Source organism: Glandiceps talaboti, chromosome 2 (genome assembly GCF_964340395.1).
Source record: "Glandiceps talaboti chromosome 2, keGlaTala1.1, whole genome shotgun sequence".
In the NCBI taxonomy this organism is placed as follows: domain Eukaryota; kingdom Metazoa; phylum Hemichordata; class Enteropneusta; family Spengelidae; genus Glandiceps; species Glandiceps talaboti.
Genome location: NC_135550.1, coordinates 27,634,738 through 27,701,212, shown reverse-complemented (window position 1 = coordinate 27,701,212; position 66,475 = coordinate 27,634,738). Strand labels below are relative to the sequence as shown.

The window sequence follows — 66,475 nt, the reverse complement described above, 5'->3', positions numbered from 1 at the left end:
TCGTTATCAAGCACAGTTGTTATCCTCAAATGTACTTTGCCGATTCTCCGTCCTTATTCTGGAGATTCTGCAAAAACCACAAAAGTTTACTTTTTGATTAAAGATAGCCAGCAACTTGACAAAGTGATTGTAACTATTTGTTCATCAATTTGTTCGTCTGTCCTTGATACAAGATAGAGCAAACTAAAAATGTCTTCTAATACTCTGCAGCTATTGTATCTGCGATAGTCAGTGTTGAATGCTGAATCCCGGGTGTCTGATGTAGAAATATATACATTTATAAATAAGTGGAAATATACATCGTTAGCTTGTTTATATTTTAGTGATATTTATTCAGATTAATATCAAGGCATTTGTTTTGATTTGGCCGGTATTGTTATATCTACCGTTAGTCTGTTGTAAACTGTGTAAATGGCTTTACGCTATGCATGGTTTGCCGTCTCTAACACCTAGCTTCATGAAATACCACTTTATCTGTTTGTTCGTTATTGGCAATGCATTCATTGTCAAGGTTAATAACCCCATGACTAAACTACCTGAGACTTGTATGTGATATAAGACGAAAATAAAGCCAATAGAAGGTTTCGCGATCTTAAATTTGCGACCATTTGGAAATTGGAAGTTAAATATGGTTCAATTTGTACTTTCCAATATTAGCTACTTTGACCGTTATATATGTAATTGGCCGTGTAAAGCGCATTTTTATTGCATGTCCGTTTGTCAGATTAGATCATTGCCAAATCCAGAGTTCATCCGACAAAAGTGTGCACAAGATAACATCTATCCGATTTGTCATCGAATAGGGATGGCCTGAAAGAAGGTATCTAATTCTGACCGCGAACAAACGATTTCGCTAGGAATTTCGATTTCTGTGCGATATTTGCGAAATGTAAGTGATATGTGGTCATGTGAAAAATAAATGTTATTTCGTAATACTTTCATATTTTCTGTTGATTTTTTCACTGAGTAATATTACCGTGCATGCAGAGACGTTTTCCCAGTCGTGTTAAAGTGTGTCTGCTCACAGTCACGTTACCATAGGTAGAATAGGCACAAATATGTGTGTTGGGATTGTTAACAATAGCAAACGCCGTTTTCAATTTCAAATCAGTAATTCTCATCACGAGTGAAATATATCACAGTGTATGTATATGTTTCTTACTGACTGTAAATCATTTACGTTTTGGTAGCCAAGTGCACGAAGTCGTAATTTTTACTCCAGCGAAAGTGAAGGAGATTCTATGTGATGTCTCGTGTTCTCAGAGAATCTCAATCAGGTGGTCACAGGTTGCTGAACAGGATGGACGGCTCAGCCTGGCTCGATCAAACAGGAAAACTGAAAATTTGTGGCCACTAACAGGATTTTCGTGCATTAGACCTTCCTTGGAACAGAACATCCGAACATCAATCAATTGATTAGAGTGATTAGAAGTGATTAGATTTGATGAGATTACAACTGATCTCTTGCCATGGCAACCGCATTCACTGGCGCACGGAGGATAATCGCCCGCGTCATGGCAACGGGATCGAAGCGTGGATGAAAGTCGACAAGTACATGTCATGGATGAGAAGCTAAAGCCAGTATTAACGCCAATCAAATTAATTGACTGTGTTTCGCTTATCTTCTTACGACGACAGATTGTACGATATTGTGCTCTGTGAAACGAAGGCACAGCTCATTGAAATCCAAGCATACACACCGTAATGAATCCATGAAACGTACATAAGTCCTATTATCACCACCAAATAGAATTTTACCTGCAAGTTGCAGTAAAAGCGTATTAAAATGTTATTGCTATTGTAAACTCACTTCACCGTTTATAATTTCATAATCCATTTTCCGTGGATGATGGGAAAACAACTTCCAAGTAGCGTTTTATTCCATTGAAATTGGATTAGGGGGAACACATTTGTCTTTTAATATCAGAAATAAAATATCTACCGGAGGGTGAAATCGACTTCACTGAAATGGGAATCAACGGATCACCTAGCTGGGAGCAACTCGGACCTCCGTTCTCACTCATCAAATATATATTTCTTATTTCTACGGACAACACAGGACAAATCTAATTTACAAATGCCCTCAATCCATCAAGCACTGGGGAATTTGTGGAAATTATCTTTAATTCTGTAGTTAAAAGGAACTTCAATGGAGGCAGGTTCATTGTTTGATGCCTGGACGACCCCTAGGGCACTCAACCAAATTTTCTTCTGCAATAGTTTCTCGTAATCTAATAATTACAATTACTCCAATTGTGAACGCTAGAATAAAACTGAAGAATAGGCATGTGCTATTAAATTTATATTGAAATCTGTGAGTTAAAAGACACTTTACATCAGCCGAATTTACACAATTTACTCACTCTAATAATGAAAGTTATTAGAGATTAATAGAGTATTTGTTGAATACAATATTTTATCGTTACCGTAGTGTGTTCTGTTTACCATAGGTACCATTGGATTAAGGGAGCCTAGTGCTTTCACTCGATGCTTCTTGTATTGTCAGCCGCTCAATGCACGTATCAGCTTCAAGGTAGTTTTCATTGTCGTTGATTGCCAACCGGTGTGTAGATTTTTTCCGGTAAAATATTCCAAGACGGTGACAGTGGATATTCTGTGTATAAGCCTTACAACGTTCTTTGTATATCTCCACATCATTCTGAAATCACCAGAAAACAAAAATCGCGATCTTTCGTCTTAATTTCTAGTGTGAAATCCCATTGCCCTTCCGAGACACTTCTCATCAGTTCACTTTCAGTGTTCATTTCATTGTCGACACTGGCTGCTAGTCCTTGTTCGCTGCCAGCCTCAATAAATCACAGCCGATACATAGACCGTATTTGCCGTGCTTAATCTCTGCCTCTACCGATGTCACTCGCTGACAGCAACTGTCGGCCCCGAATAGCACAGCTAGATTTAATTTGACAAAACTGACATTTTATTCGCATCTCTAATTCCAATGACATGGAGAAAGTTTAAGAACCATGCAATTGAAGGGTGTAGATTTCACTTGACAGGAGCTAAGATTTAAGCTTCCTTGGTGAACCTGTGCCAGGCAGTATTTTTTCCCAATGTCACCACAGGACATCATAAAATAACTTATACTTGCTTGTGGTTATACTCGAGCCGAATTTTATTCGCATGAAGTGACAATTTTAACCAAAATGTCCAATCCAGAAGACATAAAGCTTTAAGCTCAATAAATTATAAGACTGGTAAATTTCGGTCATAAAAACGTCGACTGGGGAAACAAGAAGCGTTCATTGTACGTTTATTTATATCAAATAGTAAAATATGTATTATGGCCATACATTTATAATGTAAATTATATTTGGGCTGACTTGCAGTTTCTAACGTTTCCTATATGAATAAAAGGATATTACAAAAACTTTAAAATGTAATATGATTATGTGCGTTTGGAATTACAAGAAAAAGAACCCAAAAAGGAAACAGGAGAGTTCGTTGCATGGTACCACATCAGACAGGCTACGCTCGAGCTCATTTATTACTTTGTTCAGTCGTCACTTCTCGAAAAGTTCGTGTGTGTCCGTTCTCTGAGATATATGCATCGGAATGCAGTAAGATTTATACTGGTAAACCCGAAATAACTTTCTACTTGTACCAGAGACAGTTTTGTGGTTAGATTAATTGCAAAGATCTTCAAACAGTAATATATTGGTGTAGTGTACCCGTCATGTCGATAGCCTGACAGACGTGTACTCTGGGGAAACCCTCTTGCTCATTAAACTTCAATTAGTTGCTCAAATGAACAATAATTAGTTTTCCATCGATGATTATAAATTAAGATGGTAGAGAAACTGACAAGTTTCATGAAGTTTTCTATCATTACCACAAGTCCATTTTAAAATTGACCGATTTTGACGTGCAGGTCGTGCCCTTGCTTCCAGCGACAACTTCCCTGTCATTCCCCGCTTCCTGTAAACTCCAGTTAATTAATAATGCGAATAAATATCTAGTTTGAGGCAGGTTAAGATATAGAAACTGTCATGAAACAGACATGTACATGTAGTTCCGTAGTGGGTTTCAGTGATGTTAGTGAAATGGACAAGGGTCTATACGTGCGGACAGAAATTGGACAAATACACGAGCGGGTTATAAATTGCGATTGTAATACCAGCTGACGTCTCGATGTGGGATGGATTCTTGTGGTTTTCTATGGGGAGTGTTGAAGTTGTAGGAGAGCCTACGCTACATTAGTCCAAGAACAAACCTCACACCTGTCTTTGGGCTGCCAAAAGAAGCGTAAGAATCGACCTGGATCAAGGGATTTCGTTGTTCATCACTTTATTTCACGCTTGTCGATTTCAGGTGGTGGAAACTTGGCTAGCGGCTATCCCAAATGCCTATGGATTTGAAATAATTCTATAATTGAATGCCACTCTTTTCAAGTGTCCCTCGGAGACTGAAAACACCTTGTAACCCTGCCACAAGGAGTACGAATTCGCAAACGTTACTTTATTGACAATATCTGTAACCGCAATCACGACTGAGAATCATACACAGGGTATCATAACGAACTTAAATTAACAAAGTTACATTTCACCGTCTCAACTGTCCATCAAAATTTACCTCTGTGGTACGGTGTCACCCACTGTAATAGTGTATGCCATCGCCCAGTTTCTTTCTTGAATTTAACATTATTAATCATAAAAGCATTTTCGTTTCACCGTTACCGCGAAACGAACGCCGGGGGAAATTGTAATTTCTACTTCAAAAACTCTATATAAATTGCCTTCTTCGTTGTGGTTTTCTTTGCCGTAAGCGCCGGTCTACTTTTTACGTCTGCGTTCCGTACTCTGAACGCTCGACCTGCACCGCTGTGATGCCTTGATGTGATGCTCGGTGAAAGTAACTCAATCAACCCAAAACAAAACTGATGGAGTAAAATCGACAGAGTGTGCGTTTTCTACTAATTACCAACTAACCAATACCCCATTCGTCAGATGGATCCGTACATTACGTTACACGCACGCACGAAGTTAGTAATGTTGGTGTACCCCTCAATCAAATCATGCACATAACGTAGAAATTCTTCGATCTTCAGTGAATTCAACACAGAAACTCTCCGTCTAACAACTCCTTCCTTCCTTTCATCCGTTTTAAGTTGCCCCCCGAAGAGTAATTGGATGAATGTGCGTTTTGTGTTCTTTTGTACGTTGGAGTTTTATGTATTTCTCGCCATTAATGTTCTTTTGGTTTGTTTTAATTGAATTTGAAAAACATTTTATGAAAATGTTAGATTCCCTAGTACAAGCAGTAATGATTCGAGTTGGAGCGGTAAATTATAACTTAAGAAAAATGTATCCATTCAAACGAATAGAGTTCGACTTCCTTTTTTATGCTCCAATTAGCCCATAACGACGTAGAGACTTTCTTTGGGAAAGCATGCACGAGATGACCCGTTGATTAATCAGAAATAAAAGTGTATGACAACGCCCTGCCAACCATCTTTAGTTTTCCACGAGCGGATTCACATCTATGTGCATTAAGTTACATCTGGCAAGTCCTTACATTGACCCAGCAAATCTAATGGTTGCCACATTGAGTTTATGATTTGATACAACTTTCTTTGGTCTTTTCAGTCATTTTGGTTTCCTTGGATCACGTTTTCTTAACAACTTCAATATTGCCATCTCTGCCAAGCTAACATCTTGACCACAACACGTACATTTGATAATGACATGGAAGTGTTTTGATTTTCATTAATGGAAGGACTATTTTGTTTTATTTTATTCCGTGCCCCTCAGATCTAAAAAATTCAACCTCCTATTGTCTCGATAAATGACGCCGAAATGATGAATTAGTGAGATCATATGATATACAAGTGAAAGATGGCGTTTTCATCCAAGTACTGTTATTTTATAGCATACCAACTGTTTACATACGTGAATCGAAATATGAAAACCAAATAGCGTAATGGTAACAGATTGAATATGAACAACATACGGTCAATTTAAGTGGTCGTGTATAGTTAGCAAACCAGTACAAGGACTGTCAGTTTGCTCGTTCCTGCCACACATACAGAATGTATTGTTAGATCGTTGTGGTGGCTAGAATGCGCCAACAATCTGAAATTATTATTTTAGTTCGGAATGTATCTATTGACCTTACCAGACTTCGTATAAAAATAGCGGGGAGTGGTTTCCTTTTTGTGGTTACAATCAAGGGGGAATCAGACGAGGGTGAAAAAAAATCAAATATAGCTGAAATTATGAAATAAAATAAAGGGAATCTATTTCAAATGGGAAGCGGCCATAACGAGTATTTACCGTACCTGTACAATCATTTGAAGTCTAATTATATGGTAATCTTAACATTGATCGAAACACAGATGGAAGTTACTACATTAACTTTTTAGACTAAGGTATGTATTTAACTCCTGATTCACATTGTAGGATGATGACGAGTGCATGCGTGCGTTGCTGATTTACAGTGGACTATTGGTGGCGGATTTTGATCACAACAGTCCACAGACATTCTCGCATTCACTTTAAGTACACTATACGTTGTAAAGTAAAAGTCTGAACACCGTTATCGTGTGTGAAATCTATCAGATGTCTTTGAATACTTTATTTCACGGAGTGAAATATACAATATACAATATTCATATCTATAACAAAAGTAACCGATAGATAACGAACCCGATATCACTGATGAACATGGCACATTTCATTTCATTTCATTTCTTATTGCTGTGATTTAAGATCGATACAAAATCATAATTTGCATAGATAATAAAAAAAATTACGGTTCATAATTATCAATAAATATGAGTTTTATACAACAAAAAGCACTGAGTGTTATTTACAAAACATATACAAAGTAATTCATTTCAAGGTGAGACGGACGATATTATGAATCATTTCTACGTATCTAACAAAGCTGTATCTCTAATATCACAGAATGGTGTGAAGTACACAATAGTACTACTGTAAAAAGCCTTTAAATGCGGTACTCTTTTTTTTCTTTATGCATTTCACTCATTTGACTTATCTACTGCAGCTGTGCTTCTCGACTCTCTACTCTATTCTCGCTTCCACGTGGTCTTACTATTCAACACATCTACAATATGAAGCAATTTCAGTTTAATCAGTTGCAGTATTAAAAGCGTACTGAAAAGGTTCAATTGCGTACATTTCACATATAACCCCTCTCCCTCCAAATAAACCCTACAGTCACGCAACGTGTCGGTAGAAAAAAATTCTCCTCTTAAAGTTTTAGGTACCATTAAATCTCGGCTCGCTTATTCTCCATAGCTATTACACGACGTACAGACATTCTAGAAAGGTATGTCGTCATTATGGCATTTACTGCTCAATGTAGTATCATAGCTAAGGTACATGTTACATGACATACGTATCTTTGAAATAAACATCTACAACCTGTAAGTACATCCAGTGTAAATTTCATGTACCTCACATGTGCATCTTAGATACGGCAATACGACCCCCCCCACCCCAATCCCATATTCGATAAGTATGTATGACGAAAGAACAAATATCTGTAAACGGAGGACGGATACATATAAAATAATTGTAAGCTTAATAATCATATATTTGAAATCATCCATTCCGGGTCAATTAAAAAATACAAAAGTGTTTTTTTTAAATACACAGCCAGTTATTTCATATTACTTATCACGACCTCTAAATACAAATGTAATAGTTTTGTCTTAGAAATACTGTCTTTAACATTCCTTTTGCATAAATATAGAAAATCTGATAAATTAACAAATTCCAACTAGCAATATCTTACAGGGCAAAGTATAGCTAGTACTGTGTCTCCCAATCTAATTTACGCAATCATATCGTAATGGTTTCTGTTTAAGGCTTCGATAGCGGACGGACATGAGCTCGAAATCTGAGTTCTTCACGAGTTCGATCCTCGACGTGGAAAGATTACAGGGAGTCGTCGTAGTGTTAGAACAGGTGCATTTTACGAGCGTGAGCCTTGACTGGACTGTCATCATGCGTGATTAAATCTTTTTACTGAGTCTGTAAAAATTCCTGAGTAGTGAACTATGCGACTCCCTGCTTGTACTTGTATTTGTTCGAATGAGAGAGAGAGAGAGAGAGAGAGAGAGAGAGAGAGAGAGAGAGAGAGAGAGAGAGAGAGAGAGAGAGAGAGAGCGAGCGAGCGAGCGAGAGAGAGAGAGAGAGAGAGAGAGAGAGAGAGAGAGAGAGAGGGGGGGGGGTGAGGGGCAACAGATAGAAAAACCAGCGAGTGGAATAAAAAGGAAGACGGAAAGTAGATATGGAGAGTAAAAAAGTCCTTGGACGAAGGAAGGGACTTAAAGAGAAATATTACATCCTTCGAATTTACGAAGGTGAAGGTTCATGTCTTGTTCTCGGTCTTCGTGGTTTCTTTCGTCTTGTAGTAGGAGACTTCTTACTTTTGCCAGCATTTTCTTGCACATTCGCGACCCGTACTTGGTAGTTTGGAAATATTTCTTCGTATTTTTCCAACAACGGAACGTATTTATACAGGAGTGGATGTTTTATATCGTCTTCTTCGGGTGGGATGTGTTGTTTTTCGACAAGGATGTATGTTGCCAGTGCATCCAGGTGTTTATCGGCGTAATCAAAGCGATGATTGTCCAATTCTTTAACCAGACCTGTAAATTTCAAGAATCTTTTGTCAGTATGAAATAACCTACAAGTTGTAACAGCGTGTGATATGTACGGGTTTTCTCGAGAGTAGCCCCTTTAGATGACTGTAATGGTTGCCCTGCCCTTACTAATGATAGATCAGAGTATCATGCCAGCTAAAATGATGGGCCGTGTCGGTTTCTCAAAGATCAAGCTGTCATGTCAAGAAGGCATTTTATTGCTTTTGGGTGTCTGTGTGTCATATACTGTTGTGGTCAACAAGAGGACAGACTAGGGGCCTCCATGTGTGCATTGGGATCATTTATATCTACATAATCTAGCAAGCTGATAGAGATGACAGCTTTGTTGGAACTTGATCAGTTATTGTCTGTATTTTGAGATAAGTAAGTGACGATGATAACAATAGTGAAACGGACTAGTTGGTGTTCCCATGTATTCATTGTTGTCGTACACGTCACGGTCACTGCAAAATGCAGAGGGTATAGCGTGAGTATAAACGACGTTGTTGGCTTCTAAAGGCCTAATTGCCTAATTTCTCACTTAATATATTTGTCTTTTAATAGCTATAATTAGTGTGTGTGTGTGTGTGTGTGTGTGTGTGTGTGTGTGTGTGTGTGTGTGTGTGTGTGTGTGTGTGATTCAAAACCTGAGTATGACCGTTTCCGAAATACTGAAACCACATTGCCTTCTAAATATGACAGGCACTGAACACCAAGATTGCTTGTAATGAACACTGATGTTTCATTCGCTAAGGAATTTATATCATTTACATGTGATGATTTTATGAGATAAAGCAATATTTTCATCCAAAATTTTATCCAAAGTGGGAATACATTTGTTTCTCTCTGAAAAGGGTTGGAATATATATATTAAGTAATTATACTAAGTACACTGGGATGTTCCGGGTCAGGTATTGTTTATGTCACGCACTGAAATGATGAAATAAGTAAACAAATATTTTGAAATAGCAAAAGCAGTAAAAGTGTTGTTAATTACTAAATACTACTAGTAATCTTGCAAAATGTAGAAATTACTGAATTTTATTTTATTTAACGCCATGTTTATTGTGACACTACTATATGGAGTTTTACACCTTTTAATCATAAAATATGTCAAGTTAAATTCATCTTTCAGCCACACAAACGTATAAATATTTCAAGTGCATTGACTCGGTTGGAATGTTTTCCCCCAGTTGATTTTGATTTTAAATGTTCTTCAGTGAGTGATAAACTATACTTCATTAGCGTGTGAGCTGAACTTGGGCACTAATTTTGAATTACACACACATTATGTTATTAAATTTAACGACGGAAAATTGTTTTCCGGTTTATTGAATAATTAGATAGCAACGTGAGATTTGGTGATTAGGTTTTATATCCGATTGGTGTCGATGGATTAAGCTACTGTTGAATTTAATCCCACAGAACATATTTTATCAATGCTTTGAAAAATAAACATCAACTCGTACACAATGTGAGTCAGTGTTATCTATGATTATAGCCCCTACACGTCTGTATCTATGATTATAGCCCCTACACGTCTGCTTTACAGCAATCTAATATGACACTTACAGTCTACTTAGTACCTAGAAGAAATTATCACGGTCGCACTTATTTTTGTTTGTTTCTCTTTTTGAACTTGTTTACATTTTCGAGTCATCTCATAATTTTTCTTTATTACTTTATATGAACACCATGACGTTACTCACAAGTTCCTCAACATATCATTGCATTACTAAGGTGAGATAGTTGACTGACATACTTTGACAAATGGAATGGTAACGGTCGTCAGTGAATTGAATAAATATTTTCACGATTCCTTCAGCCACCACCCCCTCCCACTCCTCGTTACTTTTTATTCATCACTGATCAATAAGTAATAAGTCCATACGCTATTAGCCTTGGGTCTATCGATAAACAGTCAAAATTAACAATATTGCAGCGTTCAAAACAAATAAAAGCGGCATGTTGTTCATACCCGGAGATAATGTCGAAGCATAACAAAAAATGATCTTAACCATAGCCATAGTTTTATTATTGGTGTACGATGTATTAATCCATAGTCCGGGTAAAACAAGGCAGATTCTAGGCTCTGATCAAAGCGAGTTTAATTTCTTTATGGTATGTTCAGCAATTCTCAAATGAAAAAATTCGATTGGAGATATTACTTTCTGTTGTTCATTAATATCGCCGATGATTTGATATGGTTGACCTATAGTTTGTGATTTATTTTTCTGGTATTATGAATATGATAATCGATCCAACCGAGTCAACGATCAGACTTTTAATAAAAAGATTGATAAATAAAAGTAGTCGGAATCGTAAGAAGTGAGAGCCGTGCAAGTCATTTAATTTCCATTCGTGGTGCAATTTACACTCGGAACGGATCCAAATAATAGTAGTCGCCGGGGAGAAAACGCAGACATAAAAGCCAACCGAAGTAGATATGGCAACTATGCTTGTCTAACCTCTTTAATTATAGTTGGAAAACCGGATACATATTATACATACCATTAATTGATTTCTTCGTTCATGTTGCATATTGCGTTTCTTATTACACTTGTTTTCAATAGAAACGTTTCCCGTCTTTAGAAATATTTCTTATTGATAAAGCTTCAGCTTTTTGCCCCTAGAAATAGAGTACACTTTAATGTACGACGCCCAGCTACAAATCGCCAGCAAACGACATTATAATACGGGCTTGTTCTTTTCAGATTTACTGCATTTTACTAGCATGTTAATTACTTTGAATTTGTTTTAATGACACGCTTGTCTTTAGAACGCTGGCACATTACTGAGATGTTGATCGCCTTTGTTATTTACAGACCCTGTCTAATCAATGGGAGTTCGTATTCATATCAAACGACAGCGTGCTTTATTGGTTATCTCTGTGTTATAATACTAACTGTTTAGTGTTACCAACAGCAGATCACCATCTCTGCCAATCAACACGTACATCCCAACCTTTATGCGAACTCACAACAAATATATTTACAGCGAGTATTGAAAGAGGCTAAACTTAAAATGGCTTGACCTTGCACGCTTCCCTTAACCTGATCTATTGGTTGCAGCGATGGCAATTGGTAGTTTCATCAATGAATGTATCGAATGCACAAAAGAAAGGGTGATGTATTAAAAAGTGGCCTTCTACGCTCTCGTAGATTTGGTCAAGGCTTGATTCTTTGTGATATTCAGACTACTCTGCACAGAACGCAGCAACACTATTTCTCAACACAGGAATGTGGCTGTGCACTGTTTTGGGCCTTTTCGTCGTCAACCAAGCGTTCTTTAAGCCACGGTAGTGTGAACAACCAGGTTTTTTTTTTATCGAACAGGCACTGTGGAATTTTCCAAATAGCAATGTACCTCCTTATCGTCGGTGATCACCGTAACGTATTCTCTCCGACAACCCGCAGTTTGTGACCCTAGGCAAATCGGATATTGCTTAAAAAACTGCTGCATGTTAATAGAGTTCACTGCTTGGAGCGAGATATACTCGTAGTTCCCGGCTCAGATTTTCTCAAATTGTTCACCCAACCTAATGTGTATATAACTGTCGTCAACGTCACACACATCAACTATGTCAAGCCTGAGCTTGTACCCGTGTTTCGATATCGCTATTATGCATTTTAGGAATATTGTGTTCCCCTTTAACCTTTGATGTGCCACAGAGTATTTTTCTAATTCCTCTTGGATCCAAAATACTAGTAATACCACTGAATAAAAAGCCAATTGCTACAAATATATATAACCCGATAACTGTATATGTCAACAAACTGGACGCCATTGTTGGTAGCGCACAATCATGGCGTCGGCTATAGTCAGCTGACACCTGTGGAGTCAGTACAACAACTCATTCAAATGTTTACCTGTTTCGTCTGATAGATCGAGCAATACGTCAAGTTCGCCGTAACCACACCTCGTCTTGATATTTTTCAGTAAATTAACGACGGCACAGGCCGGGTTGAACAGCAAGGCCTGGTTGGATCCAAATTTCACCGTAATGTACATATTGTTTGCCTTATCAACATACACTCACTGTCCAACCTGTTGGGGCATGGCAACTTCGGTATACAAACTTCTTGCGTTGCTTATCAACGTCGTCGTTCTTGATTACAGGGTCAGACCAACGTAGACTGTAGTTGGACCTCAAGCAAGTCCACAAGATAATGAGAAATTTTAACTAAGATTAAACAGAATCAATGATTAACGTTAAGTAGAAGTTTGGATTCTGCAGGAGTGGTCGTTGATTGAGTTCGAATAATAGCGCCGCTAGTGTAATAGTAAGATTGTTTGTTATCTATTGTGAAAAGAACAATGGCCGTGTTGATAGTATATACACATCGGTCTCTATAGAGATGGAGGCGACTATTTTATTTCGGTTTTTATTGCGTACTTAATGATGTAACTTTTATGGCTGTGATGTTATTCACTGTTTGCACTTCTCAGTAAATGCGATGTTGTCTGCGAACACTACAAGTTATTGGATGCTATTCTAATTAAGATTAGCTAGAAAGGACAGGTGACGTCATCGTTCAACAAAAGTAAGCGGCACAAAACCATTTTAGTGGACTCTTCATGACAAGAGATGACCCAAAGCGTTTCGAATGAAATGGAATGCTATGAATTGTCACACGGTGGAAAGGGCATTTGAAAGTAAAAGACGAACCCCTGTCTATTGTCCATCCACTTACAAAATACAAATCGGAATGGTCAAGATTGTGGCATTGATTGCATACACCCCTGACACGTACACGATATTTGCTATGTAATGTAGAGTAAAGACGTGGGCAGTTTGACATCTCCCTCGTTTGATTTATCGTCCCAATATTTCATCTTGTCCTTTACTATAACATGTATAAATTTGAACGAGATTCTAAACCAATAGTTACTTTATCATGAACACAAATTGGTGACCAAACTCATTATACATGTACTAAAAATGAAAGTACATCATATGAAGACAAAAGTATCATCCCCGTATGCATAAATTTCATCAATTATGCACACATCACATTTGTTGATTTTCCGTGCTCAAATGTGTTTCTCAACACATCACCTGTGTGTAAATTTCTGTAGTAAAGGGCGTGGGACATAATATTAAATGAAATAACATGTATAGAATATTACGTGGTCGGGAGTGTCTTCTAACACGGCATGACGTCACCCATGAGTCTCCATTTTTTGATGAATGGAGCTCAAAATGGGATGAATATTTTTCAAGCTATACGATCCAGAAATGTATCTGGCTAGTGTCTGTTTACTATGATTAGAGACGTCATGCTGTGTAATTAGTGTAGTTATAACGCATATAGCACAATTTGGTCTCTTTTGCATGAAAGTGATAACATTCTCTGTAAAGTTATTAAACTTAAGACAGGTCATTGTAGTTTAAAAAAATAAGTGGTACTAGTTCGTTAAGTAGTATCACTTGCCATTTCGAAGACAAAATGTGACTATTTGAAACTCTCCATTTCTATTGTTTCAACTCTATTGTCCAAGTATGAATATGTAATGTGTCTAAGTTGCGCAGAGAAGTGGTGCTTGTTGCTGGCCAATTAACAAACGACACACAGACACATTTCAGTGTATAGCCGTAAACATTGCAACATGTTTTTTTTTTGTCCGAGTGGTTGTACTATTTTTACTCTCTCGGGCTATTTCACTAATTCTTACATCCTATATTTACACATAGACAGTCTGAGAAACAGAACTCGGGACAGACAGGAAAATTCACAAACAAATAAACAAACACCGTCCTTTTGAAATCGGAGACACTGCCTCAGGAGGTATTTATTGGTTAAAAAACCCTGACGATTGATGGCTCAAGAACTGTTATCTGTTTGTGTCGTGTGTTGTAGTTTATGCTAACTACTGAAAGTTAAGTATACTTATATCTGCAGCTCATAGATTATAAATTTGCAAAAAGTCAGTGCGAGCAAAACGGATAGGTGGTCGTGAATAACTTAAAGAATGAAAGGAAATAAGTAAACAAAATTGAAAGTTGACCATGCACATACTGTGTATTTGCAGTTTCACCCAACTCTGATTTCAACCCTGAGTTGGTGAAACTCTACGGAAACAGAGATAACGGTATTATTTTATGACTATATTATGCTCGGGGGGGGGGGGGGCATTTGGTGGATCTTTTAGTATATATGAAAACAGAACAAGCAACTGAAATACGTGTCATTAAGGATTCCACATTATATATATATATATATATATATATATATATATATATATATATATATATATATATATATATATATATATATATATATATATATATATATATATATATGGACATAAAAATGTCCACTATATGTCGCTGTAGACGATGTAATACTAATGGAGTATATACTTCCATGTAGTTGGAAACACCCATCGAAGATTACCTCTGTATTGTGTGGTTTCATGTGGCACACTATTTTATCTGCTAAACCCTTCGCGAATACTATCATGGAACTTTAGTACAAATATGACTATTTGGACAATATTATGTTTGCTCAAACGTGTGCATATCAATATACGTGTATCACATTTGTGCTAGGTTAAAACATTTACCAGAGTTTGTGAAAGAAATAGTCCTGGGTAGATGCAGGCTATAAGATGGACGAGACTGGAAAATAAATGTACACCCCCATAGACACCCCCCCCCCCACACACACACATCGCATAACGTTGAATTGTAATCAGCCATACCTGACCAATAAGAATGAGATGGGTTGTAATGCTGTGTAAGTTCCAAGAAAATGTCATGTGATAGAATGTTTGAGTCACTGATAATATAGGATGTACTCATTTTGAACGGAAATCGAATTTATCCTAGGTTGGGATTCATGTAGTGCAACCGTCACTATCAACGGTCTTTAAAGTTTCACCGGGGCAACACCGTGTGTTGTTTAATCGCTAATAGATTCCGGCCGCCGGCAATGTCTCTCCGTGATCTTTCAGAAGACATACACGTCTCATATATAGCTAACTCCATCACCACGATGGTCCCTGTCGGATGTCACTCGATTATTGTACCAATTAACCTCCATAAAACCTATGATCGTTGCTGCTCTGTTGTAAAATATAAGAGCTGGTGAACACACAGACCCAGCATGCCAAACAATCATGTCAGCGGGTAGGGTTCAGTAGTTATGAGCAGTGCTAAAAGCACAGATAATTCACGTCCATTTGTTTTTTATTCGAGTCTGTCTGATCGTTATTACTACCGCACAAAGAAACTCACTTTACAAGGTTTATAAGTTACTATGAGCGTCAATTTCTGTAGTTACATTTTATTTCCGAATCCATTGTTCCTTTACAAAGGGATTTGATCTGTATGTTTGATTCCATTAAGATAACCTGTCCAGGTAAAAACCGTATGACGCCCAACTTACAATTTCCATGAAACTCTAATGCTGCGATGTCGACCTGTAATTTATAATGTTGATTCGGTGCCCGAAGCGCGTAGCTTGTCACGATAACTGTGTTACAACCTTTAGGCAAAGTTTCTATAGAATTTGCTAATAATAGTCAGTTAACATGTTGATAATTTACTGTCTTAATGTACTAATAGTCAACCAACCATTGCTGAGATTTTTGTTTTGTTATTCTGTGTACGGACTCGGAGAACACGACCTTAAAATCCAGTGAAACCGAAACAGGTCCAATAATATGTATGCGTATATAGGTAGCTTATACATGTGAATATGGAAAAATTATTTTGAAGTTTGATAGAGTTATAGAGTATATCGCATAAAGTGTCCAAAATATTGGCCAGCGGTAAAAAGAATGCAATATTTGGCAATTGTAATGTCATTTGACTATTCTCATAATTAATGGGACAACTTTACAGAAAATAAGCTAACCTTTCATTACTGTCATCCAAAGTTGACATTCCGTCAGTCGTTTTCCCTCCAGCTGTCATTTTCGGATTGTAACGTCAATTTTTTCCTTGTATCCTTTTGACCGCACAGTATGATTTTTCCTCAATTATCTTAGTTTTGTAACTTGAAAGATGAAATCGCGACGCACCTTTCCCGTGTTCAGCTCATTTGTTCCTACCTTACCCTATCAACTTTTCCCATTTCCCCATGAGGACAGGATATCTGGTAACTCTATTATTGTCTGCATGTCGTCCATTTCTGATAAATATACGTGATGTGATGTGAGACGGGAGACAATAATTGACCCCAGAGATCTCTAAAGTGCATCGCTATTTGATGTGCTTGTACATTTTGGTATGATAACAGGTGGTAGAGAATTTGTACACTTTTCAAAGTTGTGTTTGATAAGTGATGTTGTCAAGAATTGCCGACTTCGAGTTTATCATCCTACCTGATTATCGGTGTAACTGACAAAACTATGCCGATTTCATCCATGAACAAACACCCATTGACGTCACCTTTATCAATTGTGATTGTTACCCTACCGGTTGGCATATGAGCAAAGAGATAACGACGATAACCAACATCCCCTATGAGTATCATGCACGTGATATGGCAGTACAAGAGGAATTTAGCAGTTTTTAGGACTACCACTAACTGAATGGTGGTGAATAGAAGAGGTTTCTAGATGAAATTAATAAAGAAATAAACACGATGAAATATTATTTCAACATCGTGCAGTAGTACTACAGTGATGTATTATCAAGTAGGAACAAGTCTGAGTTCTAACTAAAGCTACAATATCATTACTTATTCCAAGATTTACTTGCACTTTTACGCGGAATCCCAGCTCCAGTACAGAATACATATTTTCCATCAAATTGACATTATTTATTATTGCGACATATGGTACAATTCATTGAGCGCTCCGCCCTGGGCTACAATACTATGTAGAACTTTATTTCAACCTAATGCTTATTTGCCATTCAGCCCTACGGCCCAGGTAGATTCGTCTTTGATAGATAGATCGATGCCACCCGGACAGACACAACAATATTACTGCCCACGATAAGGCTAGCATCAAATACAGAGACACTTTCTTAAAACCACGGGAGAAAATAAATCTACAGCAATGGAAGGAATTTGGTTCATTTTTTGATAAACCTTATCGTTATTTAACGAGAAGCGGGTCAGGTTATAAATACTGAGGTACGGTGTGTCCATGACGAAATGGGTTGGGCAGCTCTTTTTGCCCGTGTCTATACATACAAAAAAAAACGCTTTTAAAAACACACAGAAATTATTGTTTTTCTCCTATTCAAATACATGTATTCTTTGCTATTCTTGAACATTCTCGCAAACCAGAGTTATTATTTCTACCACTACACTTCGAAATAAAAGTAGGGACCGGCTTGTTAAGAACGGTGCCGTAAAACGGTCGTGGTTTGCGACGAAGTTCTTGAAATCTTTTTACTTAATATTCTTCAAGTGTGGAACAATGGTATCGAAATCGAAGTCACCTGCCTTCGTCTAAGAAAACTGACACGTATACGCAAATATCATAATTGCACACAAATGAGTGAAGAACAAATAGTTTAAAATGATTAGATAAGATTTCATTTTGATAATACTAAACAAGACTATTAATACTGTCGTCTATCAGGCTTACACCCCACAAAATGCGATAACACTATTTGAGATTCCAACTACCAACATCAACAATGGCAACGGAATGAAGAGTACATAGTATGAATATCAAATTTTATAATTATGAAACCCGATAAGAGATTCAGAACGAGACAACACAAACAACGTAAATTTAAAATGACAGACGGGACTGAAGGCTAGAATGCTATCATAGAGACAAACGAGAGTCGCTAGGGCCATATACATATTACAACTTTTTTTTTGAAATGGTGATCCCCAGAACACGCGACGTGGACCACAAGGAGTACTATGACCATCTTAAATAACATATTATAATTTCCATAGAAACAAAGACGGGGCGATACAGTAAACTATTTACATTTATGATGTTATGATACAATCTATCTTGATCAAATGTAAGCACATTTTGACAGAGTGCACGTCCCCTCGATGCTAATGTTTGTCATCGCTATTACTTCAAAGACCGTGGGGCTGACCTCATATTAGGCGTTTGACCGAAAATACATAAATATCTCCGTTGACTAAATATACGCGGCGGCAATGCAAATAGTAGAACGATAATACAAACACGTACCACTTTCCAGGCCACTGATGGTATCTTATCATTTCATTCTTCTTACACTTTTTGTTGTGGGTTTTAGTTGGAAATTTTAACCGGCCGATGGAAAATAGTCAGTGGGATGCAAACTTTGGCCGCTTTGGTGTTATCAGGAGATCCTATGGTTCGGAACGTCAGTCGCTTTAATGTGAATTGTTCCTTTGCTTAAGGTGCACAAATATGAGTTAGTGCAGTGAGTTTCAAAATATATATACTTTTTTCAGGCCTTCTAACTCCAACCAGAGTATTTCTACTGATTAGAGGTTGACAAATGACAGATAATAGAAAACAGGGTGGTAAGGAAGCAAGACGACCACGATTTATGAGTTCATGTCAATTTCCCATTAAAATTAACCTATCTACGATAAACAGTACAAAATGTATCATTACCACACCACGTACTGTCTAAATACACTTTATTGTTCAATTAACTTTTGTCAATTTTCATGGTTTTTTAAATATATATTTTAATTCTCCTGATATGTGACATTGGTGACATGGACGAAACACCTGTTTTACTTGATTTTCAACCACACGCGAATTACCTCTGCGTGAAAAGTGAGAAGGTGACAGTAGTATTTCCCTTGGCGACTTTAAAGAAATCAGCCCAATGTTTGGTTAGTTTGGGATGATAAATCTACATTCGTGAGTATATCATATTGACGCAAGCATACAATAATATCCGAGCGTTGGCCGACATGCTCTGTCCTCTGAAACTCCGAAGTCCGGGATACCGTGTGTTACCTCTCCGACGCTCGGTGATATCGTTCTCTGAGCAAAACTGTAGGAGAATAGAATTGATAGCAAACAGACGAAGGGATTTGCAGGAGAAGTCACTTTTAATCTTCATTTTAATTGGCAGTTTTATGTTATAATCAGTAGATGTGTTCTGTAAGAAATGGCAGGAAAAAACACGAGATTTAAAATCAAAAGATCGGAAAACCTTTGGATAAATCACACTATAGTGAACAGTTGGCAATAAATATCGCGAGGAAAATAAACCGATTCAGATTTATTCTTGAGATATTATATCTGAAGAGACAGTTATTTTAGAAACCACAGACAGGACATGAATGCGACAGTTTGTACTTGTTATGTGGGACTAATTAACTTCTACAGAAGTATGAACAGAGTATAGAAAACCACGTCAAATCCAAGGGAGTGCCGCAGCTCTGTTAACGGACGAAAATAACGAAATAAAGGAAACAGGTAGCCAAGGAAGTTTTAAAGAAATAAAGAAGGCAGTAAATAAAGATAGAAAGAAGAAAGCGAGGAGGGAAAGAACGAAAGAATTTAAAATATCGAGACTGCAATGTATTTCTCAGCCATAATACGTATTGCATTCAACCTATGTTTAAGTAACGATCTTGTATATTCCGTTTAACTACCCATATCTTTGTGCTGTGACGAATCGTCGATGTTAATATCACCATTTTTGTTGTTGAAATGTTTGGTCATTAACAACACTAACACAACGTCCAGCTACATTTTTTTGGTATGTTATCCCTCATATTTGTGTGCATATTTTCTTATCTCTGACCTCTAACAGAAAACGAACTCGGCGAATCCAGGGTGTTTTTTATGACTGAAATTTAAAAAGAAATAGCAGGATTACTGATAGCAGACGTCATAGTTGAAGGAAAAGAAGTAAAACGATATTTCAGTCAGGGTTTACTCAGATTTCCTGTTAATGAATCCTGTGAACAATAGTGAATGATATGATATTAGGTTGTTGGGGTTGTGACTTGACGGTGTTATCACCATGTACCAGCTAGGTCAATTGACACACACACATAGAAATGTCTACCATTCACGACTTTTATTGGTTAAACTTTGCGACAGAATTAGTTTGAACTCGAATAGACATGTTTCACGAACACACAAAGAGGTTGATACAACCTGTACCTTCTTTCGCGTAATCTTAGAGCAGTCAGTGCCCCTTTACATTCATTCATATAGAGGAAGAAAGAAATAACGGAAAGCACCCAGGGAGGGAGGGAGAGGAATTTGTAATTCTCCGACTTTATCCTGAATTCCAAGAGACCATACTTCATTGACGACTATATCCGACGTTTAATACGTCCAATGAATACTTCATACGTAAGCTGAACGTCCCCAGTCAATGTTAATGTCTTGAATCGGTTACAATATACAAAGCACCACAAATATTCTATCGAACACAAACTCAACACCTCTTTGCTTTGGAATCGAAACAAGGATCGAAAACTCTTTTGGATCCACCCGACAACTTCCATGGTGCGATTGTATGAAGAGTATAATTTGAGCCGTCATTGGGTCGGAGATGTCCGGGCCAACATTCAGAATTGATCGATTAGCCCTATGCAAAAATATTTCCGATGGTGTAAATTTAGGTTGTTAAAAACTTAAAATATTATCACCATGTACCAGCCAGGTCATCCAAAAGACAATCACCAGTCTGTAACAGTACCATACACAGCACACACGTCACACAGTATAAACTCAATCACGTCAACAAATGCAATCTATATAACACATAAGTTTGCGGCAAATCAAATAATTTTAATTAGAATAGATTTTTTTTTCATTTACAAATTCATGCGCTTTACAATGACAAAAAACGGAAAAAATGCTTTCCAAAATCGGTGGCCATTCTGTTATCAATACAGAAGTCACTCCCGAAATTTAGTGAAAACTCAACGTTGTCAAGTGAAGCCTTGTGTACGTTTTAAGCGACATATACTCGACGTGACTCCGAGAATACGAGTCTGGGGTTCTATTCCGATAACGGACTCAAAAGCACAGAGAGTGGTAAGTATGACTGGTTACAGATGTATAGACGAGGGGGAAAAAGCCGCATATTATCCGGGAAGTAAAGAAACGAAAGATAGATTTTGAAACAATAAAATACAATACAAATAATTAATGTGAATATAATATTTCCATTTCTCCTTTAAAAGAAGTGCTTATAAAACTTTGAGTCATAAATCATACATGTTAAAAAGAATTACTTTTCCCATTTTAACTTGTTTTATTTTTTACTGCAAGAGAAGTGAGCGTAAAGTTGAATCTAAGAACACACACTACGCTGGCAGCCTCTGAGTTATGTACAGGTTAAAAAACTGAGAAAAAGAAAAGATGGGTGCATTTTAAATTACGCACCCAACTACAAAAGTTTGTGTTTCTTCTTGCTAAACCTGAAGACTACGTGTTTTTTTGGCTTTATGAGGTAAGAATCCGGTGACGACTTTACTGAGTCCATCAAGAGATCTGACACAAAATGCCTAGACAGAAAAAAAAGACTACAAGGAAATCACAACACTGGGATCACAGTAAATTTGTCTCTTTTTAAGTACATTTTCAATAGTGATATCTGATTTCGACGTTAAAAATTATGTTGGAGATTGCTTATTGCGCCGACTTTCAAGTAAAATTCACTGGAGTAAAGAGAAAGAAAAAGTGTACAGAAAGCAACCAGTTGCCATCTAGAAGATAGACTTGAGATCATAGATGTGTTTCTCTTACTGTTACTATGGTTACATCACCTGCGAAATTTGCAATCAGAACAGTGTAGTAGAGTAATTAGAGAGAAGTAAAGGGAATACAAATATTGAAGAGTTTGGCAGTTTTTAAACTGTATGAATAATCAGTACATGGGATTGCACTTTTTCGACCCAATATATAAAATGAAGTTATCACTCTCATACTTTAGAGAGTGAAAGGGAAAACTACTCTTCGTTCCCAATGAAAATATATTAAATCATCTTTTTAAAGGAAAGACAATTACTGCCGCCACACTTGATGGATGGGAGAATTAGTTGCCAGAATTGCAGCCTGAAGTAAACAGAAATTGCAGACTGGTTGCTTTTACTGAACTGTCAATCCGTGCCTGAGTCGCGACACATCGTGGAGATCTAGCTTTGTCAACCACTTCTTGTCGCCCCTTCTCTTTCTTGTACTGCACTTACAGTATATAGACTTTGTATTGCTGATGAAAGACAAGGAATTGCACAGACTGTGCCACAGTAATTTGACTTGTTTGGAGACTTGGTGAAGAGCTTGACAACCCTAACAAAGATGAGATAGAGCTGCAAGGTGAGTCCGTGCAGCTGTGAGCTCAAACGATATATTGTTTGGACCTATAGATTCATATGAATGGTTATCCTATCATTCTCACCACAGAAAACACACATACTTTTTTTTTGTAGAAAACTACAACACTGACCAACTACATACAAGATTTTTCACATTAAACCTGTGTCTCTTTTTCTCTCGTTTATCACCAAAAAAAAGACTGGCTCAGAAATAGACCCTGCTTTATACACATATTTGGCTTTTGCACAATAATGTGAGACACAGGCAAAATACACTCACTGTACAAAAAAGCGCTGTATGATCAATCCAGTCCTCAAGATGCTTACAGCAACTATCACAACAGGAAGTTTTGACCACAACAAAATGAACTTACAGTATGAAAACTTAGGTGGGATGAAAAATGAATGAAAGGGCAAAAACTCTGTGTTTTTTTATATACAAACCCTTCAGAGCAGCCCATTCTGGTTGTCAAATATGGAATTCCACTGACACAACCACATATGCACAGTACCCATCCCCCCGTCAATTGCCATTTGTTCCTTTCTTCAACTGAAGAAATTGTCTTCTCAATATTAAAGTACTATTTTTTTGGAAATGATGTCTGTACATATATTTCTTTAAAACAATAGGTGGGTTTTGATAATACAAGTCATTTTAGCATCCAGGATGCTCCATAAAATCATGTAATTTCAGAATTGTTTCTCTCTTTGGCTGTACATAGAATCCAACACTCTTTTTAAAACTTGCAAATTTCTGTGAGTTTTGCAAGTGCAGTACTTGTTACTTCCGTATACCAATCTCTGTATGCTTTAAGCTAACTACAGTATGCAGCACAATGTAATTTGTACATTACACGTTGATTTCACTCCAAGCAGTGTTTTCATTATACCACATGGACTGATCAGCCTGGTATTTAAACCTGAATAATTATATATATTTTTTTGGCAGCTGGAAAAAGTTGTATTTTTTTTCTTCAAATAGAATCTTTTTTACATTAGATGTTAAGTCTTAGCTAATACCCTGAATTCGAAATTGAGTCTGTATAAGGATTAAAAAAAAAGACAAAAAAAAATTTATAAAGAAAACACTGCTTGGGTCTAATTTGAATTGGTGGTGACTTTCTATTGTGGTTAATTAGAGTGTATATCCATAATTGATTGTGAGTTCATATCTGCTGGATTCATTAATGAGGGGGGACTCTGTGCCTGTTGAAGATTGGTCATTCCGCTCATGCTGCTCATTCCCGACATTCCATGGGGGTGGTGGGTTGGCGTAGGATGTGCCATCATCATGGCATGGGGGTGGCCAGGAATTAACATGGTCGAGGAATGAACTTGAGGATGTATCTGATGGTGGGACATCTGAGAGTGGGAATATGTTCCACCTCCTCCTCCTCCCGATGTCATTGTCATTGGCATTGACATTGGCATGGACTGTGACATCATGTCTGTGCCTGGCATACCTTGAGTACCTACATTACAGATGGAAATATAAAAATACTTTAATTTTTTTTATCCATGGACTTATGAAATTAGCATGGAACCAAACAATAGCAAAGAAATTAATAGGAAATCTAGATCAGCTGAAGTCAAGGTAATAATTTATTATGAGGTAGTTACCATGACGATGGAAAATGATTGGCAGGTGATGAAGACAAGCTAATGTCAGCAGTTCAACAAAGCAAATAATAAGTCATGTATCATTATGACATGTTTAATCCATAGGTTTTACTGCCCTTAGCTTTTATGGTGTATCACCCATCTAGTCGTATTACACTGTCTTGGTTGACTAACTCTCATAGGCACTATTTCTGGTTATGGATGGCATATCCAGTATACCTACTCAAATTGACTTTTGGGTGCTTGTTGCCCACATCAGACCAAATAAGTTCAGTGACGTGAGTCAAAACACTCATCAGTGAGACGATAGGAAGCTAGTTTTTTGCTTTCACAGGCATCATTTGTCAATTGCCACTATTAATAAATTTAGCATCACTTAGACCTCACAATTGTCTGATTTTCAGCATGTAAGCCATTGGCTTTGATCTATTTTCGCCTGGGGGAAGATGCATTACGCTCTGATAGAAATCCCACGTACTAGGAGTTGCAATCTAATTTAGAACTGTAATTTCCATTTCTTTAATAGCGATACTAACTGTAAAAGTCAGCTACTCATCAACCTTGACCCAACAGTGTGACCCCTGCACCCCTGACTACAAGAAAGATTGGCAGAAGCCATTTCCAGGAAAAGCTGGGCCAATAAATTCTCCACTAATCCATTTCTTTGTAATAATCAGAATTGAAGTAAAGCCCTCCAGAGCTCTGTCCTCTTTCTACAGTCATAATGTAATGCCATGCCTGCAGGGCACATTAAACCTTTAAGATGCTTTGTAATCATTTCATGTTACTTCCTTCAGACAAAATAAAAAGTATTTTCTAAATTGAACACCACATTTATTGATGTCACAGACAATATAAAATGGCAAAATAGGATGAGATCACCCCCAATATCAAAATAATGTCAATATAATATACTTCTTGTCAATAATTAATTAGATAAGTGATTGTATATTCCAAATATCTCGTCTATACTGGGTGAACCAAAAACACAAAGTTCAGTCTTCAGTCTTCATCTTTAAGATGTTCAACATTTTAATTTTCTTATCCGGGCAGTAGTGTCAACCCTTTCAGCGCATAGGGGAGCAATTTGCATTTAATTTCTCAGTCAAAATGACTTTTCTCTTTTTTTTGGAAGTGCATTTTGACTGTACTGTACAAATGTTGTACTCACCAAATCATCTGGCTACAAAAGTATACCTGAGGCTAAGTGGAACAGAAAGATTACATGTATGAACGTTACAGGAAAAGGCCATTAAAGTTAGCAATTATAAAAATTTCTATTTGGCTTTTACTTTCTTTAATTTTATTTTACCATGGCAGAAAAGATGTGATGTGTCAATGTTAGCGCTGTAAGGGGGTTCTCTACAAGCAGAGGAAATGGATATATAACAGAGTGAGAAGGCTAGGAACCTTTTAATAAAGTTGATTGTCACAATCATTACCAGGTGGCCGTAAATGCATAGGCGGTTGTTGTGGGTCCATAATGTAACCACCCAAACCCTGGTTATCGGGACTGTACGCCGGTGCACCAGCAGCACCCACTACAAGTGAAAAACAAGAAAAAGAAACAGAAAAAAAGACATATAATACATCAATCACGACACAGGAAGGACACAAGGTATATATATATATATTTTTATCTATATAGAACTGATACGACATGCAATACACTTTCACCTTCACATGCACACCAAATTAAGTGCAGTCTAATACTAAAGAAAGACCAGTAATTCATTACGCAGCAGAAACACACACAAAATGCCATTAAGACAAGCCCTAGGGCAACAATATAGAACATAACCTAACCAGTCAAGAAAACAACTGAGTTAATATAACATTGCAGCTTATTGACACTCATGCTTAGTAATTACAGAGGGAGTCCCAATATCCTGTTCATATCCACATCAGTTTCTCTAAGCCCAGGTCAGTCTCGCCACTTTCTTGTACCTTCTGATTTATTTCTATGCTGGAAGCAATGGTATGGCTCCAGCTAATTTCATTTGTCCAATTAACTCTATCCATTTCTCTGGCTGTTATTTCATGCTATGTGCCTGCATTCATGAGGGGAAGTGATTTTATGGCTAAGAATACCTGGTCCAATGAAAAAGTGAAATTTTTCAATTTCAAAGATAGTATGCAATTTATGAGTTTAACGCTCCAGCAGCGCCCTCTCCTACATGTAAGTTGTCACCCAAAGCCAAAAGCCAAGGCAGATGATTTGCATAGAAAGACCATTTATCTTGTGTTTTGACATGTTCAGTGTTTGAATATGTCAACCTACATATACTCAACAGTAGGGTGGGGTGGAAACTCTAAACTGGCTAAAATGCACTAGCACTGTATTTTTGTTGTTTGAAATACTGAAATCTAGCCAAACCTAGTGGCCAACAAAAACATGGTTATTATTCTCTGAGTGTTTGGCGTGAAATCAAACATTGAGTCTAGGCCTGTCTAGCTGTAACCTAACTAAATGGATGTTATTATACTGTAATAAATTGCAGTGGTCTTTAATTCAAAAACATCTAGAAGGCATTCTAAAGCGAGGTGTCACTGGGGATGTCAAAAGGGACTTAATTCCCCAACTGCCTCAACTGTGCTGATAGAATTCATTTGCACAGAGGGCATTTTATGTTGTGAAGAGTCATATTCATCTAGAACTATATTAAAGCATGGTATCTTAGCATCAATGTTTCTGTGTTAAATTGTTAATGTCCCTGTTGATAACACTGGGCTAGCACAATACATATTTCATATCCATTTGCTTTGTGAAACTTTAATCATATTGGAGTGAAAAATGCATTTTGTGTTTGTTGGGGCTCCCTCAGTAATTTTCATCTCTGGAGTCATCCACACACAACCAATCCAAACAAGCACTTAAATAAGCTGCCATGTTTCTACTGTTCTTGTGTCTCAGCGTGTGAATTTAACCTTAGCTCTTACATACAGCTATAGACACAAATTTAAGACACACATCATCAGCAGCACTATAGTAATGTAGCAGTGGTGGGTTGTGTTAGTTAAAGTGTACAACATCCAAGCGGGTCTCCTCGCCAGGTCCACCAGATCCCCGGGCCTGGTACCAAATAAAGCAAACTCTCAAACAATGGTTTCCTGAATTTTTTTTTTCAGTGAATATTTAAAATGAAGATTGACAATCATACGAAAATGTCCATCTTGATAAAAACAAATTGTGAAATGAGTGAATGAATGAGGAAACGCTAAAATTTCTACTGTCTGATATCTTTGATAGGAAACACTACTATGAGTGGAGTGAAGAAATCAACAGTCCAACGTACCAGGTGAGGGACCCCCAGGTGACTGACTAGATGATGACTTACGCCTCCTTGACTTGAAAACAGTGACTACAGGAGACTTGCCTGCTCGATTTGATTGGTCGATCATGGGCTGCACAATACGTCGTCTGGCATTAATAAACCTGAAAATGAAGCAAGTCAAAAAATGTCACTAAATTTTATCTCTAAACACTATTGCAAAATTTTGCGTTGCAATATCTTTAAAAACTACTTAGAATATTGTACTATAAAATGTCCCATGCTTTAAAAACTTTTTTTTTTGTCCCTAATATTATTTCTATTGATTTTCTGACATGACTGAAATTTCTAATTTTCAAATTTCAATCAGCTTTCAAATTGACTTATATTACAGCCCTTCAAAGTCAACAATGATTTCAACAGCCTTTGTGTACAAAAATTTACAAGCGAATATGACAATTAAAGGTCTAGGAATCCTGTATTATCATGCATAGCAACCTAACTCTAAACTCATCCAGTCATCAAACAATAATGAAACCAATCAAAAAATGACAAACGGTTTATTGAAAATTTCTATCACATTGAATACTATTTGTGAGTTAATGAAAATGCTGAACAGTAAAGAGTGTCACCTCCCCCCCCCCCCCCAAAAAAAAAAAAAAAAATGTTCATGTAATACTAGGGAAATATAAATATGAAATGAATAAAAGATGTTTATAATTCCTGGATATTCACTGATTAAAAAAACTACAGAGTTTAACATTTACAAGGATTGTGTACGTCATAATGATTTACGACATAAACCTGTATTAAGAAAAAAATCCAACTTTGATATAAAGATATAAAAAAATCCATGAAATGACATCAAGATTACTTTTGCTCAAATTCTGTAGATTAAAAAAGAAGTGTGGCATTTCATGTGTATTCAGTGCCATGGCCCTGGCATGCCGATTGAGCTGTGTATTTATGAAAGTTATCACATTTAGGACATTTAGGACAAACAGAGCGTAATTAAATTATGACACCTTCCTTGAGCTGATCAGAATGTAAATAAAACATCTCATGCCAGTTTGACTGTTTCTGCTTTCTTTTCTCACATGAAGGTGTCATTAGTTTAAACACTTGGCAAGCTGCCAATTTACTTTTTTTTTTTTTTTTTTTTTTTTTTTTTGCAAGAACAGTTCAGTTTCCCTGCATGAATAGGCAAATGGATGACTGATATAGAATGATATTATTCTGGGAAATTGAAAAGAGAAAAAAGAAAACAATTTTGGCCAGGAGACAAATGTTACCAGTGCCAGGAGGCAGCATTGCTGTTACATGTCTGTATATCATGTACAATTGTTTGATGGCAATACAACTCTTTTGTTCTCCTAATACTTTTTTTTGGTATATACATGTCACAGAGTGGCAGACTACGTACCATATGTTAACATTACATCCAAGGATGAGCCAGCCATTATGAATGACCTCCACATGAAAAGGTCGCTGCTATACTTAATCTATAGCCAAAGAATACAGTCATTGCAATAGTATACACAGAGAAGGCCTAAAAATTCATCCACCAGCTTTTTTGTTCTGGTAGTTGCAATTGTATCCTGTAAATAAGTGTGAGGAGTAGCCAACTCACTGCCTGACTCCATCACACAGCCGTGTTTGTTAATCTTTGCAGTGTTTAGCCATTTATGATTAATGAGGGCGCATGCCTGTTTGGCGCCATCGTAGTCAAAGTCTACCACTAATCCCCATACTACTCCCCATAGTACACCCCTTGTATTTCATAGGGGAGGCGGTCTGGCTCTAAACATGCATAGGCAAGGCCAAGCGGAAACAAACAGTTGTGCTTTGAACTACTTTGCTTTCTTTTTCTATGGAATAATACAAAGATTTTGACTTCCAGGCAGCAGACTCCGAGCCCCATTCTACTTGTATATGCTTGAATACACTAGAATGGATTTACTACAAAGTCGCCTAAACCCTACACAACACAAAGGCTGATTTCACAAACTATTCCCTTAAGGCTATGTCTCTGTACATAATCAAGCAAATTGGTGCTTTGTCATTAGGTCTGAATCTAAGCTAGAATTTCAACCAACATGCCAATAACAGGTGGAAACAGAGAACTCTATCAACTACAGAAATAACACAACCACTCTTCAAATCACCCCTACCGAAAAAAAGCCGCTCTCAACACCATGAAGTGGATGAAAATAACACAAAGAGAAACTCTTGTAAACCAAAAAGTAGCCTGTTGGTAGGTTGTCTACACAGCACTTACAGTTAGCTTGTAATCAAAAATCAAAACTCTCCAGAGCAGCTACTGTTAGCTATTATAGCTTCAATCACTATACACTGCTTTAAAGCAACGGAGAATAGGTAGACCAACCTGCCTCCAGACTGACTCTAATATTCACTGTTGATGAGGCGAACACAACTCCGAAATGACAGACAAATTATGAAATGGAAAATGAGTCGTTTGTGGCCAGACAATAATCTGACTTAGGCATACAGCTGAAATGGGGAGAACAAAGACAAGGGCAATCAGACAGGTTCCAAGATGGTGGATAAGTGAGCGAAGTAGAATTTTGCACTTTTTACTCTACTGAAAGCCCACATTTTCTGCTTCTCTAGTTGCATTGTTTGTGCCGGTCCTAAAATGGTTCATTTGGCTCATGTATTCTGCCAGTATAGATTTATGGATCGTTGCTACATAATCAGGACTAATAGAAAAATGGAGGATGGTTTTAGCTGAGGGAATTAGTCTTAATCTCCAATGATGGTATTAAATCAGAGTACGGCAGGCAGGCGAGGGTCATCTCAAATCCCATAGTGAGATGAATGCTTTTTATGCAATTCAGCTCTGTTTCCTAGGATGTTTTTTGCTGAAGCTGCAGTGGCCATAAGAGAATTGTCATTAATATACTATTTCTAGTTGGAAACTAGATGAGTGAACTTCATCAGTCACCCTATTTAACTAGTAAAAGTAATAGTTACTATGCACTTATTCCCACTTAGGATTCTACCACAATCACACACTACACACACACAGCCATAGAAACATACACACACAGAGACATAGACACAAACACACACACACACACACACACACACACACACACACACACACACACACACACACACACACACACACACACACATAGCTCGGTGAAGCACAGCTCATGTAAACAACGACAACTTTTTTTTATCCTTTTACACTGAATGGAAGTATGCCCAAAAGGCAAATATAGATGTAATGTGAAAAGAAATGGAAAGCTGGTAGAAATTAATTAAATTATGCATATATAAAAATCAGTGTAAAAACACAGGTGTACAAAAGAATGGAATTAAATTGGTATAGCTGTTAATTTCTTTTTTGTCGTTAACCAACAAGAGGTGTCACTTTTAATCATACCTTTGCTTGAAGGCAGGCAAGGTGTCTATTTTAATTTCGGTGGACACGCTGTGCAAACAGTTATAAGAATTATGTCACAATTACTAATGATTTTTCATCAGGTTATAACCTAGGCTGTCAAAATAGTGAAAAAGATGTGTCAGATTGGACTGTGGATAATCAAAAGTAATGCTTAAAAGGGTTACTCCTGTCGTAGCTTGGGGCGACATCCACTCTTCCTTATCCCTTGATTTCCAAAATTACAAGAGTCTTTTAATTACGTACACAGACAAACCAAGGATGACTTAAAGCTTATAATTTGTACATTAAGAGGAAAAACATCAAACGATTCAATGAATAACGTCCCAATTGTCTGCATTTGAAGCAGAAACTTGCTCTTTCAATATCGTGGTACAAGGAGTGTCAATGGAAACAAAGGGTCGGCAATCCTTCTTTGAAATAATTAAAGGCTGCTAAGAAAAACAAAATAGTTACATGGAGACCCACCCTGTTTTTTTGTCTTATTGTTGAAAATAGATTTGCAAGACTTTTATAAAACACAGTGTTAAATGGTCAAATATTTGGCCGTCAAAGAGTTCCACAAAAGAGAAAAGAAATTTGACATTTACAAAATAAATCCAATCTTAATTTAACTTTTTCCACTCTCAAATTGCAAGCAATATCATTATTGATATATGTGTAGTTGGAATTATTAGTTATGTTATAGCTGTGAATTGTAATAACCATTGAGATATAGCAAACTTCAATAACTGACTTTAGCTAGCAACTATGAGCTGAAACTAGAATGACAAACTTTTCCTTTCTGGCTAGACTAGACCTTGAAAATTAAGACAATCATAAATGAGTCAAAAGCCAGCTAAGTTCCATAAGTCTGAATTAATAAAGAAAATTACGAAAAGAAAACTTTTCCCCTGAGTAGATGTAAAATATGATACTGTATGTTCAGTTTCCATTCAAATGAAATGGGGACTTTAGAGTAGTAGCAAAGTGTAGCCATTAGCAAAGTAGCTCTGCCCATCTACTGCTTTTATCTCTCCGTGCAGGGGATAACCTCAATTAGTGTAGGACATCTTTGCTTTTTGCTGTGAGTACTAGTTGTGGTTTTAATATCAACATCATAAATTACATAGCAAGTAAAAATTCTGCACCTAAATCCTATCTCTATCAATTCAATTTTGATGCCAAAGATATACACTGAACAAAAAACCAATAAAGCTGTATACATTGGTAATGGTAGGTATCAAGTCTTCTCTGCCTCTAAGAGCTGATTTTTGCCATTCAAAACATGAATGGCTTTTACAATAAAAAATGTGATAGTAATTGAAAGTCCCTTACATTATGTAGATATGCAATGATTAATTTTCTCTCCCTTTCATGAGCACAGAAGCTACTCAAGTAGCCCGAAATGAAAACTCAAATTTTCCATCATTGGTTTTTTGTCCTCAGAAATTCCCCTGGAAATTTTCAGTCTTATGTGAGTCATTTCAATTGCTTCTCGTTGGGGTAATTTCTTCCTTGCAATTTCCATTTTCATTTTTCTAATTTTCCAAAGCTATCATATAATAACTTGTGTGTAGAAGAACTAATTTTTTTTGAGTAAAGAGAATGAAAAACATAATTTTGCCCTTTTGAAAGTTTTGATTTTATCAATATGAAATTGTGGCAGCGGAGAGCATTCAATTTTGTTGAGAGCCCTTCATGTTATTGACTGGTCTTCAATTGATGTAAAGACGAGATTGAAGTAAACCCTAATATTAAGCAGTCCATTTGACCAAACTCATCCATGCTTGAAAGTTTAAAGTTGGCGGTTAAGTTGACCAAGTTTATCTCTTTTCTTTTTTAAATTGGAGATGGCACTCGTGAAAAACCCTCCAATTAGGATAAGGCTTTGGCAAGATACGGAAAATACAGATAGTCATCAATTGCTCTCTTTTCACCAACTTTTATCTCTTTCATTTTCACAAACTGAAACCCTACAGCTGGAAAATATACAATTTATAATTATACTTATCACAGTATAATTAGGAAACACACAAATATTTTCCTTTATAAAACACAAAATTTATATATATAGTTATGAAAAGTATAATTGCAAAAAAATATTGTATTTTTTTTTGTCATACATGATTTCACATGATATTGGATTAGCTTTATATAAACATGGTATGAGTGTGAAGACCTGATGTAAAGTGCCATTATAACCAGCATGTGTTTTAATTGACTTTTAGCATATTTTGAAAATCAACATGACGGGGAGTGAATTCATTGTCACTTTAAACAAGTGTATAAGTGAGAGGTTTGTTGAATAGGACAGCCTCAAAACACACTCATTATATAGATGAGAGTTTCAGCAAACCCAAAATGACAATTTGTAATACGATTTAATTAATTGAGCCAAGCTGAGATGACGCGTCAGATTTATCTTTACAATTCTGTTCGTCTCCCCTACCAACCAGCTGTTCTACTGTGCTATAAGAATTAGTCAAACAGCGTTTCAATACGGAGACCTTCAAAAGCTGTTGCAAAGTGAGGCAGATGACAGACTGGATGACAAATTCTTGGGGTGAAACACTGGGGCCACTCACTCCCATGGGACATGGCTGAAGATTTCTCTTTTTTTTCCAGTAATGATTGTGCCTAGCCATGCTTGTTACCTTTGTGAGAGGTTCTCAGCCTCTACACAACTTGCCTTCTTTAATCATTCTCCTCACATAAAGGACGGAGTTTTCTTTTCTTCTGAATCACATTTAACCTCTCTTGCATTTCTAAATGCGTGCACAATTGTTAGCTCTGAAACTCCTTACAATTCTACAAAACCCTGTAATTGTTTCTCAGTGTTTTCAACTAAATACCATCTTGGGGAAAAACAACAACAAGTGACAACCAGCACGCAGAAGAGTAATCCCCAAAGCGGATTCCCCACCTGCACTGAGTTGGCTTGTCTACCGACTAAAACCACCTTCTAAACATTCTATAATGTTATTCAGCATTCGATTGCTTCCAACTGCTTGCCTAGGATTTTTTTTATAAAGACTATTACCTCAACTCATGCATTAAATGAAAGAGTTATCTGAGGAGTTTAGTTCCTTTTCATCTAATTGTTCCTGTGTTAATTATCTCTCATTATCCCTACCATTACTGTCTGCAGATGCTAGTTTTTCATAGACAGGCTGTCTTGAGTCAGTGACAAGCTGGCAGCCAACACTAATTGGTCTTTTGTCCAATTGGACCTCCGTCAAAACATCACCACCATCTCAGTTCCTTTCACTTTTTTTTCTTTTCTATTTCTGGACTGAAGCACTCACTTTCAGAGTTGGCTTCACAATATTGTCGTGATTGCTACAAATACTTCCTGATGTTGTGTGATATTATTAGTTTTTTTGTACTTCAGTCCAATGGCTTGACGTTACAATGGATTGACTTGGGTGTCTGACTGTATGCAATTAAGTCACCGAGTGATTGAAGTTAGAAAGAAAAGGGAAAGTGCTCGGAGCACTTTCTACATCAAGGTATTATTAAGCCATAACCAAGACGTCTAAGAGTGTAATGGCAGACTTTGATAGTGACTCCGTTACTAACACAAGACTTTTACAACTCCCTATTTCCTCATTCATCTCTGAGTTTAATCATGGCCAACTTTGTGCCGTGAGTCTTTCAAAGTTTACTTTGTAGAGCCTGGTGAACCTAAACTGTGACTGAGTTAGCTGTAATAGGTGTAAGAGTCGTCAACAAGCTTCTTGTACAATAGTTGATATATCATGTCTCTCAGTTCTACAATTCTCCTCTTCTTAAGGGCACTCTAGTGTTTGGAGTTCGCATCATTCTGACAATCGGACTGCTAAATTCGTGCCAAGCACAGCTCTTGGTTCAATAATAGTGACAACCTATCAAGTTGCGTGACCTTCTTCAGAGTTTATTCGGTCTTTGTCCTAACTCCGAGCTGTGCAAACACTATCCTATTCAAAGACAACTAGATCAATCGCACTTGTTAGTTTCCCTGATTGTGGGTACAATAGTTTGCAGTATTAAGCCTTTTATACAAAGGTACTCTGGCACAACCCACTATTACAACTTTCCCAAATGCAAACAGTTGTATTTGCTTTACACACACTGGAGTTGGGTCACAAGTCAACTACACTCCTGCAATCCCTCGGTGATACCCAATTGCAAGACCATTCATAAACATTCCAATAGCCTAAAAAAACAGTTACATTTTCACCCATGAGGTAGCTCAGCGAACCTCCAAAGTAATTCTGTACACAACTTGAAAAATACACTTTACAATTCAAAAGATGCAAGGCTGTACTCCCTGATTCTTGATGGAAGTGAGTTGATTGAGGCTGTTTTACAGACGTTTTTTGTTTGAGTTGTCTATTACTATGCAAAGTATAGAGCTTTCATGGGAATTTAATTACTCTAAAGGGTTATTTCATTAGAATATCTGGTGAGTAAGTATTCCTATAAAAACATGTTGGCGGGCCTTGCTCACTGTTTCTGGGATATTACTTTACGAGAAATTTCTCAGTTTCATACAGTGATAGACTCAACCAGAAAAATCAACTTTCACCTCCATTCCCAACTGATAAACCCGTACTGACTTTTTGCCATGTTACGCTACACACCATTTGTTTGTTCTTGTGAAACATACAGTTTCATCGGACAGCAGTTGGAAGTAGAATAAAATGTACTAAACAAACAACTCCAAAAGTACTCCACTTCATGAATATTCAGTACACTACTTGAAGACTGGCACTATAACAGCTCCTGGTACCTAGCCTTACCATACACCTACTTGGTACACAAAAATAACTCTTAACTGTTGACATAGGAATGCACCTGAATTGCCTCAAATTAATTATTTTGGGATAGAACTTACAACCAACCATTAGAAGGCCACACAAGGACAGGCTGTGTTTAGACACAAGGAACTGTTCAAAAAGAAAAACGGGGGTGGGACTTTTTTTTTCCAGAACGTTGTGAGCTCTATGTACTAGTATTAGCTTGATAAACTCTTTTGACTAGTAACTCTTTAATTACAACCCTGTGACTATCACTTCACCTACAAGTATAAATCTTTGCAGTCACTGGTCTGGACAAAAGCTGCTCCCCCTACTTGGTTGATTTATGACTCCGAGTTGAAATGGCTTCTCATCAGACCCACACAATCAGATTGTTTGGCCGCTCTCAAGAGTGAAATTTCTGAAAGTCTGGAATTTAGTCTGAATTTGATTAGAAAATGGCAAGCAGGCTTAAGTTAGTTCAGATTTGGAGGTCATCTATTATGAATTCTTTTCTCCCAGTGGTTCAAAAAACTGGTCCAAGTACGGGTCTATCTGATGCCATATTGCAACTCACACCACCCCAAGTGACAAGTACAGAGCTATACTGCTTTCTCTCTTCCATTAATCATTTTTTAAACTGGTAGTAGTTTGGTGTCAAGTCATAAAATTTAAACACTGAGGAGCAAATGCTGCACTAGTCATGACTTGGTAAAACCGAGACCAATTGCTAAGCTGTACATGTCAAGGAACATATACAACAGTTTAGCTCTAAATAGCATTTAGGTGCCAGTGATTTTTACAGCTATTTTGGTCGTAAATACATCAGTGTCAAAATTGCCAACAATTTGAAGTCACTTTCCAATTGTAACAGGTAGATAGCATATCACCTTAACTTCTTTTACTGCGCCATAAAATGCATCTATTACATCAATACAACTCTTGAACTTTGTAGACCCAACGTGGTGTGTTATTACTATAACATGTGCACGGGGAAAAAAACTCATATCATTCCTGCTACACTTTCTTGATCATGATGATGAATTGTACAAGTCTCCAGCCATGTTTTAATGTGTACATACTGATTTGAAAGTGGGAGTCACTGCATCATACTCTCAGCTCCCAGCAGACACTGTTTTACTACAACATTTGGCTACTGTAAAAATCTACTTGAATGTGTAATAGAGTACAAGAGGACTGAGAACACAAGAATGACTGACAGTGTCTGACATCGTGAATGACCGATGAAGTTGTTAAAAAGACAAACCTATTTAGTGGAAATGCACAGGAGCATCAAAAGTCACAGGAAGACAACTGACAGAAGTATTCAGAGCAAACTTCTTATCCAATCGTCAATTCTCACTTTTCCTGTCAGTAGAACACGTGTGTCCGACAATTCCCTGGTGTGACAGGAATTTGCACCTTGCCCTGAGTCGCATGCTAACCTTATTATCTTTTCCAAAATTATGAACTGCAGAAAATAAAAGACCTTGCAAAAATTTTAAGTCAGAAATCCTACAAATTACATTTTTTAGAATGTCAAATTAGGTACTTTATTTTGTACCAATTTTGAATTTTACAGAAAATGAAAGAAAGGCTGTCAAAACATGCTTCAAAATTATGATATTTGTTACAAAATCTGTTTTTGTTACAGTAAATTTTGATAAAAAGTACTTTTACATATTTAAACAAGACAACAAGATCTGCTCTAGACCAGAATTTGTCAAAATTACAAACAGTATGGTAACAAATGCCTTCATAATGTAAACAAAACTCACAAAGCCTTCATTTATATACAAATACAATATTGGAATGAATGTTGTAAGTTTGTAGAGATTTTGAATTTTTGAAGAAAAACTAGACAAAATTTATCCTACTGTACATTTTTTTCAAAATCATGAAAAAAAAAGAAAAAATCTTCATGTTTTACTTTTACAATATGGGCAAATTTTGTAATCCTGTACTATCTCTATCAAGGACAAAATTGAAAGGAAAATTTGAATATTCATAACTCAACATTTGCATATTGGATAACGATCAGAACACATCCATTCAAAATACAAATGAAAACATTATTTCCAATAGTTGGAGAAGACAATGGTGTAATACAATGCTGAATAATTATGTCAGCCTCAAAAGATGAAACATTCCAAATCTTTTATCTTAATTTTCGACCACAGTATTGGACTTTGATAAATGTAGTATATCAATTTTTCATATGGAAGCTAATGTTAGACTACAATAGACATAAGCTTGTACTGTACTGCAGGCCAAAGTATTTGCTACACAAAGTGAAAAATGTAATCATGTATGCTCTGGCTCAATCTAGAAATTTTCAAAGTATGCAATTAAGAGGGCGGGATATCTCCCCAAGCATGCAAAGACTCACATTAGGCGAATGTCCTTGGATGTTTGTCTATAGAAAAGGTTTGGCATGGTTTCTGGTGTCTTTTTAATGACACCAGTCCAATACTCATCCCCAACCCTAAGGAAATTTAAGACTCTGTACATTAAAGTTTGAAACCCAAGATACTTCCCTTGGACAACAAATTCAACTTCCGTACTACTTCCTTCATTAAAATGGCGTCTAAATTTAGCCAGTCACACATATAATATGCCTCGTAGTCAGACACCAGAATGACTCTGGGGAGAATGGAAATTTTCAAAACACCAAATTAGCAAGAGCTGTATTCATTAAAAGAAAAAAGAGTGCATAGTCTGAGGTCTAGAGCTGGTGGATTCAGACTTGTTTTTGGATCTGTTAATAAACGCTAGTTAAGGTTATTGGGTATCATTAATTAACCTATCACTATTCATCAAACAGATGGAAAGTAGTCCTGGTGTAGTGGGACACGAACAGCTAGAAGAGCAGAAATTCCAAAGGACAATGCAGTATGACACCATCAACATCAATCATAGTGTCATTCGCTAGCCTCACTGGGGACTCTACAACAACTCAAACCGACTCCTACACTTCTTGCCTTCAATAGCCGCTAATGATTGTGTCCTAGCGTCTGGTCACTTTCAATACAATACGATGAAAACATGTCGTACAACACATCCCAGCTTTGTACAATTCACATCCAAGTGGAGAGAGAAGTGTTGTGTGATTTTTTCTATTTGAAATATCGCCTTTTGGACACCCTGTTATTAATAGGGAGTACACTTTAAAGTGCTTCTACTAGCTTGATTAATTCTTTTTTTTCTTGAAAAATACACTCTAAGTGAAAATGCTGACAACATGGACTTCTTTTAGACTGAATGAAAAATCACTGGGTGCCCAATACAAGTACATGTATTTATCACACAGAATCTAAACACTGTTGTTTGGCTAGGTGTTTCCACAAATTGGTTCACATTAACAAAGAATGGTGTATTGAGAGTAAAAACAGCGACCACTGAATACAAAAAAAGTGACTCACCGTTACACAATGTATTGAAAACAAAAGGCAACAACATACCGGCAATTACCATGTTATCACATCAATGCTGATACAGTTACACCACCTAAACAAGTAATTTCCTACATAACTGCTAATTGAAATAGAGAATAGTGTTTTCAACTTAACATCAACACTCACACAAATTAATTAAAGAAAAGAAAAACTCCTACCAATTGTTGACTTGCAGTATTGTGAGTCCTGTGTCTTGGGCTAGCTGTTTCTTTTGTTCTTCTGATGGGTAGGGGTGCTGTTAAAGAATAGACAAGATAAAAGAGAGGAAAAGTTAATCATCCCTACAGTTTAACTAACAACAGTTCATTAAATAAAGAGACCGATATTAACAACATGATGCAGACTCACTCAAATTGTATATTTCAAAATCATTGTCTGGACCACACTAACACTGTCTGTCTGTATCAACGATTTCACCATATATTTGCATGTTTCCCTAAATCCCTACAGTTCCAGCTAATTCTACGTTTAAATTAATTTTCAAATCACAAGGAACTGTTTTCTGTAGTACGGTTCTGTTTCTGTGATTTTTGTACCATGCTAGGCATTTTATTTTTCAAATTTACTTGTAAAAATAACAAAAAATGTTCTACTTGATATTCTATAAGTATTCAAAGGTTATAATCAGTAACTTAATTGCACAAAATTTCAATAATTTAGTTTGTTCAGTTGATGACAGTTTAATAGGAAAGTAAACACAGTGATATCTAGTTTTAGTGTAACTGTAAATCGATAAAGTATTTTACTTCAAGGAATATTCAGTTCAAGGGGTCAACATAAATTTCTACTTCTCTGTCATTCATAATTTCCTTTGTTTTAAGTATTTATTATGAATAATTTGCACTTTATCTTGTAGAATTTTAAAAAGTTCACTTCTTATGGTGTATAAAATTGAGAGTGGAATCCAGCTCATAGCTATTAAATGCGAACTAATAAATGTAACTGAGTGCACAATTGAACTGCAAGTTCAATCTGAAAGTAGTCACATGTCCATTTGAGAAAGGTTTTTACGAAAAACACAACAAATCTCAATTTAGGGTATATGTCCATGAAGGACAAGATGATGATTATCTTAATATAGATGAGGAGTAAGGTATAAGGTATTTAGTAATAAAACTATTACGCCAAGTTAGCTTACAATTTGATGCCAGCTGATTGCCTTTCTTATTTGTCACTGCGGGGATACCAACAATGTGTGCATATATGAATATGTTCTGAAATATTAATGCTAACTTTTCCGGGCTTTCCTCTAGAATTCATGAATATTTCATTTGGTGTGCCCTGTCTTTTTGTCAGTTAGCAATGCATCTGGGTTAGTTACAATGCTATGATCTTGTGGCCATCTGGGGATTTCAAATGAAAACACCTCTTTCTAGTACAGGCAGATGAGACTGTTTTCCTGTGAAAATTAACAAATTAGACAGGCTAAATTGAGCGTAGAAATTGGCCTGTGTGTGCACTTCATTTTGATTATATTGTCTCAAGTTAGTCCAGCTTTCTTGTTTAACTTGAGGTGACGACATTGATATCTTAACAACGGCAATGTAACAACTAAAATTTTCAACTCGTCCCAGTAATAACAATTGTTTCAGCATCAGCTTTGCACTGACTTTTATACTACGCAGTCAAAGAAGACTAGTCTATTTATGAGCCAGCGACACTCAGACTTCTCAATCACTGATATATTGAAATGAATCGTTGAATTCAATATAAATATTGTGAGATAAGATTTGATAATTTGATTCCTATGTAGCTTGTACTATTAGTTGAACAATTATCACGTTCACATGTCCTTCACTGTGTGAATGTTGAATCATTTCTAGCAGCTGATATAGTCATGTACGATTTTTCTCCATTCTATCATGGCTGCTGAGTCAGTACTGATAATCACAATAGTTAGTCACACAAAATGCACCATGTAAAGCGAAATTTCACTATAAATATTTGACTTTTTACTCAGTTAATTATTCTAATTCTTGTTTTTGTCTAAATTTTCTGTAATTTTTGATGAATTTAACATATCAAAATAACTGTGATGATATGACAACTTTCTATTGTAAATCAGTCAAAAAATGCACTTCTTTTACTCTTTAATTACTTCTAGGATCTCGTAATATTGATAATTCAACAATTGTTGGTGTCATTATTTTCTCATAAAATGGTTAAAAATTTGCTTAAGCATAAATAGTTCTGAGTCTTTCTGTTTAGTTGCAAGTATAGATTCTGGGTACATATGTTAGATTGATGTAAAATCCAGTTTGATACAAATCTGATGTTGGTAAAAGGGGATGAAATATCACCTATAGGAGGGAATATAGTTATTATATTTGAAAGGTGAAAATAAATTGACAATTGTGGTTAATTGGTTTGCCACAGAGTACAGCACAGTGGAAAGAGAGAAAACTCACTTGAAGGCAAAACAAAAAGTAGCAAAATTTATCATCAAATTTTCAAATTCAATTATTTCGGCAAAATCCCATTTTTGACAGGAAATTGAATTGGTGTCAGTTTTCAAACTTCATTTCAGCTATACCTGTTCTAATTATGAGTTTTTTATACTTGAAACTGCATTTTCTTTCTAGAAATTAGCACAGTCATAAAAATGATGTTTAAATCATCTGCATTACCTAAGAACTAAAAGTAGTGTTGTAAATATAACAACAAAATTGCTGGATTCATCATCCTTATCATTATCACATTCATCACGACTGGATACAAAATGTGTTCATGTTTTGGAAGTGGCTATGACGTGGGTTTGACAAATTGACCACACATATTATGACCTTATACTGAGGTGAAACTTTGGGTACAGTTATACCCCATGTTACCCAAGGTGAAAGGAAAACATGAAAAACACACATTAACTTTTTAATCCTGTCACTTTTCTATGCGGAAACAGTCACTTTGTTAATCTAATGTGATGATTTATCTGACTTCATGTATGTAGACCTTTATGAAAAATAAACACTCTTGTCCTGCTATGTTGACATTAGACAAAAAACTGAGACTGATTTGTGGTCCCAAACAGCCATCAATTAACCTTGGTATTGTCTACAGACAGAAGTGGTAGGCAAAAAATAACAACCCTACAATAGTGTCAATGTAGTAGGTAAACAAACACCTTTAATCAGGATTACACTACAGACAGTGTGCTTACATGCACACTATTTTCACTCCAACTGTACCCTGCTCACTTGACCCCAGAAAGTTGAAATCATTAATTCACCTGTCTATTTATACAAGTTATCGGCAAAAAGGCTTAAGATAATTAATTTTTTTTGATAATATTTCATTTTTGGACATACATTGATAGGGGTGGAGTCAAATGTGCCTAACTGCTATCACTTCTAAAACTACTTCAAATGACAACACAGCCTTTTCATCAACCATGTAAAAATGAATTCAGTCTAAAAATATCATGAAATGTTTCTTTTCATTTAAATGTAACATGCTTTTTGACACATTGAATATACGACTCAGGTCAATTCTTTGGTCGATTGGACGTTCTATTCATCATGCCTCCATCAATGTTTAATACAATCAAAGCAAAAATGCAAACATTTAAATAATAATTACTACCATATTTGCACAACACATATTTGTCAATTTTCTCATTTGGTGTAGAACTACATTATAATTCAAAAAAATATGACACTTTATACATCAAACAACATACAACACAAAAGCTATCTACCTTCCCCCATTATACAAATTCTTTTGAAATATCTATTTTGACAGCCAGATCTGGAAAACCAAATCAAGTAATAAAACTCTAAAGATGATTTTAATTAAGAAATATTTTGTCACTAAAGTATTTGAATGTAAATTATATCATTTTCTAAAAGAATGAAAAGTGTAGGTTTTAATAGTTATATGTTTTCACATTTTAAAATCAAACTACATTTTTCTTTTTTCATCTTAGAAATACACCACAATTTTTTTCTCACAATGATCGTGCTCCTATTGATTTGTTTGAAACATTAAAGTTTTAAAATCATAAATCTAAAATGATCATTTTTCAAATTTTGTTATGAGTGTGATCATCTAGTTACCATATGGTAACAGCTAGATTGCCAACAACAAAGACAGGACTGACACTAAGGCTACATATTCAACAATGTGAGTCAGAGTAATACTAGTATATTTTTCACTTAGTGCCCCCTCCTATTCATATGCAATATTCATTTTCAAGTGTTTCTGCTTATACACCACTGACACCATCACATAGACAAGATATGAAGTGACTCTATTTTTATGCATCTGTTTTGTCATTTCTATGTGACAATGCTAGTTCTGATGAAAAGCCCCATTGTTAATTTTTCAGCTTTAGTTGAGAAATGCTTTAAAACGTGGCAATTTTTGCCAGGATGGACAGAGAATAGCAGATTCATACTCTCTTTGACGAAAAAAAGCTAGTGAATGCACTTTTTGGAAATAGACTCTCTGATTTTAAATTGGAAAGCCAGTGTGCTTCCTTTTTTCATTTTCCGTTGCCTGAATTTTCTTGATGCAATCTCATCCATCACCTGTTCTGTTTCGGCAGCATCAAGGATTGCACGATTCAACCAATCTCTGAGAGGAATGAGGATTATTCGGGGCATTTTCTACGCATATACTGAGGCCTCCTGCACCCAATTGCTATAAATTTGTACAACCCCACAGCTGCCATCTCTGTCAGTTTAAAAATACACAGGGCCAATTGCTGTGAGAGTTTACCACCATAAATCAATATGGCAGGGGTCGTAAGATCAGGCTGCCAAATTGCATAATGGCTGTTTGTCGTTCTGTCTTTAGTACTAGGTGAACAACAACACGGCAAATTCCGTTACTTTGCAAATTCTCTTGGCGTTTGGAAGTGCTACCTTGAGACTTGCTCTGTCAGATACATTGTAAAAGGGATGATATGGCCCGCTATTTCATTATTATGAATATTATCAGAGTCGAAAAGCCACTAATGTTTTCTATAGCGAGTCTGCCAAATTCAATGTTTCTCTTTACGTTGTCTGTAATCTGACGCACTACTCCTGGCTAAGGCATTGTCAGCAAGAACTTAAACATGGTAGAAGTATTGATAACTCAAACCACCAGTGTGAACAACAGTCTATAATAATGACAACTTGGGCATACTTCAGAAAGCTTGTTTTAACACATATACTCTACAACCATGTAGTTATCAATTTCTTGCTATGAAATATTTCATTTGTGTGTAACTATGGTCAAATGTGAAATTAATTATGAGGTCAGCTGTCCACTCCAACTCTGTGGTATAGGAAGTCAGCATGTTATCTAATATTGACATAGCAGTATGAATATCATGATAAAAATACTCTGTTTATTTTTTCCATAAAATATTTGGTGTCACAGATAGCATCCAAACCCACAATTTCTATAGTTAGTTTCACTTGTAGTATAAACAGCAGAAACATATCCTTGAATTATTTGTATTAATATATTTTTTTCCTTTGGTATATTTTTAGATTTTTAGTAACCTCCGTACTTTTTGGTGGAGGACAGCAGAAGATACTGGTTTATTTGATACCCTAAACATAGAAGGGAACACAAGGGAAAACATACAGACAAATAGAATAAATAAATAGTTGAATTTGAAACTCACTGTTAGATGCTGGAATAGCCATGCTCTCATGATATTCGTTGCTGCTTTTGGAAAAATCCCCCTCTTCTTGTTCTTTCGACTTGGGTCATCGTTGTCCTCCTCACCGGTGCCTTCCCCTGAGCCAATACTGTTATCAACACCACCATCTGAAAATTCCACACCATAGGAATGTTAGTCTCTCACAGCTCAATTTAGTAAGTTGAGCAAGCTTGATAAAAAGTCAGATAAGAATTATTATTTATGGAGATTTCCATCGTGATAACTTTGATCTTACAATATAGGACATACTTTCTGTTAATTTTAGAATCATAATTGGTTTGAAACATGTAATTCAACAGCAAGTCAGAATTCCTCCAAGATAGACATCTCTGTCTCCACAAATGAGGAGAATATGTAATTACTGTCACATTTTCACAAATCAGCTGTCATTTTAGTTTTTACTTCATTTCCTCCACAGTATTTCATTGACACTTATAGCACACAAACGCCACGGCTGACAGGCTTTCACCTTTCTACATTTCTACATTCCTCAAACTGTGAGTTCATGAGGGCCGAGGACAGTGTACTCTTTATGACATACTGTAGCCATGCCGGGGTTAATACACACTAATTGAAATGTTTCAGTGTGTTCAACATTCAGGGAAACACACTGCTTCTTTGAAATATAATTTGGGAGTCATTTTAGTAAAGTTTTTCATGACATTGAAATGGCCCTTGAGAAAGTAGGCTTGCACAGCGGGATCAACGGATCCCTTGTGAAAACATCCAAAGCTCAGAGTAGTGACAAAAATGAAATGGCAGTCATTCTAGTCACTTAGTTTATAAAAATGCTGTTTAATGGCACATTACAAGTCTTTCAATAAACACAAAATTATATGATACAATTCAAAGGTTACACATAAAATATTAATGACTGTGGATACTTGTAAATCAGACATGTTGTCGTATGACAAAAAAAACCAACATTATAATTATCACCGCCAACAACTTACAAGTATGTCATTAACATCTTTCCATAAAATGCAATTTTTTTCTTCAAATTTCATAACAGCACTTCAAAAAGTGGACTGGCAGCATAAATTTTTTCAAAACATGGTGTCTATCAAAAATTAGCAACTGTGACATGTGCCTACATGATTTCTATTTCAACTGTTTTTCCTTCAAACAATAGTTGGTTCTATTTGTGTGACCGTTACAAGTTTCTAAATAAAACACATGTCTTTATATGAATAGCACTGTAGTGTATTAACTACCTAGTTATATAGATTAACAACTTCAATTATTTTTCATAGTTAGGATTGAAATAATTTTCTAAAAATAAGTACAGGAAGTATATAGACTGGAATATCATGAAAACCAAATGTAGAAAAGGTACTTAGATCGAATTCACAAGCTTGGAGCAATTTCTATGATACTAAAGTGCTCTCTGATTGAATCATTTAGAACAAAAATTATTACATTCCTGACTACATGAATATAAAAGACACATTTGACAAAGCTAATATGTATACTAATATATCATAAACAGTAAATAAAAAAAACTCTAATATGTCAGCAACCTTAAGGGCCAATCTTGAAACTCAGGAGGTGTGAGTCATTTTGGGTTCAGTACTGGAACTGTGGGTCCAAAAAAATGAGTCAGTCTTATCATGGTATCCAATCTTTGTTACTGTACCTCTGTCACAGCATAATGATTATATGATGCATGGCGTGTCTTTGACAACACTGATAACTATGAAAATGTTTCATGTTTTGAGTGTTTAACGGTGGCAATATGCCAACATTATGTGTGACATAAATCGACCTTCAGCAACCTTCATCAGAGGGGCAGTTGTACGTAATTAGTTAAATTCTAACTACCCTGAGTTTTTTTAATGCATGCAATTTTAACTTCACATCTCCTTCATCTATGTCAGTGTAGTCTAGCTGTATGTATACGCCAGCAATCATGTAATTTATGGCCTGGAAGTTCAATCAAATCAGTGGACTTGATGCGGAGGCAGTGATACTTTATAAATTTCATATCTATTCTAGCCAGTTACTTTTGCTGTGATTACAGTCTGTGATTGGATCATTGTTTCATATACTCTCTGAAAAGTCAGAGTTGTTACTTCCCCATGGAGATGGGAAGGGTTGGTTGGGAGGGAAATGATAGCCAATCAGGCTGTGCCATCTCTGACACAGAAGACACCTTGAAGACATAGTAACACTTAAATGAAAGGCTCAGTTGACAGTATCTGATAAGCTATGCAATAACGGCCTACAGTAATACTGATGCTACCTTAGATAGAAACTTGTCTAATGCCTGTATATACACATGGTGAACACCACAACTAGCTACTCCACTTTCATTCACAACCTTGTCATGCATAGGGCAACAGGTTATGGAATCATTTTAATGATATTTCTTCAAGGCAGTATATTTCTGTATTGCTCTGAATAATTTCATCACTAGAAATACTGCACTCCTGTAGGCAAGGTTGGGCTATTTTTATGGTCTGTTTTTACGATCTGACCTCATCTTTGTAGCAATTATAGTTCAGCATAGTCAATTTCCCTAGGTTAGGAAATGTAGCTGCATTTTGGAAGATTTGAAGACTAAGAATCTCTGCCATAAAAATTCCTCCATTAATTATCACTCAACTTTGGACAACTTAGAAAGGGAAAGGGGCCAAAGTACATGATGGTAGATCAGCCTAGCAAAATATGCACTGCGGGGTCAAAACACAGGCACTGTCAACTGTTTATAATTAGGGTCAAGGCAATTCATAGCCCTTAGATAAGACTCTTTTACATGGCAAAGGGGTGGGTAAATAACATGAAAAATGACTTTTTTCTGTCAAAGATTAATCTTGCGAGTTCGATTGGGACCAACTACACAACAGTATAAAATGAATTATTCAAAAATATATTGACTTGGGTTTACAAAGGGGTAGCTTATAAATGTCGACTGCAGGTGTTTTGGGTTACCTCCGGTAACTTCAAAAGAGGACAAAAAAGTTCTATTTTGGAAAGAAATAAAAATCAATGACCATGCAATTAACATTGTTTAGCTGTTTTTCTTCAACCAATCATTTTGAGTTGATAGTTTTTGTAGGATACACTGACTAGGAGAATGTATTATGATTTTTTTCAGGTAAAATGACACCCTATTTATCAGCTGCCTAGTAGACAGTTGCAATCTTGCTATGCTAGTGGCTATAGCTCCTGTGTGTTTTTTTCAAGTCAAGCGGAAAACATAATTTTGAGCAACTCTTAGTTAGTATTGAGTCTGTAGCAGGCAGAGGAGAAAATGGCAACATGCAGGGAAAGTGGCTCCATTTTGGTGCCACAGCTGCTTAACTAGGATTTGTTGCTTCGGAATTCAAGTAAATGGCAGATTACACTAAGTATAAGCTTAGACTTTCTCCAAACGACACTCAGCTACCCCGTCTTCTTGCCCTATAGTCTTACGATAAAACTACGGAACCTGAACTATAAAAATTTAGCAGTGAATGCTGAGTAAAAAAGCTTGTAGATTGTAGAAGAGCCAGTTTACATCTAATATGGACAGTGATAATTTTCAGGTTGACTGCAGGGTTCTAATTTTGGCTTGCTACATAAAGAAGACGAGATGCAATGTAAAAATTGCCAAAGGCTAGCATGTAACCTAAGGGACATATGCAAGGATGGCCAATGTAGTGTGGTTACTTTGAGACGATCAATAGAAAATCTAAAATGACCCATTAATCACTGTATGTTGGGCATTGGAAAATAAAGTGTTCTATTACTGCTAAGGTGATTACTTGGTGCCAATCATCCATGTCATGACAATGTCAGCTTGGCCAGCTGTATCAATAGCGTATCATTAGGTCCCTCAAACTGTTCTGACTCTCTGCCACTTTTGACACTCTCCCTTGCAACTTTATTTTCATTCAAAAATACTCCTACAATATTCATTCTTACTAGGTTGGTGTGGAAGCCATAGAAAAAAAAAAGAGAAATTGCAAAAAAAGAAGATTGACATATATGACCCCCCTAGTAGACTACCTAAGTAGGTAATAATTCACACAATTGTACGTTATTATCTTACGATTCTACATTTTATGTTCAGTAAGTTAAAATAGCAGTTGTAATAGTTGAGTCTTTATGGATGTTGCCTTTTAACCTCCCTCCCACAAAACTCAACGAGCATTGAGAAACGTTGAACTGTTGTACTCCTTGTCAGTTTGCTGTCACTCACAGTAGGACGACCGCCATAAACTGTTGCGCTGACAGCCTAACTCAGTAACAAGGAGAATTTTACTCACTACAGACCAAGACTCCTTCCGTAAATATTTGTTATCTGTTGAGACTATGCCCACCGCTATCTACGGTTATGTTCCTTCTGTGAATTTGACAGAAATTACACTTGCTGCTACCAGGGTGATAAACGGAATAAAAAATTTGAAATACGGTGTCCTGAGAGAGCCATTTTATTATCTTCTGTAGTGTTCTTGATGCCATGGCATTTCCACAGTGGACACTGTTTATGTTTTAACGATACAACAAGGACTTCTTCCCAATCAGACGCATCTCAATAAGTATCATGATTGGCAATCCACCACCTGTCTCTTTATATGGGAATTTATTACCAGATTTTCATATTAAAACAATTTTTTTTAACCAGATTATCTATATAAATTGTCATCCCCCTTTATCTGTATGTAGTAAACAGGATAACGTTTGACATTTCAAATTCATATTCCATCGTAAATTTTCTTACAACCAATATTTTTGTTAGCCATACATTTTCTATAATAATTTCAACTATTTAATAGCTTTTATATTTAGTTTAATTTCTACACTTATATTTTATCTCAATTTTAAATTTAAATTTCTAAAAATACAATATAGATCAAAATGGTTTACAATACAAAACCAAGAAAAACAAATATACAAGAAACTGTTTACATCTAAAGGAACAATTTATCTGAAACTAAAGAATTGTATTTAGAAATTCAAGGAGTGTTCATGAGACAAATAACCCTAGATATGGGCCAGAGCTAAATTACAAAATTTGAGAAGCACACAATTAATCACTCAACTGCAAACTTTATATGGTTGGCTTGGTAAATTAACATAAAGACCTCACTATGTATGAAAATTGATGCTCTACCTTAGAATTGTGGATTTCATAAAATTATTCTTAAATACCTATTTTTGTTTCAAAATAAAATATCTACTAACTCACAGGAATTATTTAATTAATATCAATATTACAATTGACAAATAAATAAAATAAAAGGTTGATAAACAAACCTATTTGTATGTTTTTTACCAAAATAAAAATACTGTAATCACATATAAATTATATAACCTATACAATAAGCCATACTATTTTGTTAAATAAATAAATACAATAAATGAAAGAGCAAGTAAAGAAACAAAAAGGTCAACATTTTCAGTGTAAGTTGATAAATAGATACATATAATATTTGGGTAGGGAGACAGGGAAGATTTCATACTAGAAATAACCAGTACAATTAGAGACGAAAATTTGACAAGCTCAGCACTCAGCCTGCAAACACTGCGAACTATAGTATGAAAAACTATTAGACCAGAGTTACTATGGATGATAGAATTTGGAGTGCTAGAGGTTGCTAAGTGAAACAACATTTCAAATAAACAGCGATATTAAGTTGAGTTAGTATAAGTAGGCATGTATTCTGATCAGTCAGTTGGAAATTGTGCATGTTTAATATGTATGCCGTATATGCTGTTTCAATTTCTGATTTGCTTTCTTTTTGACTTCGTCACAACGCAGGCACACTCGTCCATAGTGCCAAGGGTATGGATTTCCCACAACCAAACAACTTAAAAACCCACTAGAAAAACATTAAACAATGAATTCCTTTTTCAGATTACAGAAGGTCGGCTTATACAAAGCGAAATTAGTTCTTGAAAACAATCAAGTTTCCCTTATAAACACTGACAAATATACGAACAAAGTAAGTAAGACTCACAAAAAAGGTAAAACCAATGCGAACAAGCTTATTGACAATGACACTTAAAGAAATTTCACTTAGTCTATTGTTTTCATAGCACTGTATCAATTGTTAAAGAAAACTACCAGTAAGCACTATGGGTTGTAGTTGTTGATCAAAGCATGGTTACAGTCGACTACAGCTGGAAACCCCCCAGGTGTTACAAAAGAAATATACACAACCATGCAAATTATATGTAAGGGGTTTTTCTCATCAACTTCAACTGAATGAAATGTTCATTATCCTAATGTATATTCAAACTCAAAAATACCCAGGCTATCGCTGTACTATTGCCGTAGTGTACCTACATTGATATTTTTTAATCCAAGGACAAAAATACTCACAGGGAAAAACTACAGTGAAAAACAAGCCGATATTAATCTTGATACATGCTTGTAGCTAACACAACAGTCAGTAGACGATTTCTAGTATTACATTGCTTGTCTCTGAGGCCAGTCTGGCCGTGCATTACATGATAACCTTCAATTGTACCATTTTCATATCATTTTGGTATGAGTATTATTAAATTTCAATTGTTTACTCAGGCTATTACCATCAAATTATGTTTCTGGGGACAGGGATTTTATTTCACTACACTAAAGCATTCAAAACATGAATAGCAGTGAAAATACAACATATGTACCTCACCACAAAAAAAAAAATTGCCGTTCGTCTTAAAATATCACAAAAATATGCGTGTTTTTTTTGTAAATGTCTTTGTAAGTGAAGAGAATTGATTTTTTTGTGGGTGAAAGCTACGCTCCTTATAAATTGGTTGTCCTGTCATTTCAGGCTCCATGCTACTTACACTATCTGTCAGTGTAATAGAATTTCTGTTTTCATGCTGCAACTGACTAAACAGTATGTCACATACGTCACCGGTAAGAATACACCTTCAAATTGTCAAAGAAAACTCTCTCGGGATCTCCTGAAATTATTTTCATTTTAACAAGGAAAATTGAGTTTTTCATTGCAATAGTTAAGGAGAAAAGAGAGTGTAAGACATGATTTTACTACAGACAAGGAGAAACCCCTAATCAGAATAGCTCAAATTAATGCCTTGTGTTGTCACATTGACAGAAGTCTAGATGTCTTATAAAGGAATATTTCACCCCTTTATCTTGTGGAGATACAAGGGCCGATACATAGGAAACACTATACCCAATTAATGATTGCATGGACCCAAGGGGGCTGCTACACGAGTGAGGAGGAGAAGAACTCAGCACTAAGTAATAGTGTGGCACAAACCACAGTCAGCTTCACTGACACAAATCTTGATGGCAACATTACACAGTCTCAGCACAAACATCCACTCTATTTTTCCTACATTTGTGGAAAAACACTGCTTTTACAGAAACCACAATTGTCTGGATAACCATGTACAATGTGATAAGCAAGCGACTCTGTGTCTATGAACATAACGTTGTATTAAATTCCCCTTTTATATTCTCCCAGGTATATTGTCACTCATACACTTTGTGTTAACTGTAACAGTACAATCTCTTAACATCCGATTCAATTTCAGACTTCTAAATTTACTTCTTACGAAATTTACTTTGGAAAATCATACATGTCCTTTTTTTAAAAAGTAAACTGATAAAAATCTTAAAAATTCAGACTGATTTAAGGAAATTTTGACATCATATAATGTGTACTGGGAAGACATATCTTTATCTCCTATAAATTGATTGGTGATTTAGTAATACCATGCTAAATGCACAAATACAGTATTTTGTTATTTAGAGAGACTGTTAGTATCTAGAAATATAATACTTTGAAAATAAGAATTAGGACTAATGTAGACATGGTATATTTGACAGATATTTTTATGGCGTAAAAACAAGAACCCAAAGCATACCTACATAAACAAAGACAACTCTGTCTTTCCCATGATAAGACCTTAATTAGGTCATAAACCAATAAAATCATAAAATCTGTAGTTTCAAGGACAGGGATGTTCTCCATAGTTACAGAGTAGTCAGAGACCAACCATTAAACAATTTATGAATTTACACGAACAGTTTAACAAACTTTTAGGTTTTTTAATTTTTAATCATAGTAGTTAAAAATTTCATCATCTGTTTCAACAGCTTTATTTCAGGTGTGCATATAGCCTGATAGTGGTTGACCACACATTTAATGTTAATTTCACCAGAAATCTGTAGAAATATGGGTAATTTTATGCTACACTCAATTTGGTAGCAATGACTGGACTCACAATGTAATAAATCAATTGAGATGAATGCATTTGGTACAGCAAATGCCCCTTGCTAAGATCTTTATACAAATTAGATATGTTCTGGAAAATACCGTTATTTTCTGATCAAGGCCCGTAGTGAGATTTATCATAATTATCCTGTGGTACGATTACTTCAATTCAATGTATCCTGTCTCGCCTGTTTTCTCGGCGTTAATTTCACCAATTGTGAGTTTTCTATGGCAATTTCATATTTAGCCTGTGATCAAATTCACAATACAATGCACACAGTACAGTTTAATAAATTTATTACCCTATGTTATTAATTTAATAATTTCTGTCTCTTATTTTCTGTCTTTTCTTTCCATTCTGATTCATTTCTTTAATTTCAGAAGAAAAATCTATTGATCAAAGCTTGCATTATTGAACTTCTGACTGAGATGGCAGTTTCTTTTCTAACTGTATAACTAGGGTTATTAGCTAGCACTATTTGTTGCCTATAGATTTATACATCTAAGCAGTGACTGCAATCAGTGTCTGGGGCAATATATCACAGTTTTCCTTACAGGATTAGGACACTGCCTGTTAGACTTTCTATAGAAAATTAGCATATTGGGCGTTATATAGAAGCCAGCTGATGGTGAAAAATGGAAGGTCAAAAGAAATATGTGCTTTGGTGACAGGGTAGAAGACTGATTTATGTCTATGTTGGGACTCTAACAACTCTTGTTTTTTTCAGAGGGGAGAAAACCCACCTTTATGTTAACCTTTCTTTGAGTAGAGCAAATAAAACAAGGAAAATACCAATCACGACTACATTGGGAGACTTTTCTGTTACCAGGTGTTAGACTTCTAGGTTAGAAAATTGCGACAACATCGAGAAATACTTTCTAATGACGCAGACAAAAATCTCAGTTATCCCTGAGAAAAAAATCAATCAGCTTAACGATGATAAATTTCTGACAAGTAGGGACAATAAAAATGTACAAACTGACCTGTTTCACTGGTGTTGTCAGGCGGCGTGTGAATTGGTGGCTGCGATACTGGAGGGATAGGGGTGTCTGACCCTGTTGACTGAGTATCGTCTGGATGGTCGTATGATTGCGAGTGCTGCTGCTGCGAAAAAGAGACAAAAATAGAAAAAAAGCGGGGAATGAATTTTCTGTATATGAAAAAGGAAACGAGCATGATTTTTTAATAGTTATATGGCTTGGGGACCCCCATTTAACAATCGTTTGGGCCTAGTCTTAGGCTATGTATCATGTGGACACCTGTTTAAGGTCAAGCTATGAATTTGAGGTAGTTGCCAGGTACTCATACATCATTGGAGAAATGTCGAAAGCCTAGTAGATTCATGCTGGCATCCCATGGTCGTTGACTATCCACAATTGGTTCATCTACTGGGGGCTTGGGTAACTTGGCAACTTGTGAAATATTGCGCCAATTCTTGAACTGCACTGACAAGCAATGGATCATCTGTAACTATGGTGACAGCATCCCTTCCCTAAGTTCGCATTCATCATCATTTTCCTCTTTAATACCCAAGGAATTATGAAAATGAAATATTTCTGCGTACAAATGTGTAGTCAATTTAAAGAAAAAAACGGCAATTCATCAAACAGTCCTTTTTTTAAGGTGATGAACATGCCAGAACCTGTCTCCGTAAATTATGTCCTGCGTAATTTATTGATCAGTTAAAACGGCTGTTACTTTCTCCTTGCGTATCATTCCAATTGAGTTTTTGTTATTTGCATTTATTCTTTTTCATTTCATTGTTGATTTTATGCCAAACCACAAAACGGAAACAATTGCAATAAAACATTATTTATCACTCCTGGTCAGATTATTTTTAAAAATCTCTCTAAACACTGTCAAGAATGTAAAGAACATAAATTTTGTTGATGTGATTGCTGTGACTGTTGTCTTCTTGTTGGATGTGTAACTCTGCCTCCCATTGACGGCAAAATAAGGTTTCTCAAAGATGCATGCACAACACAACAAACACAAGACAAATTTCTTTGATAGTATGCAAGTACAGCCTGTCTTTATTCAAATTAATTCAAGACTTTAAAGCTGTACAATGAGAAATTCAGGTAAATGGAAATATATACCCACCAAAATTATATCAACCATACACCAAGTTTAGCAAGTTTGTAAAAAAAACAACTCTTGTCAATTTCTGAATACAGTACATACAATACATTGACAGTCATTCGGCATTTTCTAACACGACCGTCAGAATATAATGTACTATTTTTTTTAGAATTCTTTCATGCCTCCACGTCAGAGGCCATCAGTCCGTACCCTCTCATTAAAAGAGACGACACAAATATCTGTCCAAATTCTGAAAGTGACAATGAGTCCTGAAAGTGGCAATAACATTAACAAGCCAAAAGGTGTATGACAATATTAGTAGTACTACACGTGAGCCAACACAAAATAAGTACGTGGACATTACTGACAGAGAGGGTGACGTGCCTTCTAGAGAGACGATGCTTTCAACTTTTACTTAACTGGAGTTTGAAATTTTTATGAAGACTGCTCGGGGCTGAACAACGTCTCTATACACCGAGCACTATAACACAATGTGTATACACGTACGTGTACTTTGTACCTCTCTACACATTGGTAAACACTTTATAACTAGCTGCTATGGGTTAGAAACTGTTTTTATCTTGAATATCATGAAGCTAAGTCTGTTGAGGATTGAAGGCTATAACTACTGTATAATGGTTTTATTAGAACACAAAGCTACAATGAAATGACAGTCTACGTTCTCCCATCAATAACCCTACATTCATTTCATCAGTTGTTTGACTCTACACACACACTAATAAAAAACGGGAACTATCTAAGCCATGATCCCAGTTTTTTTCTTTCCCTAAATTCCAGGAAATGAGCATCACCTTCTGTCAGGTACTGTTATATCACGTCCCACTACTAATGACTATAACTATTCCGATTACTGCTGCCAAAATGAACCAAAATTGGAATTTCCATCATGTCAATAATTTTCATCTGTAATTTTGTTTTTACCCCAACATTATAACCAGGACGTCATGTGCTTGCTTCATGTCAATCACACATAAGAGTGTGATTTGTGTCAAAGGATCCATGTGTGGCTATGAAATGAAAATTAATGTGAAAGTTGCCATACAGAACAATTGATATGTACAAGAAAAAACCTGCATGGCACGATGAGGTCACACGATCAGCCTTTCATGGATAATTATGTAAATTAGTCTATAATGTCATTAGTCAACATGATTAAATGACGTGACAAACTAACGACAATATCTTGACAACTCTGATTTTTTTTCTTCTAAAAAGATTAAATTATTTTAAAAGGGAAAAAATTACTTAAGAAAAGCAAAATGTTGAGTGTAATAAGGCAAAGCACTGAGTATTTATCTATCTGATAAGAAAATGGTGACGGTAAAACATACGCTAACAGTTAATGAAATGGTGAAACTGATCTTAGATGTACATGGTTTGACAAAACCACAACTCACAGGATTAGGAGTGTAACTTTGAGATACACCAACTAGGTTACAGCTAATTGACTTCTTTTTTTGCTGATTTATTTTCCCCTCAAGATACTTTACTTGCTTGGCTCTTCCTTGAACGGAAAAGCCCCTGGCTACACTAATGTACGTACGGAAGTCGAGAAAACAAGAAGAAAAAGGACAAACATCAACGTAAAAAAAGTGAGCCTACCAAGTTGTGAAAACACGGTGAAAATTGAGAGACCGATCACAAGGGAAGGCTTGCTGAATGAAGTGTTGAACCCCAAAAACATGACTGCCTCAATGCTTGAGCTGACAATATGTTCACACCTGACCGTGTCAGCGGACATTTTGACAGTAAATCAAATGGAAAACTCTTAAACAGCCAGAGAATAGTGCTCAAAATTGGTACAGAGGAGCTAATATTGGCAAGTAATATGGCAAGCAATAACAAACATTGAAATTATACTACCATCATTGCTGAAGATTATAGCTGCTGAGAAAACCCTGCTGAGTCTGTCTTCCCTGAGTGCAGTTTTAAAAGATACGAGATTTGAGCTTCACGACTGGCGGCCACCTGAAGGAGAAAATATCTCTCCCTGGCTTTTTACCCAGTATCCTGCTGAACTATACTGTTATTACTAAAATGTGGAATGCTCTTAAAAAACATCAGCCTCTTATAATTTCATGTAGTTCTAGAATTTTGCCCAGTAGTGCATACACAAAAACGGGGGAGAGATAATACCTGTCAAAGCCAGCTGACGAGGGGACTAATGGTAAATTGTATTTCAAGAGACAAGAAAGCTGAAGCAACCTTCCCCGAATAGAACAGTCTGTTCCTGACAGCAACTTTGGGGTAATTATTAACTTGGTTCTCAATTTGAAAAAAAAGGCAATGAGAAGATGAAGCTCGTTTAGCCATTGAGTGTATCTGATTGTGAAGCCAATTAATTCGCTGACTGCATTTAATTCTGCCTATACAGGACCCGACAGGAACAATAGCAAGGCAGGCTTCTGGTAGCTCTTTGTACTGCTGTGGCGCCCGTAGTACAATGCATCTTCCGCAAGCGTGACTTTGCCTCAGTCAACCCACTGATTGTCTCTCCCTATTCTTCCCTATAAATGGCTTTTACCTAATTACACTGCCTAATAATATGACACATTACTATACTTGACTGTCTGCTAAATGCCCATTCGGACCACCAAATTAAAGTACATTTTGTATCATTACTGGGCAACTTTGCAGGTATTTTCAAATCAAATGCTCCAGAAATAAAAAAAGCATCCACGTATCAGTGAACCAACAGTTTAGTCTCCGCTCAGACAAAATGTGATACAGCTAGTCCCAGAAAAAGAGAAAGCCAGGCGACACGAATGCCGTATAATAAGCGAGCCTTCCTTCCAATTGCTTACAACAGAGCTTATTAATAAATATTTTCTCTACAAAGCCAATAGACAAGCAAAGGCACAAAGGCTGAGTTGTGCCTTTCTCATATCAATGGCCGCAAAATCAATGGGATCCTAATATGTTCTTTAGAAACAGGCAGGGTAGCTTTTGGTGGGTTGTGAATCAGCAGTAAATAGTGGCAAAATAAAAGGCGGAAATAGTTGTTTGTTGACGACCATTGCAAGCAGTCGAACACAGCTGTCCAATCTATGATACTGTTTGTGACTGACAAAGCTTTAGGTTTCTGCTGTTAAAATTTGCCAATGTGTGCTACAGAGTTAGCCTAGCCTGGGTACTTGCCTGCTGGCAGCTTGTATAACTACATGCATGCTGTCTTTCCTAGTAGACTTTCTGCCTTTCACCAGGGGACCAACGCTTATTTTGTACTTGCCACTTTTTGGTGTTTTTATCAGACTTTACACAGTTTGCTTAGAGTCAAATACAAATGATAGGGACACAAAACACAGTCAAAATCAACAATCCCCTCCAGTACTAGCAACACAGGCAGGTAAAAATATTTGCATTCAGAGATAACGCCAGACAGGGCTTATCGAACCCCTCTGAGAGACATTGGCAAAAACAGCTAAGTGCAGTAAAATTAACCGACAGTGGGTAGACAGCAAAGCCACAAAATTTCCCCATTATGGTCTCCAGTTCAATCAAGAGAAAAAGAAAGGAATCTCCCATCTACATGTCCCAGGAGGCATGCTGATTCATATGCATAATTTTTGTAGTGCATTATTATAAAATACCTTAAAATAAAAGGTCAAAATGGCAAGGCACACACACATAAATAGTTTAGAAAGCATTAAGGCACTAGTGTCGTGAATGGCAAATAGCTAGTAAAGTGAAATTTGCAGATTTGTCACTAGCTGCAGCTGCTTATTGGTTTCCATATTAATGTCGGTGTGTGAAATGCAATGAATATTCTGTTAAAAATCAGAAAATCCATGATTGTCTAGTTGTTACTCTCAAGGGACAACAAACCAGGTTTAATTTTTCCCCTGGTTTTGTGCACTGTTCCATCTTATCAGACCATCTTATTTATGACACTCTGGCTGCCAGTCAAAATTAAAACAAGCCTTCAGCGAGCTTATGGTAGAACGCACACATCACAGATACTTTGGTAGACTCACTTTTTTATCACACTAATCATCACTTTTATGGCCTAGCCTTCCATCCCCTAATCAAAAGAAAACTGTTAGCTCTATAGCTGCATATATTAAAGTCACCAAACACAAGAGTATTATACAGAAACAAACAAATTAAAAAAAAGAACAAAGGACAAAGTGACTATCTTTGATGGATATTCATAAAATTTTTTGTCCCTAATGAATTAATTAAATTTCAACATATTTAAAAGTTATGGAAATGATTTTTTGTACACATGTTGAAAAGCATGTGAATGATTTGAACGGCCTTGACGGTGGGAGTAATGATACCAAAACTGGTTCCATCTACATTACTGTGTCATGTTCAAGCAAGACTACTTATACAGGATGCAGTACCTGCTCCGAAGGGTGCGACGAATCCTTGTGGTTCTCTGAGGGCAACACTGTGCCCGGCGTCCTGGTACCGACACTTTCCCTTTCTTCAATTACTAGATCTATTGGCATTTTTCCTTTTAGACAGTTGATATATCGATGGCAGAAATTGTCACAGAGTTCGTGAACCTGGAACAAAATAAACACAAACAACAGTTATATTTAGCCAAAAAAATCAATAAATTTTCAAAGTGATACTTCTTTGCATATAATTATATTCAAGTTGTTGTTCTGTACAAAGTTTTAAAAAGTCTCACTTGTAAAGAAACACAAACATTTTCAAAAATTAAAAAGAAAGTAAAAAAAAAAAGTTGATATGGCAAAAGTGAGTAAAAGTAAAGTTTTACTTCAAAAAGTAATGTTTAAATTATGAAAATAAATTTTCAAAGTTAAAAAATATAATTACAGTAATTAATAAGATAAATGGAAAAATAAAGTTTGAAGAACTTTTTGCCAAAAACCCCAAAAAACCAAGCTAGTTATTTTACTATAAAAGTAAAAATAATTTAAAAAGTATTCTCTAGATTTGAAAAAAAATATAGAAAGTTAACTTTAAAGTCAGGTGAACCTTCATCGTTAAGACTTAACAAATGGAGAAAACTTTGTAGAATGTATCAATCTGATGGGAGTTCTGTTCCACAAATCATAGAGAATAATCTGCCTAGCATGTGACACTTTATAACAACATTAATTCCTCTGTGAACACCAAAATGAAGCTCAAGTCTTGAAGTTATGGATATTTTAGAAATGAATAGCACCCAGGGAAAAACAACATTAACCCTCACCTAGGGTCATACTCTAAAAGTCACTCCTGTATACAACATATCTATTTCAATTCAGTCTTTGCTTCTAAATTAAGTGATGTCAGAGATAGATGTAGCTGTTTCATTTATCGCGGCTAAGATGGCCGATCAAAATTTACACGTTAAAGAGCGATCTTAGTAGCAACCGAAATTCATGCTAGTGCATGGCGACCTAACATATGTTTCATTCCATTTACACATCTACGGTGTCAGGCTGTATTGTGACGCTGACATCCAAGCGAAACCAAAGTGACTGTTCTGACTATACAGAAATACTAAGTGTAATCATAAACGACACTTTCTGACGGCTTTTCTTACAAAAATCTCACAGGAGCTCAACAGAGTCAGAGACAATGACAAATATAGTGACATTAACTTAAATTCAACAATAAACAAAAACATAAACTTTACATTTACTGCAGTAAATCAATCAACTAGCGTATTAGAGAGCGACGTGACTGAAAACTTAAAATTTTTCAAAGTTTCAATTTTTGGCTAAGATAAAATCTACTTCCTCACACTTTTTGCAGTTTTTCATCACTATCTACTAAATTCAGATATTCCACCTATTTGCAAAAGTGATTTAGCTTCTTCCCTATTGTGTACATTCAAATAGAACTTGTTGTCCTTCAAGGTCTGTTAACACAGCGTAAAAGTTTGAACACAGTCGAGAAAAAAAAACGGCTCTGTACCTACCAGAAAAAGGGGTGGATTACAGTGCTGGCAAGGAGCAGGGACTTGTTGGCAGGCACAAATTCAAATACCAACTAGTCCTCGGACTAAAGTTTCCCCACTTTTCAACTGTCACTAAGCAAATATACTTGAGCAAAACAACTAATGATCCATCCATCTTTCGGCCAGGGTCATATGCAAATTTTTAATTGACTCCTGCCTACCAGTCTCTCATCTATTTCAAATAAAGAAAGTTGACGAAATCCAAATAGAAAATCAACAATTTCAATCTTAAAACCTGCCCCATTTCAACATGCTTGTCAATTTCGTTTGACAAGACTGGCCCTCCTCGGTTGTCACTCTCTCCTACAATACCTCATTACTTGTGGTCGGAGTGTTGTCACACAACCTGATGGACTGGCGTTGGCAGGCGAGAAAGTGTCAACACTTGAGAGAATTGAAATTTCTATGATGTCATGTCACATAAATTATCAAAATTGATTTAATGAGAGAATTCATTACCTTTTCGAGTTCTAAGAGGTGAAACCGAAGGACCTGTATTGCTAAAATCATCTGTAAGAAATAGGAAGTGAGAAAATAGTTCTGTCAATACACAAGCAATGCAATGATTCACAAAAAAACACAAAAATTATTGATAAGAGAAATAACCTAAAAATGCATATCATGATAAGAAATGGCACTAACTTTTTTTTTTTTTTACTTTTCCTTTTCAAAATTTTGCTAACTTTCATTCAAAAGCTTTTCAGAGTTGGGAGAATGTTTTTTTCTTAACACTGATGACAAGAAATTAGATAAACGTTTCAAAAATTAACAGTTTTGTAAAACTTAAATGAAAATATTTCAACCTAATATACGGCATGCTGTGATAACACATCCTATAAATGTTATGGGTGTTTGGACTAAATTTGAACTTTTTAGGAGCAGCTTGCTTACAAACATTCTCAGGCTAATATTTATACATTCAAATTAAAACAGATAGCGTATGAAATATTCATAGGAAAATTTAGGTAGACGCAGTCTTGTGAATATTGTTATGGAGTAAGACAATGAACTGCAGGGCAGACAAGACTGGCATTACAAATGACAAATATATGACACCGAAAACTCGTAAGTGACGTTTTCATTGTATCACTACATCGGGGAGCATGGATTGTGACAGCTCGGTGATTGGACGTGTACCACCTATCAGTGCTGTGATAAATTTGAGGACGGCTACAGAGGGATTCCCCCATCAAATTAGGCAGGGTCAATTAAAAACAAAAACAAACGGCCATTTCCGTTTTAAACGGTAACAATGAATTGTTTTTGTTACAAATTACTCAAAACTTAGCACCTTTGTGGCGATTTTGGAGGAAATCTGTTACAATGTAACGAACGTTGTAGCTAGTATGTGACAACAATATTACTTTATATTCGGTGTAGCAATTGCCTGCAAAAGCCATTTAGCGGTACGCTGTAGGTTTTACGAACAACTGTCACTAGAATAGAAGGTAAACAGTGGCGAGCTACTAATGCTCTTTTGATTTTTGTTAATCAGCGAATTCGTCTCTCAAAAGTGAAAATGGTTCGCCGTAGGAAAACACAAAAGCGGCCTTCGGAATATAACGAACTGAATCACCTCGAAGGGTCGCTACGTCAAATTTACAGTAATAAATTGTCTTTTCGCACAACATATACGCTTGGGGACCTTCAAAAGGGGACTACGACCGTACGATATTAATTGTCCGGCTATCTCCGAACGAGATAAAAGTACATAGATAGCATGTAAACCTGCGCATCTATAAAAATACACAAGAGGTGACAGACGAGTTAAGGGGAATTGTTATTGATACATACCAAACTATCTAACTCTTGATTTGAGGAGAAAAACTGCTTGTCGCCTCGTGCCTGAGAAACATGAGAAAGAGAGGAAAGGAGAAAGAAAGAAAGAAACTAGTATAAGTGAAAATTTGCAAACACGGGGATCTATCACAACGACAACATACTGACATACACGGGCATGTGTACTTAAAACACCGATAGCTATTTTAACAGGAACTGCTCGAAGGATAGGAAACTAAACGTGGTACGTGTTCGCAGGCGGCTGGATCTATGGTTGTATTGATAACACGTTTAAATGTACAGGAACTTGATTCTATGGACAGCAAAAACATCGCTTTGTTGAGACGTGATTACAAAACTATTCAGTCTAATTTAACCCGCTGGTAAAACTCAAAGCACTGTACAAATAATTCCAAACACTTTTTGTGGACTTAGATTCTGATACCTGCTTCGTTTACTTATTTCTACAGCCTCCCCACTGTTTTGCCAAGCAGACTGTCGGGGATAAGCACAATAAGCAAACGGAGTGCCAGACGGATCATTTGCACAAACATATCGAGCATAATTTCGCAAGTCTGAGCTGTTATTACACACAAAGCAAATATTTTATTTCTCGATAGAAGCAATTCACACCAAACTGTTAAACCGTTAAAAGCAAAAAAGGAATAAACTGTTAAGATGTTCGTATATGTATATCACCTGCACCTGTTTCGCGAAGACTGAAATATCTTCATTAAATGACTCCGATGAACACACGTCCCCTCCAGCAACCCCTGGTTCCCGAGGCGTACATGTAGCTAGTTCGCATTTCTCAAAGACCAGAGCGAGTAAAGGGAACAGTGGATGCCTGTGTGGACACAATCAAGGAGAAATTCTGTAAGCTGTCAAGCATGTAACGCTTCGAAAACAGTCCAGCGGCCATGTTGGGAGTAGATGTAAAATTTTTATTTGCGGAATTGATGGGGCAACAGACCCGATCTTGGCATGATTTACGTGTGGGAAATATCACCGTAAAGAGCTAAAAATATGTGCTGGTAGGATACTGGGCAATAAAACACGTGAAAGCTGTAGCGATCGAAGACTTTAAGGGCCGGGCTGTCACTTCATCGTGAAATAGGCAGGCCGTTGTTTTGATGCGATCAACTACACGTGTTGTGTGTGAAACACTCACTGTCGCTGCCACTCCGGGTTTTTGATACGGTACTGACTCTGCCTCACGCGGGGTTTCTAGACATATTTAGGCCACTGGCTTACCCGTATATTGAATCTTTGTCTCTTTTGTGAATATCTGTAACTGTTGTTCCCGGTACAACGCCGGTCATCATACTAGTGTGACTGTGGTGGTATGGTGTAGGGTGGCTTAAGTTGCCGTGGCCGTGGTTCAGCTGTGGTACGGTCGGTTGTGAGTAATGCATGGCGGCTCTCGGTGCATGGGGATTGTACATGGGACCGGTATCGTCCATTCCCCCATAATGCGGTAAAGCGTCCTCGAACTGTAGGGAAATACAAGAGAAAGGACTTTCAGTAAAATGGGGAAAAATCAACCAAAACAAATACATGCCCCGCAGACGAGACATGCATACATGCTCAGTCTGTCTGATTGACCGGAGACATGCAAAATACAGTGATCATACACATTAAAGCAGACGTCTACTGTGTTCATACACACGCAAGTAGTATATTTCCATTCGAGTTGAAATTCAGAAAGGGAGAGCAAATTAGACGTACCCTCTGCGCCATCTGACTTGGCCGATCCCGTTAATCGCTGCTTAAATCGTGTGTGATTCGCGCCTCAACTACAACACCACTCCACTTGTCTATTCAAGTCCGTCAGTTTGAACAGGCCGGGACTTTCTAAGCTTACAAATGTGTCAGCTAACAGAAGGAAACCTATGTCGGCCCGTCAACAACAGCCCAGTAACAAAACTGTCGTGTCTCGTGGCTTTTTGCCATTCAACCTGTCAATCAAACGGAGGTTGTCATGGCGCAAAATGAGTGATGAGATGTCACCACAGGGACCACGAAATCGCGCGAACTAGCTAGCCTCGCACGCTCTGATACTACGCTAGTGAAATGGCAGTTGATAAAGAATTACTGCAAACCACAAATTTAGTTTTCTATTACGGAAATATACAATTTTTAGCAAATCTTAAAGTTACGACTGCGTTCCTCCCCTTTCCAACTTTAAACTGTACTCATTGCCTTTTATTTATATATGTCTTTGTGGCGCTAACAAAAGGGCTGTATTCTAACATAGTCAACGGCATAGAATATAAAATAAGGGTCGTGCCATTCTTCTGAACAGGGGATAACCGGCAAACTTCGACTTTTCAAAGGGCTCTTTTGTAGAGCTGAGTAGCGGGTCGAAATACTTCTACCTGGTGAATGAAAACGACTAGAAACGGCAACAGTAATGTTTTTGTCCACATAAAGTGTGTGTACTGTACTGAATAAAAAGTCAATTTGCGCCTGTTTGAAGAATTATACGCTCTACATAGTAACACGTTGCATTGGATGTACGTTTGTTTGTTGAACAAAATTTTCATATAAATTTCAAGTGGCTTAAATATACTCACATACATATCGCGTTATCACCATCAATTCATACCATTTATCTATCAAGCGCTGACGCAGCTGTGAGCATTTTCTGCTTTCGACACGTTACGATCAACAGACTTGTCCACCCCTATGTCAGAGAGGATAGGCGAAAGAATGTAAAGAACGGCAAATCAGCCCGCCCCGTCTAGCAGGCATCTACTATTAATCAAAACTAACCAATGAAAACGCGACGAAATCATGCGAATGACAATCCTCACAAGCACTCAATTAGGTATTGTTTTCAAAACGGTCATTAATCATGGTGTAGGCGAGCAAACAATGGGCGGAGATATTAGCTCACATCCACAAAAGTGATTGTATCAGGCCACGCTGAGGGCATCTGCGCCGCCAAAACCCCAGACTCATCGCCGCAGTGCTGGCGAGTGGAAAACCAACTCCATATAAAAAGTAGCGCGTAAAACAAACGCAGTGGTGATCATCAAATTTTCAGATAATGATTTACCTGACGCGCAAGCTGGACAAGTATAAACCGATACTACAAGTATACGGTGAACTGAATTGCTTGATGCTCTTTTGTTCAAAAGAAAATAAAAAGGAGAAATAAAAACTATAATCATAATTTACGATTCTGTTCTGACATGGTTTTCTGAGAGGAAAGTACCAGAGCCAAAAAGGTGTTTACAAACAAAAGATATCGGCAAAAGCAAATTATATCCCTCGTTCTGGTTTTTTGTGCCCAAATTCAGTATCACCATTCTCAAATATGACCTAATTTATCAGTTCACCCCTCTCTGATGTACCCTGGAGCTTCACAGAATAAAACCCTTTATCACCGCGCAACAGAAGTATGCACAAGCCGCCAAACTTCGCGGGTCATCAGAATCCACTCATTTGGCCAGAG

General features: G+C 36.5%; 2 protein-coding genes across 9 annotated transcripts; both read right to left on the bottom strand.

Annotated features, from left to right (window-relative positions):
* Nucleotides 1-8,230: 8,230 nt before the first annotated feature.
* Nucleotides 8,231-12,886, bottom strand: LOC144453727 (uncharacterized protein CXorf65-like). Its single transcript, XM_078145067.1, has 2 exons — nucleotides 12,499-12,886; nucleotides 8,231-8,635 (listed from the first exon to the last, which is right to left on the bottom strand). The coding sequence occupies exons 1-2, from the start codon at nucleotides 12,638-12,640 to the stop codon at nucleotides 8,340-8,342; spliced, it is 438 nt and encodes a 145-aa protein (XP_078001193.1). The 5' UTR covers nucleotides 12,641-12,886; the 3' UTR covers nucleotides 8,231-8,339.
* An 8,415-nt stretch (nucleotides 12,887-21,301) lies between these two features.
* Nucleotides 21,302-65,730, bottom strand: LOC144447303 (homeobox protein Meis1-like). Of its 8 annotated transcripts, none has more exons than XM_078137266.1 (12): nucleotides 65,592-65,730; nucleotides 64,270-64,508; nucleotides 63,715-63,862; nucleotides 63,031-63,081; nucleotides 61,696-61,746; nucleotides 59,663-59,827; nucleotides 54,197-54,317; nucleotides 45,000-45,145; nucleotides 39,544-39,620; nucleotides 27,765-27,904; nucleotides 25,911-26,009; nucleotides 21,302-24,320 (listed from the first exon to the last, which is right to left on the bottom strand). In XM_078137266.1, the coding sequence occupies exons 1-12, from the start codon at nucleotides 65,595-65,597 to the stop codon at nucleotides 23,980-23,982; spliced, it is 1,584 nt and encodes a 527-aa protein (XP_077993392.1). In that variant the 5' UTR covers nucleotides 65,598-65,730; the 3' UTR covers nucleotides 21,302-23,979. The 8 variants fall into 8 exon arrangements, with proteins under 8 accessions (XP_077993392.1, XP_077993362.1, XP_077993401.1 ...); XM_078137236.1 differs by lacking the exon at nucleotides 65,592-65,730 and adding an exon at nucleotides 64,744-64,919; XM_078137275.1 differs by lacking the exon at nucleotides 65,592-65,730 and adding an exon at nucleotides 64,744-64,919 and having other exon boundaries at nucleotides 27,807-27,904.
* Between the last annotated feature and the right edge of the window lie 745 nt (nucleotides 65,731-66,475).

Bases quoted from the DNA above. Each gene is read 5' to 3' on its own strand.
- LOC144453727 (XM_078145067.1), bottom strand. From the start codon at position 12,640: ATGTACATTACGGTGAAATTTGGATCCAACCAGGCCTTGCTGTTCAAC. The intron at 8,636-12,498 runs GTAAACATTTGA...TGAAATTTACAG, and splicing joins CGATCTATCAGACGAAACAG to GTCTGGTTAAAGAATTGGAC.
- LOC144447303 (XM_078137236.1), bottom strand. The intron at 27,905-39,543 runs GTAGGAGTTTTT...CTTCATTTTCAG, and splicing joins ATACTGCAAGTCAACAATTG to GTTTATTAATGCCAGACGAC. The intron at 26,010-27,764 runs GTACGTTGGACT...TTTCACTTGTAG, and splicing joins ACCTGGGGGTCCCTCACCTG to TGGGTGCTGCTGGTGCACCG.